The sequence below is a fragment of the Pantherophis guttatus genome, chromosome 2, assembly GCF_059756535.1.
Source record: "Pantherophis guttatus breed Tessera chromosome 2, ASM5975653v1, whole genome shotgun sequence".
NCBI lineage: Eukaryota > Metazoa > Chordata > Lepidosauria > Squamata > Colubridae > Pantherophis > Pantherophis guttatus.
The window spans coordinates 293,513,693-293,581,362 of record NC_142064.1 but is presented as its reverse complement, the minus strand read 5'-3'; the positions used below and the strand labels follow the sequence as shown (position 1 = coordinate 293,581,362).

Here is a 67,670-nt window from a genome sequence, read left to right as displayed (position 1 = left end):
CAAGTTCGACTCTCACCAGGCTCAAGGTTGACTCAGCCTTCCATCCTTTCGAGGTAGGTAAATTGAGGACCTGGATTGTGGGGGTAATAAGCCAACTTTGTATAGAACAACACCGCTTAGGGTGGGTCGAAAGCCCTAATAAGCAGGTATATACAAAAAAGTATGCAGGCTATTGCTATAATGCATTGTAAGCCACCCTGAGTCTACAGAGAAGGGCGGCATATAAATTGGACAAACAAACAAACAAATAAATAAATAAATAAATAAATAAATAAATAAATAAATAAATAAATAAATAAATAAATAATATTATGGCTGATGTTTGACAGCAAGCCTAAAAGTCAAAGATCACAAGACAGCTTCTTTCTCTGTATGTATACAAAACATCACATACCAGGAATAGAATATTAAGCTGGACTTATGCTACCTGATGTACAAAATAAACACACACAAATTTATGCTCTGGACTATAGACATTGAATGCATGTAAATCTCTGAAAAATATGTGGTAGCCCCAGGCAAAAGAAAGGCAGTAAAATCACCCTTCAGGGTCTAGGACTGTTCGTCTCGTACCCTTGGCTGCCCCTAGTTCTCTGCCGGTGTTCCTCCCTCCAGCGATTCTCCGCCGGCTATTCTCCTTGGCTGACACGCCTCCACCGATTCGCCTTGGGCAATGGGCCATGGCCACTCCATCCTACGTGCTTCGGAGCGGCCGATACGCAGAAGGAGGGTTCGTCCTGGGTTTTTCGACACCCGGGACAGTTAGCACCCAACAAATCAACTAGAGGGGGTGGAAGTAAGGAATTCTTTAGAGTTAATAGAAATCCAGCAAAAGGAGAGAGTCGTATAAGTTTGGCAAAATCCTCCCTCCCTCCCCCCTCTCTCTTCCCCCCGCCTCCTCTCCCCCCACTTTGAAGTATGGATAAAGTACTCCCTTCCACCCCTCTCCTCCTCCTCCTCCTCATCATCCTCTTCCTCCTCATCATCATCATCTTCAGAATCCTGATGAGAAATCATCAGGATTTATCATCAGGAATCAAACCGCAGAATTCCACGCTTTAGAGCACCTCTTTATCCATACTCCAAAGAGGTAGGGAGAGAGGAGGGGGAAGAGGGAGGAGGGAGGAAGGCATTTTGGCAAACTCTTGTACACCTCTCTCCTTTTGCTGGATTTCTATTAACTGTAAAGAATTTAAAGGAGATAACTATAAGAGAAATATTATTTTCTGTTTTCTCAGATACAGAAAAATGCACCATGTGCCCAGATGATCAATATCCAACCGAGAACCGAGTCCAATGTATCCCCAAAAGAATAACCTTCCTGTCCTATGAAGAACATCTGGGCATCATCCTGGTCTCCTTTGCCCTACTCTTGTTTCTAACCATAGGTTTTGTTTTAATCATATTCATAAAACACCTAGAATCTCCCATTGTCAAAGCCAACAACCGGGACCTCTCCTACATCCTCCTGGTCTCCCTCATGCTTTGCTTCTTGTCTCCTTTTCTCTTCATTGGTCAGCCAAGGAAAGCCACCTGCCTTCTCCGACAAACAGTGTTCAGCATCATCTTCTCAGTGGCTGTGTCTTCTGTGTTGGCCAAAACAATCAGAGTGGTGCTGGCATTCCTGGCCTCAAAACCAGGGAACAGGGTTAGAAAATGGTTGGGGAAGAGCTTGGCCAACTCCATCATCCTTTCTGGTTCTGCTGGCCAAATTTTCATCTGTGCATTATGGTTGGGAATTTCTCCCCCATTCCCTGACTCTGACCTCCACTCCCAGCCTGGAGAGATTGTCCGTCGGTGCAATGAAGGCTCTGTCACTATGTTTTATGTCGTCCTCGGCTATATCTGTTTCCTAGCTGCTATCGGTTTCACGGTGGCTTTTCAGGCCAGGAATCTTTGTGGGGCTTTCAAGAAAGCCAAGCTGATCACCTTCAGCATGCTGGCCTTTTGCAACATCTGGGTCACCTTCCTGCCGACCTAACTGAGCACCAAAGGAAAGTCCATGGTGGCTGTGCAGGTCTTCTCCATCCTGGCCTCCAGTGCTGGGCTGCATCTTCTTCCCCAAATGCTACATTATCATCCTGAGACCAGATCTAAATACCAAGGAACATCTAATGATAAAAGTAGAGAACTGATAGAGAATTGGTTTCTTAGGCTCATAGTGTTTCATTTTTCATTGCAGTTACTATTCGACTTGTATGGTTCCTTTGCATCATTGACAATTGAGATGATTTGAAACCAAAGGAAATAAACATACGAACAGTGTAAGACTAATGAAATTAATTTTTAACATAATCATCTTTCAGTAAAATAAGTGAATTAATATGTCTAAAGGTTGAATCATGGCAACTGGACCAAATTTTGTTAATCTGAGAGGTTTCGTTGCTCGTCCACGCAACTTCACCAGTCAGAGCAAAAAGTGAATTAATTAAAATTGTGGAGTCCTAGATGCTCTCTGAGCTTGGTTGATTTCTTGCAGATATTTCGTTAGCAAGCTCTGTAACAACAACCACCTTGAGCTACAAATTCTCTCCTCTATTGACAAATAAAATGGTCATACAGTCAGTGAAGGGCAAAATAAGAAATATGATCGTTATATTAAGATAAAACAGTTTCAGAACAGACAAGACTCCCCAAAAAGAGGGGGGAAGGAGTCTGTTTCCTACTGTGAGATGAATATGAAGATCTAAGTCTGTGTGAACATGCTCTCTTTCACTCTATGGTTTTCTCAAAAGTAGGTGGTGACGGGAGAGCTGGGTGTCCAGACGGGCAAAAGTCTCCCATGTGTTTTCTGCAGGTCTTGGGTGACCCCATAATCCTTGTGGGACCTCAGAGTTGTATGATCTCCATCCCTCTCCCCTTTCTAGGCATGGCCTAACAGAAATTGCTGCAAAACTGCACCAGGAAGTCTCGACACCCTCTGTGAAGACTCCATCCAAAGAGAAGAGAACAGATGAGAACAGGTTGGCTCTCTTAACTCGAAGAAGCCACACGATCCTCTGATCCCCAAATGGGAAACTTTCAGCCTTGTGCCATGTGGATGGGGAAATGATCCGTGACTGAAAATGGCAGGAGGGCAGGGCACGCGCGCGCGCACACACACACACACACACACACACACAGAAGCTTCACTATCCAGGCCGAACCTGGGGGCTGCAGGGAAGGAGGGCCCTTCTGCTCCAGACGGTGCCTAGAGGCCAACTCTCTTTGCAATGGTGGGGAAAGGCTAGAGGCTGAAACGACCCTGTCAGTCGTTCCTGGTTTCTTTTCTTTTCTTTTTTTAAATTTAAGCCTATGTCTGTTGGAGATTCTCAGTCAACCCAGGTCCTGGTTATCCCAAAGGGGCTTTTTCCAAAAGGCAACTGGACTTGCTGGTTTTCCCTTGAAAATGTTTCTCATCCAAGAAGCTTCTTCAGCTCTGACTGGATGGTAGGGAATAGAAGGATTTATGGTTGAAGTCTGACCTCTGCTGGTTGATAGAGGAAAATGTTTTTTTTAAGGAGGAAAATTTCCTTGATTCCCTGATACTCTGAAGTCTTCAACATCTGACATCACGTAATAAGGGGGAAAGTCCCCTCGGGGTCGAAATTTTTCCCTTCCTCCGAGTCTTTCAGTTCTGAGCACCCCTGCCGGTGGGGAAGCAGTTACTGGCTCCTCCGGTCTCCTTGCTGCCAGCCCCCAGCTCCTCTCTTCCCCACCACCAGAGGGGCAAGAAAAGAAGCAACGATGGAAACTCTACAAGGAGAGAAGCCGCCTAGAACTAAGGAGAAATTTCCTGACAGGGAGGACAATTAACCAGGGGAAGTATTTGCCTTCCGAAATCTTGGGCACTCCATCACTGGAGGCTTTCAAAGAGAGACTGGACAGCCACTTGTCTGAAATGACACAGGGTTTCCTGCTCAAACAGGGCTTGGACTAGAAGACCTCGAAGGTCCCTCCCAACTCTGTTATTCTGGGTTCTATGTTCTAAAATTGCCAAAAGGTTTCACACTCAAAACACAAGGAAAGAAATGATAAAACGAAAGCGAAAAACCAGGAACAGAATTCTAACTGCAGCCAAAGAAGAGTTTCCAGCTTTGCCCCCAAATCCAAGACTCCAGTTTTCGGCAGGAAGTTGGATTCCGTTCACGTTGTGGGTGCTCTCAAGTGGGCTTTGGTGGGTCGAGTCTGGTTGGAGACTCGCTGTTCCCAGACCTGAGGTGCAGGAAGAACCATTGGGGGGAGCTGGCATGGATCAGCAAATAAACCATCGAGTGGTGGTGGTGCCAACAGGATTACCGTGCGGCATGCCTGCAATTTGAGAGAGTCTGGCACCTGAACATCTCCCAAGGGGCTCCTTGTAGCAAGACGGGCCCTTTGTTTGTCACCAAATTGTCCGAAGGGAGTTACATTTTCGGCAATCAAATCTGGTTGCAGGAATCAATCAGCCGAGTCTGTGGATGAATCAGGCCCAGCCACCCATTTTATTTTGATTGATTGATTGGATCGTAGCAATCCTTCCTTGCAGGGTCGAACTGAGGATTTTGTGCAATTCCTGCATGATAAAGTCACTCAAATTCGCTCAGATTCAGGAAGGCTTGGACTCCGACTGGGTGAGTCCGGGGAGGGAGACGGGGGTGAGTCTTGAGAACATTATCTGGGAAGAGTTTGACCCCGTGGCTCCCGAGGACGTGGACAGGATTCTGGGTAGGCTTAGTGCTGCCACATGTTTATTGGACCCGTGTCCCTCCTGGTTGGTACTGGCCTTCCGGGAGGTTACACGAGGTTGGCTCCAGGGGATTATAAATGCTTCGTTGAGTGAGGGTGCCTTGAAAGAGGCGGTGGTGAGGCCCCTCCTCAAGAAGCCATCCCTGGACCTGGCTGAATTAGCCAACTACTATCCAGTCTCCAACCTTCATTTTGTGGCAAAGGTTGTCAAGAGTATGATGGCACGACAGCTACCCCAGTACCTGGAGGAAGCTGTCTATCTGGACCCGTGCCAGTCAAGCTTCAGGCAGGGGAACAGTACAGAAATGGCATTGGTCGCGTTGGTTGATGATCTCTGGAGGGCTCGGGACAGGGGTTGTTCCTCTGTCCTGGTCCTATTAGATCTCTCAGCGGCTTTTGATACCATTGACCATGGTATCATGCTGCAGTGGTTGAGGGGGTTAGGAATAGGAGGCACCATGTTACGGTGGTTCTCCTCCTTCCTCTCCGACTGTTCGCAGTTTGTGTTGGCAGGGGGGCAGAGGTCGACCTCGAGGCGCCTCGCTTGGGGGGTGCCGCAGGGGTCGGTCCTCTTGCCCCTTCTGTTCAACATTTATGTGAAGCCACTGAGTGAGATCATCTGTGGTTTTGGGGTGAGAGTCCACCAGTACGCTGATGACACCCAGCTGTACATTTCCACCCCAAACCACCCCAATGATATCCTTGATGTGATGTCCCGCTGCCTGGAGGCTGTGCGGGTCTGGATGGGGAGAAATAGGCTCAAGCTCAACCCTTCCAAAACTGAGTGGCTGTGGCTCCCGGCATCCCGGTATAGTCAGCTGGTGCCATCGCTGACTATTGGTATCTTTGCCCCCCACAGAGAGGGCCTGCAATCTGAGTGTCCTCCTGGACCCACGGCTGTCTTTAGAAGAGCATATGACGGCCGTAGCCAGGGGGGCTTTTTATCAGGTTTGCCTGATCCGCTAGTTGTGTCCCTTTTTGGACTGGGACGCCTTGCGCATGGTCACTCACACCCTCGTCACCCCCCGTCTGGACTATTGTAATGCTCTCTACATGGGGCTCCCCTTGAAGAGCACTCGGAGGCTCCAACTGGTCCAGAATGCGGCCGCGTGGGTGGTTATGGGCGCACCTCATTACGCCCATGTAACATCTCTCCTGCACGAGCTGCACTGGCTCCCAGTGGTCTTCCAAGTGCAATTCAAGGTGTTGGTCACCACCTTTAACAGACTCCATGGCTCAGGACCTGGATACCTACGAGACCGCCTTCTGCCACCAACAGCCTCCCACCGACCAGTTCGCTCCCACAGAGAGGGACCCCCTCAGGGTACCGTTGGCCAAGTTATGTTGGCTGGCGACACCCAGGAGGAGGGCCTTCTCTGTCGGAGCTCCTGCGTTTTGGAATGAATTGCCCCCGGAAATACGTAACATCTCTGACCTCCGGGTCTTTCGCTGTGCCCTCGAGACCCTACTGTTCCGACAGGCGGGGCTGTCTAATTGAATGCTTTTAAATTGGGAATTAATTTTGGGTTTTAAAATTTGACCAAAACTATTTAATGATTTTAATTAATTTTAACTATGATATTGTATATTTATATTTTAATTCTGGCTGTACACCACCCTGAGTCCTTCGGGAGAAGGGCGGTATATAAATAAAATTATTATTATTATTATTATTATTATTATTATTATTATTATTATTATTATTATTCCTCGCCTGGATACAGAGGACAGAATTCCAGCAGCAACTGGGAGATTGTGGACATTTGATAAATATGGAATTAAAGAGAGGCTGGCCTTTATTTAGGTAATAAAATAAAGGGCCACCCAGAGCCCAACCATCTGCTCAGGAGAAGGTCCCTTCCGTGGCCTTGAGGACTGCACACCCCAGGATATGCTCAGAAAAAGGTATTTAAGATCAATGGGATTTAATTTGGATGGGGCCCTGAAATCTGTGGAGGGCAGCTGCAATTCTCCCAGCTAGCGTGGAAGAGTTGCAGCAGGTACGGTTCAATTTTGTTCCACGTCCGTTGTCCAGGTCAGCACAAAGCCCATGTGCCACCTTCCTCTGGACAGACTCAGGAGTCCCATTTTTCTACCGGCCACCCAAAGAGGAAAGGCGCTAGAGCAGGAGAGGGTGACCATGGCAACTTTATGACCTGCAGACTTTAACTCCCAGAATTCCTGAGCCAGCCGTAGCACGGCTGTCTTAGCAACCATGACCTTTGGCCTCTCCCCAAATGGGCCCTGCTGCTCGAAGCAGGGAGGCAGGAGCCCACCGGCCTCCCCAAGTCTGCTTCTTTATTATGGCCGCCTCCTTTGCTTCCTCTGGCAGCTGCCTTTCCCTCTCGGCCTTTCCCTCTCTCCAACCCTTATCTGGTGGCGCTGGGACTCTCCCCCTGCCGGCCTCCTGCTGCCACCGGAACCCCTGGGAGCCAAGAGCCACAGTGGGGTCCTCACAGCTCTGCTTATCAGATCCACTCCAAACTGGGGGTTTCCTGTCTTTGGGGGCGGCAGGAGGAGGAAGCAGCAGGAATGTCCTTTTTGACAATCTGGGCCTGTTTGTGAGTTTTAAATTGTAGATTCAGCCAATCAATCTCTCTCTCTCTCTCTCTCTCTCCCCTTAGAAGAAACCAGGAGCTCAGAGCGTCTTTTCCAACTAACAATTTTTATTAAAAGGCAGAAGTTTTCTTGAGCGACCAGGCAACCCCTGTTTCGGGGCCCCTTAGGCTAACCCAGATCTTCTCCTACAATGACCTGAAAGAAACGTTATCCTTGAAAACATCCGGCAGAGACTTGCAGAGTTGATTCCCTCTAAAGGAGGTTATTCCTCACCCTGGGTGGCTTCATAAAGACAGGCAGAGTGTAGCCTTCACAATCCTTCGTCTTCACAGCAAACGTACAGACCGGGTCCCTTCGCAAATCTTTCCATTCCCAAACAAACTGCCTTGCATCAAACTTAACATCACAAACCGGGTGGAGCGAATTCCCCACCTGCCCTTCCGCTTGGACAGGGGAGCGTTCACGTGGGCCTCCCACCACTGTCCAGGCGGCCCAAGGGCCAGGCAACGCGTTGCTCCCTGCCGGTCGGGCACAAGTCCTGCCATCAGGACAGAGGCCGCTTGTGGAGGTGAAACTGCTGTCTGTGTCCGGGTCTTCCGGGGCAGCGACATTCACGGAGGTGATGAAGTCCCAGGACGCTCCCAGAGTCAGGCACACGGTTCACAGTCGTGAAGGGAAGCAGCTCAGAGCATGAGCTGGTCTTCCAGGCGAGGGGCTGCCAAGCCCCCCACCACCACCACCCAGATCGGCCAGAGCAGCCCAGCTCCCACTGGGATTTCCCACGGCCTGCCACTGGCCTCGGCCCGTGTGGCCTCCTGAGACCTCCCCCCCAACACACACACACTCCGGGACCCAGTGACAGCTGGGCACTTCCTGGAGCAGCCTTGGCTTCCACAGCCTTCCACTTCGGCTTCAGAGGCCGTCCCATCACTGGGCACCACGGCCGTCTGGCACCAGATGAAGCACGGTGGGGGGACGTGCTGGGGAGGCCGTCTTCAGCAACCGGGCCCTGCCGTCCAAGTAACAGAGTGAAAATTGTCTTCCGTTTGACACGTTGAGGAATAAAAAGTGAAGCGAAGGAGGAGCCGTCCTGAGAACGGGGCGTTCTGTACATGGAAAGGAGGAGCAGGAGGGGAGCCCGGCCGGCGGCTACGGCTGTGGCAGCTGCTGGCGCCCCTCCGTCTCTGCCCGCCAGCGCTCCAGCGTGTGGATCCTCTTCTCCAGGGCCTCCACCTGCCTGTGCACGGCTCCCACTGCGGAAGGAGGCAACCGGGGAGAGTCAGGCGGGGCTGTGGGGAGAAGAGGGGGAGGGGGCCGGGGAAAGGGGCTGCCGGAACAGACCCACAGGTTGGAGGAGGGGGGATCACAGAAGGGGCTGTCCCACTTACAGTTGCGGAGGACGGAGATCCGCAGGTCCTCCAGTGAGCGCTGCAGGGACTCAAGCGTCACCAGAGACTGCTGCGCTGGGGCATCGGGCAAGGCTGAGGGAGAGGAGCTGGCAGGAGATGCCCTCCAAGCCCCATCTGCCAGTCTCCGGCGTTTACCTGCAAAGAAAGGACACCTCCTAATGCCTCCGGGAGCACCTGCAGCCCAGGTAGGAGGAGCTTTGCTCCTTTGGGGCACAGAGGTCCGCCTTGTGGGAGGACGGGACATTTGCCCTGGTGGCTCAAGGATGGTGCTAGAGACCTCGACTCCTCAAGACCCTGGTCCTCCCACACAGGGGAAAACGGGGGGCTGGGGGTCAGCAGTGGCCCCCGCTCTCCCGGGAAGGAGCAGCAGGTGCCTCTGGATGACCTGGGGGGAATAGCCTTGAGCTGCTGCACTTGAAGCTGCAGCTGGCCTTGGAACCCTCCCCCTGGCACTGCCCAGGCAAGCAGGTGGGAGGTGCTCTTCCATGAGGGCTCTGGGGGGGGAGACACAGGTCGTGGGCGGGGATTTCCATGTCCTCCAGGAGGGGCGCAGGGGGAGGCATGGAAGAACCGGACCCGCTCAGCTTACCCAGCAGCCCGTGGGAGGAGGCCTCTCTGGTCCCAAAATGGGGGTCCCCCTGGTGGAAACAAAAGTCAGAAATGGTTGCCAGGAAGAGAAAAAATTAGGTTCTCCTTGGAACCTCAATTCCTGGCAGAAAGGAGGCTCCCCCAAAACGCCCTTCGGCCCCTTTTCTCTGAATTCAAGACCTCCCCCCTGGACTGATGTAACTGCCAGGAAGAGGCTCTGTTCTGGAGGCGAAACCCAAAAAGGGTGCAATTTGGGGGTACCTTGGAGGCCATCAACTCTCAACACCACCACCCCCTTCCTCTCTGCTCTGCAGGTGGAGCCCCTCCGTGGACTGGCAGCCTCACTCCAGCACCCGGCTTCAACCTCTTCTCCGGCCTGTGAGTTTCTGCACGCCAAACGGGCACTTGAGGGCCCCCCCCTCGGCCCCCACCCACCCAAGGGCTTCCCTCCACAGGCTGGATGCACCCAGAACAGCCACAAGTGGATTTTGCAAGGATGCTTTTGCACAACTGCCAAAGTGGAAAAGGTATTTTCTGCCTCTGGAAATCCCCCCCCCCGAGGCAGAAGGGGAGGAAAAGAGGGGCGGGGGGCCCTCAGGAGAGCCCAAGGCAAGGATTTCCCCCACCGGGTGGAAGAAACAGCCCGAAAACCTTCCTGGCACCATTTTGGGGCTCTTGCTTAGAAGGGTCCTGGCGGGAGACCGACTCAGCCCCATAAACCCCCATCCGCACTCACCAGGGTGCCAGGGCCCGGGGCTGGCTTCGGGCAGGGCGGTGGGGGCTGCTGTTGCGGAGGGGGCTCTGGGCTCAGGCCTGGTGGTGCTGCTCCCACCATCGGCCCCAAGGACGCGCTTTCACTCTGGGCCCCTGGCAAGGCATGAGGCGGGAGAGGGGCCACGGTGGGCGCGGAGTAAGAGATGGGGGAGCCCGGATCCAGACCCTGCCAGGAGGAAGAACAATCAGCAGAGCATTCAGAAGCTCATCAAACCCCACCAAGGGCCCCCCTGTGCAAGGGGCCCCTGCCCCAACCAAAGGAGGGGGGCAGCTGGACCCCCCCCACCCCAAATCTTCAGGGCCAGTCTCAGGCATCCATGAGCAGCGGCAACTGGCAGACTGGCACCCAATGATGTCTGTAGGGGGTTGTGGCATCAGACAAGAGACCGGACAAGACCAGAGATTCTGCTGCCCACAAGTGAAGTGGCCCCTCGCAGGGAACACCCCGAATATGAAGACCTTTGCCAGCTGAAATCCTCAAACTCCCCATTTCCCACCCAAGCGGGCAAAGGGGATGGTGCATAGGGGCGCCCCCACCCCCCGGGCCTACCTGGACTCCTCCACCCTGCAGAACTGATTCCCCCAGGATGCCCCCGCTGGTGTCCAGAGCTCCGAGGGGGGCAGGAAACAGATGCGGGGGCAGGAACTGGCCAGGGGCCGAAGGAGGACTCGAGATGGTCCCCGAAGAAGCCCTCATCGCGCTTTGGGGCTGAGGCATCCAAGGGGGAGAGGCGGCCATCTAGAAAACAAGATGGGCCATCAGGCTACAAGGCACGGGTGCGGGGGGCACCTAATTTGAAGCAGAAGGGGGGCATACCCAAGAAAAGGGCCGGGGGCGTCTCCGGACCCGAACCCACCGCACACAGCCCTCCCCCCCCCAAGCTCAGGGCTTTTCCCACCCAGAAATGAGAGGGGTTTCTTTTGTACTGGGGGAGGGAGAGGAAGGATCAGCACAGCTACAAACCTGTTCTGCAGGAGGGATTGCACCCCCTCCACCCCCCCCCGTATATTCGCCATGCCCGCCTTGGAGAGTCACACTATGGACTTCTAAGCACGGTGAGATCCACCCCCCGAGCCATCCATGGGGCTGGTGTGATAAAGAGCGGTGGTGGCACAGTGGTTAGAGTGCAGGATCTGGGTGCAGAGGAGGACAAGGGTGTGGGGGGGACCAACCGTCAGAGCCGCTTCCTCGTCGTGAGTCTGAGCAGGCGGATTTGCCGGAGAGGCCGCTGGGGGGTCCAGCAAAGTGGGAGAGTTCTGGATGGTCCAAATGGACATGGGGTTCAGCTGACTGACACCTGCAAAAGGCACCCCAGGACAGCTCAGCAGCTGCGGCTGCATCTGAACGCCACTTGCTCCCAAGCCCCAACTCTGTAAGGGTGAAATTCACCTTGGCAATGAAAGGCACAACGCGCTAGAGCCTGGGCTAGGGAGAGATAGAAAAACTGTGCTCCCGTAAGAAGCAGGGCCTACGTGAAACTTGCAAAGGCTTAAAGGAACTCTGGCTTGATGCCACCCACAGAGAGAAACCTTTTGGACATCCCCAAATTGCCCATCCAAACAGGGCAGGCAGGCAGGCAGGGGTTGCGCCCAGGAAGAGACCCCGGGCATCGCCACAGAGCCAGTCGGACAACCGAGGCTGCCCCCCCACCTTTGGCCAGGCCAACCAGAAGAAGCCGAATCCTTTGCTGCAGCGATCGTGGGTTAACGGCTCCATCGCTGCAGCCTTTCCCGTCCGAGTTAGCTTAAATATTTGGGTTCTTGAGGGCAGGAAAAGCTGACGCCGAGATGGGAAGGCTGGCTACAAATAACAAAAGTGAAAGGAAGTGTACCTGGGGGGTCCCGTGTGGGGCTCAGAGGCACTTCTGGGGCGCCCAGCTGACTGCCTGTCAATAAAAACACACAACCCTCTTCAATCTCTTCCGTGGTTCTGCTGAAGGGTGTGAAGCCGTCCGAGTGAAAACAGATCACGTAAGCCCATTCTCTCTTTGCAAAACACGGTCAGGTTTGCTCATCAGCCTGGCTGAAAAGGGCTTTTTAGTCCCTGCCACTCACCCTCAAGGGCCAGCTATTCCAGCCTGGGGGAGGGGGGAGGGGGGGATAACCTCCGTGCAGCACCCTTCATGAGAAGCGAAGCCAAGTTAACTTGCTGCAAGCCACAAATGCTCCCTTAATGGAAAATTATCTTGCGATTCACGAACTAAAGGGAGCCTTTGTGGGGAGCATCACGAGGGACTATCCCGGACAGATCTTCCGTTCGGGAGAGGGGAAGACATGCGGCCTTCAAGGGAGCAGGTGGGAGGCGTCCTCGAGGACAGAAAGTGCCTCAGGACCAGTTTTTTGGGGGGGTGGGCGTGGGTCTTCTGGCTGTTCAGAACAGGGGACTTCTGCCCCGTTCCCTGCTGGACTCCACAGAGTGAAAAGATGCGATCCGAAACGGGCTGGTTTTGTCTAAAAAGGCTCTGTTAGTCAAAGGCAGAGTCTGCTTTTGGCAGGTTGAGAAAGAGGCTGTGACGGAAGACACTCACAGCTAGCAGAATCACAACTGCCCAAGAAGCACCGGTGAAGCCAAAGGGAGCCTGGGGAAGGCATTGGCCCAGAGGCCCACCTGAAATGGAGGGACAAGTGGCCATTCGAAAGGACAACTGCCCGTCTGTTGCTCTGAACTGGTCCAGCCTGTCAATCAACCAACCATGAACAGTCAAAATCTCTGAACATCAAAGACCTTTGAAAGACAGCTGCGATCCAGGACAACCGGAAGGGCCAAACAGCAAAAGCCAACCAGAGCAACAAAGTCCTCCAGAGAAAAGTTTTATTAGAAAAAAACAACAATTACGCCCAAGCCGGTGAATATAAAACACCAGAAAGCATCCGGGCTAAGGGAAGGACACGTCTCCCACACCACGACCAGAAAGCTCACCTCAAAGGCGGCCTGCTCTTCCCGCCAACTTTCAGGGAGCCGTCAGCAAAACAGAGCAGCTGCAGCCAAGAGACCCTGCCCAGCCTTGGTGAGAGGAAGCCCACCTCTCACAAAACCCGTCCCTGAACATCCTTTCGACAGGAGAAATTCCGCTCAAGCAGCGGCCAGGGTTGATGTCATGCCTGCCCCAACTTGGGTTCTTAGGAAAGAAAGACCCTCGACTCCATTTGTGCGACAGATATACTTTCAAACTAAAACCGGAGCAAAGCCAGAACTAAAAATCTGCACCTGAAGGTTCCCCCGTTTACTTTCCCCTATACTCATTCCTCTCCCCTGTTATCTCCCTACTGTCCAGTTACATTCGAAGGAATTCTTTTGGTAAGGGTCCCTGCATCAGGAGGGGCCATTGCATTCTGGCCTCGGGACGATGAGCCCAATGTCTCAGGAAAGCACAACCAGCAGTTTCGGTCCCGACTTCCCCATCGGCTCCCTCCCCCCCCCCATAGTCTACATGTCAAGCTGGCATCTAGCAAAGTGAGGCTGAAGCTCCAGAGGGCAGTTCTGACCATCCGTTTGGGGTCTGGAGGGGAAGGAGAGGCAGCAAGTTCACCCGGTTCACAAGAGACGCACAGACCCACAGGCACCCCTGTTTCCCCTTGCTCCCTGGCCGAGTACTCACTGAGAAGCACCCCAGGCTGGGTGGGTCCCACAGGCGAGGCCTGGCCGTCCGCGGTGCCTTGTTTGTGGCCCCGGAAGGTCCTCTTCTCCCTCAGTTCCTTCTCTATTTTGAAGAGCTTCACCATAATTAGGCAGCAATACACGTCCTGGAAAGCAGCAAAGCTGGTGCTTGAGAGCAGGGCGTGAATTCCTTGTGCAAAGGGCCCCGAAGAGAGTCAGGCCACGGAATCAGCTGATGAGCCCCAGGGAGGATGGGAGGGAGGAAGGAAGGCAGAGCCTCCAAGGGGGCAGCGGAGGAGAGAGAAGGGAGCTGCGTCCATCAGCTGGGCCGGATGGAGGAGAGCGAGGGAAGGAATCGGCCAAGGGGCCCCTGGGGGCCATCCCAGAAAAACCCCCGAAGGACTGTGACAGTCAAGTGAATTTTGCCTCACTTGGCAACCTTTCCTGGCACAGTTGTTAAGTGAATCATTGTAGTTAAGTTAGTAACATGGTTGTTAAGCGAATCTGGATTCCCCATGGACTTTGCTTGTCAGAAGGTCGCAAAAGGGGACACTGCAGCCGTCATAATTATGAGTCAGTTGCCAAGTGTCTGAATCTTGATCACGTGACCAAGAGGACACTGCAACGGTTGTAACTGTGAAAAATGGTCATGTTGCTTTTTCCAGTGCCGTTGTAACTTCAAACGGTCACTAAATGAACTGCTGTAAGTCTTGAGCTATGCCGATGGCCGTCTTCTCCCTGGACCTCAGCAGAGCCATCAACAGATCAGCCCTTAAAGAGAACCCAAAGTGTGGGGGGGGGAAAGGGGGGGCTCCAGCTGGAGTGGGGTCCCAGGGCTCTGTCCGGGCTCTTCTCCTTGGGAGGCTAGCAGATGGACGCAAGGCTGGGTGGGCAGCTCGTACTCTAGACAGAGAAGACCCCCAAAAGATCTAAACAGGTTTGATGATGTTTCAGAGAGAGAAACGTGAAGCCCAGGTCTGTGTAGGCAAAGCTCAAGTCCCGGGAGGGGAGCCCCAGCTAGGCATGGGCATGGGGAAAAGGGCATCTGGGTGAGGAGGACAGCAAGACCACCTACCCAGTGGTTGGTGGACTGGTAGACATCCCCTTCCACTTTCTTGCCGTAGGACACCACCTTCTCCACCTGGTGATCCTTCAGGACGGCCAAGTCGGGAGCGGGAAAGATGGCATGGACCCTGCAGGGGGAAAAAGACGGCCGGCCGTCAGCAGGACTGGCAAACATTGCCACAAGAGTCTATGGAGATTCTCAGCCATCCAGGTCATGGTTGTCCCAAAGGTGTTTTTTCAGGAGGCAACTGGACTTTTTTTCCTGTTTTTCCTTTTTGAAGACGTTTTGCTTCTCCTCCAAGAAGCTTCTTCAGCTCTGACAGGATGGTGGGGACTGAAAGGATTTATATTCCTTGCGGACAGCTGGTCATTTGCATTCTTTCTAGAGAGTCGCTGAGGCCACTTGGAGGTGACCCTGAGGACACAGATAAACCTCCAGGTGGCCTCAAGGACTCTCTAAAAAATGCAAATGACCAGCTGTCTGCAAGGAGTATAAATCCTTCCGTTCTCCACTGTTCAGTCAGAGCTGAAGAAACTTCTCGGATGAGAAGTGAAAAAAGAGAAGTCTAGTTGCCTCCTGGGATTGCCAGGAGTCCTTTGGGACCTTTGGGATTGCCACGGGAGCTAATACAGTCAAATAAGCAAAGTAATTGAAAAAAACATTATTTTTATAGCTCCCTAGATGATGCAAAGGAGCTTGAGAAGCTTCAACTTTAGAAAAGCCAGGAGAACCAGGTTTTATTTAGAATCCCACATCCCCAACCTCCAACAGATGAAGATGCGGGAGCAGAATAAAAAGCAGATTCTATTTCTCCCCACAAAACATCAAAAAACAAGGAACATCAAAGCCTTTTTTTCGCCTTTCTTTCCCATTTCCTCGCTGCCTCTTCCAGGCCGCAGCCCAGCACGGTTCAGCCCTCCCCCCCCAAAAAAAACCCCCAGAAACCCCCAAAGGGTCACTCACAGCCTCTGCACCACGTAATCGCGCAGGTCTTGGTCCGTGTTCTCGTACCAGTCCTTCCTCTGCTGGAAGTGGGAGTGTGGAATCGCTTTGAGCGCAGAATACTGGAAACGCCCAGCCCCGACAGCCGGTGCAGCTTCTCCAGTTGAGGGGCTGGAAAAAGGACCACAAAAGGACACCCTGCAGCTTCTCGTTTGCGTTCCAGAGCCAGAAATTAAACCACCAGCAGCTGCAGCGGCAGCGGTTATTTCGCGGTTGAACATGAAGGAAAAAAATGAACTAGGGGGAAGCCTTTAAGGAAACGGAGGTCAAGGACCCTTTGGGCGAATGGTCCCCAGAAGTCCTCACTCGCCCCTCCCCCCCCTCAAAGGGTCTCTTACTTTGGCGCCCCAGGTGTTGCCAGGAGAGCCGGAGAGGGAACGCCCGGCTGCCTGGTTCCTCCAACCTCAGCATCCCCGGGATCAGCGGCTGCTGAAAGAGAAGGTTTCCCCCGTTAGCTCAGAGAGAAGGCCAGCAGGTGGACAGATAAAAACAAGGGCTGCCACCGGGCCTGGGACCAGAGCTGACCAACCCACCCGTTGGCCACCGGCTGCTGGGCTTCACAGAAAAGAGAACTCGTCCAGGAGGCCACCTTCTTTTTAACAGGGAGGGAGGGAAAGGACAAAGGGAAAGGCAGGGCAGGACCTGCCACTAATCAATTAATCAACCAACCAGAGTACAGCTGCAAGAGCTTTGGAGGTCTTCTAGTCCAACTGCTCAAGCAGGAGATCCTGTATCATATCGGACAGGTGGCTGTCCAGCGTCTTCTTCAAAACCTCCAGACTCAGGAGCTGTCAACCCAACCTCCCACCACTGGCTTCCCCATGGCCCCTGCTTGGCAGGAGAGGAGAGCGTAGGTCACTTGACCCCAGGACACAGCCACCCTGACCATCCGGTGGCTCAGCACCTGAAAGGGGTCGCTTGGCTGTGGGGACACTGTGGCAGCCACAACTTGGAGAACAAGTCACAAGTTTTCTCATCAGCACCGCTGCCCCTTTGAACAAGCGGCTGAACATACAGTTGTTAACAAGCAGTATTTCTCTGCTGGTTTCCAATGGCCACCAAGACTTGCAACTTGTCTTTGTGAAGTTTAGGATGGACTCAGGTCTCCTGCTTGGAGCAGAGGGGTTGGACTAGAAGACCTCTGAGGTCACTTCCAGCCCTACGATGCTCTGTTCTATGTTCTTTACGTCCCTGTGTGAACTAGCAAGAGGAAGGCGACTCAGATCCCATTAAAGCAAGGACCTGCTTAGTGGGGGGGGGGCGCTTTGCCTCCTCTACCCCTCCCCCCAGCCACCTTTCTCACTGGTCTGGACACCCACCCCCCATTTCAGGGCCGGGCCCTCCCTTCCTACTGCCCCTCAGCTGAAACCCCACTCAGAGCCTCAGGCCAGGCAGCAACCGAGGGCAGAGAAGACAGAAGAGCCCCCAGAGGCAAGGAAGGGGTCGGCCGCTGGGGCCATGGATCAGGGCAGCCTCCCCAGAAGGCCCCATTTTCCACGAAGCCAGCAGCCAGTTGAGGGAACTGAATGAAGCCGTGGGGGCTCCTGACTGGGAAGCCCCCGAGACGGACCCAGGGATTCAGCTACAGCTGGGACTGGTCCTCCACAAAGCCAGGTACCACCTAGGATGGAGGCAGCCAATGTGCTGCCCATGGGAGCCTCACCGGGTAATGCCAGCCTGGCTGGTCTCTCTCTCAGCCGAGGGAGGCCGGTGGCATTCCCTTCTCTTTGGGCAATGCTCAATAAGATGTCAGGCAGGGGCAGCCCACCGTAGCCACTTGGAAGACCTGTGGACTTCAAGTCCCAGAATTCTCCAGCCACCACAGCTGGCTGGGGAATTCTGGGAGTTGAAGTCCACAGGTCTTCAAGTGGCTACAGTTGGACACCCAACATAGGGCATTGCTCCCAATGCCCTCCCCACTGGCCTTTCTCCTCCCCATCCTGGCAGAGGCTCCCCTGCTCTTAGCATCTTTCACAAGACACCCCACGGATCCCGCAACCTCCCCCTGGGATCCCTGCCCTACCCAGACCCAGCCATACCTGGCTCAGGGGCGCCCCTCCTGGTCCAGCCAGTGTCCCGTCTCTCCATCCTGGGGGGCACCTTGGCCGGGGCTGCCTCCAGAGGTTGCGCCCACCAGGCCTCCACCTTCCTCTGCAGGGCGAGGCAGTAGGCCTTGAGGTCCTCCTGCATCAGGTGCGCCTCCTTGAAGGGGATCTTCCAGAGCGCCTCCTGCATGGCCACCACCTTCCCCTGCAGGGCCACCGCCATCTCGGGCGGCGTCTCTTGCAGGCTCTCGCGCACCGCGTGGACCTTCTTCTGCAGCGCAGTCACGATGCCCGGCAGGGCGTAGAGGATGCGGGGCAGGCCGCTGAGGTTGTCCTCCAGGATCTCGTCCAGCGCGTGCTCCAGGTCGGCCAGCTTCTCCTGCACGGCGCCCTCCTCCTTGCGTGGCGTCTTCCAGAGGGCCCGCTGCATGTCGCCCACCTTCTTCCAGAGGGGGCTCCAGAGCACGTTCCACAGGTAGTAGGAGAGGACGCTGATCTTCTTCTTGGCGATCTCGCGCAGCGCCCCACGCAGCTCCTGCGCCTTGGCCCACAGGGCCTCCCGCAGGGCTGAGCGGGCCAGCGCTTCCTGCAACGCGTCCGCCTCGGCCAGCAGCGCGTCCGCCTCGGCCAGCGGCTCCGTCCAGAAGTCGGTGGCAGCCTTGCGCAGCGCCTTGGCCTTGGCCCGCAGCAGCAGCACCTCCCGCACAGGCAAGGCCTGCAGGGCCGCCTGCAGGGCCGCCAGCTTCTCCCGCAGAGCCTCCCGGTCGCCAAGCGGGGCGGCGGCGGCGGCCTCCCGCAGTGCCCGCAGCTCCTCGGCCAGCGCCGCCACCTTCTCCTCGCTGTCCAGGTCAGAGGCGAGCAGGAAGACCTCCGTCTTAAGCGCCCAGACCTTCTCCAGCAGGGCCGCCGCCTCCTCCTCCCAGCGGCCGCCCCGCAGGGCGCTCAGCTGCTCCCGCCACGCACCTGGCCGGGCCCGCCCAAAGGCCTCCTCCAGCGCCCCCAGCACGGCCAGCAGCTCGCCCGGCTCCTCCGCCTCGGGGCTCTCCTGCAGGGCCTGGCGCAGCGCCCGCGGCTGCTTCAGCAGGGCAAAGACCTCGTCGAAGGGGGCGCTCTGCAGGGCGTCGCGCATCTCCTCCAGCGAGCCCCACCGCGGGGCCGCCGCTGCCGAGGCTTCCGAGCCCTCGCCCTCCAGGGCGCGCAGCAGCAGCCCCACCGGCCCGGCCTCCCCCTCCCGCTCCGGGACCTGCTGTTCCTGCAGGGCGGCGCTCAGGGCCTGCGCCTCCCGCCGGGCCGCTTCGGCCTCCTCCAGCGGGGCGGCCCAGAGCGCCTTCTCCAGCCAGGCCACCCACCAGCTGTCCGTCTTCTCCAGCAGCGCCAGCGCCTTCTCCAGCGCGGGCCGCAGCTCCTCCAGCGGCGCCTCGGCCAGGCAGTCGCGCAGCGCCGCCGCCTTCTCGCGCAGCGCCCCCGGCCGGGCGGCCCCGCGCAGCGCCCGCGCTTCCCCGCGCAGCGCCCCGGCGCGCTCGGCCCAGCCGCCCTCCTGCTCCAGCAGCGCGTCGCGCACGGCCAGCAGCTGCCGCACCCGCGCCCGGCCCTCCCCGCGCACCGCCCGCTCCAGCCCGCGCAGCGCCTCGCCCAGCCGCTCGCCCACCAGCTGCTCCAGCGCCAGCTGCAGGTCGCCGCTCTTGGCGATCAGGTCCCCGACGCCGCCCGGCTCCCACAGCGCCTCGGCCAGCGCCTCCCGCTGCGCCGCCGCCTTGGCCTGCGAGGCCGCCTCGGCCGCCGACACCACCCGCGGGCCGCCCTCCTCCCTGGCCGGCGAGCCCGGGCGCCGCGCCTCGCCCCCGCCCCCGCCCTCCTCGCGGCCCGGGCCCCCCGGCGGCGGCGGCGGCGGCGGCTCGCCCTTCTTGGCGATGGCGAAGGCCGAGGCCAGGGCCCGCTCGCGCAGCGCCTGCATCTCCCGCAGCAGCGCCATCTCCAGCCGCAGGAAGGTCTGCAGCCGCTCCTGCTTGGCCTCCGACAGCGGCCCGGCCCGCGCCAGCAGCGCCTCCCGCCCGCGCCGCGCCTCGCTCAGCTGCTCCAGGCAGCCCTCCAGGCTCATCCGCGGCAGCTTCACCTCCCGCCGCCAGCGCGCCCGCACCGGCGCCGAGACCCGCTCGGCCAGCAGCGCCTCCGCCTCGGCCAGCAGGCACGCCATCCACTCCGGCGAGAAGGCCGGCGCGCCGCCCCCGACGGGCCCCGCCGCCCCCGGCTCCATCGCCGCCGCCGACCCGCCGACCGCGCGCTCGCCCGCCCGCCCGCCCGCTCGCTCCCTCCGCCGGCGCTTCCGGTCGAGGCAGGCAGGCAGCGAGGGGCGGGCCCGGGGGGCGGAGCGCGCGGGTGGGGGCCGCCCTGCCGCTGCTCCGGGGGGCTCCGCGGCTGGAAGGCTGCTTTGCCGCCGGGAGTTCGGGCCGCAGCTGCGGAAGCCCGGAGCCCAGAAGGGCGCAGTGCAGCCCAGGACGGAGGCGGCGGGCGGCGGGGGCGCTTCTGCCGGAGGAGGAGGCTGAAGAAAGGCGCGGGAGGCGGCCGAGATTGCGCGCACCCCGAGCCGGATGCAACGCGCGGCCGCGGGCAGAGGCGCCGATCCCGGCGGCAAGCGCGATAGTCCCGGGCGCGGGGTGAGCGCTGCCCGCCTTGCAAATCCGACCTTTCGGCGGGAGCCGCCGGCGAACGAGAGGCCGGGCCGGGCCGGCTGCTGCTCGGGAAACGCGGCTCCCAGTTGGCCGGAAATGACTCTTCCGCTCGCCCTGCGCCGCCGCCCCCCGCCCCGCCTCGCCTCTCCTGTCCGCTGCGGCCCCCAAAGCTCAAGCGGGGCCGTCAGAAACGGAGCCGCGAAGGCGGTGGGGGGGGGCCGCTGGGACGGGAAAGGAAGGTCCGTAAAGCTGAAGGAGGGGCGAAGAGGCGCGGGGCTCGGAGGAAAGGTGGCCCGGGGCGCACACGCGCTCACACCCCCCCCTCCCCGCATTGTGTCTCCAGGGCCCTCGGGGCTCGCTTGGTTCCAGAGCGGGAGATTCCGCAGCTGTGCTGGCAGCCAGAAACCGCGTCTGCGTCGCGGCTTCCAAGGTTTCTTTTCCCCACAAGGACCAATGAAGGGGCCCCCATTCCCTGCCATGGGTTGGGGGCTTTCCATGCCAGAGATCCAGGGTTCCTCCCCAGGAGGCTCCTGCGAGAGGGGGAGCGTGGGGGCGCAGCTAGAGCCCCTCTCTGGCTTTGGCCGCCTCACAGGGACGGCTGCTGCTGATTTTGGAGAACGTTTCAGGCACATTTAGGTGGCGGTCTGGAGGATTATAAAATCACTTTATTGGAACTAAAACTTTAACTGAAACGACGGTGAGAAATCTTTGTAGGTATGTTTGTGCCTGTGTGTGTTGTTGCTTCCCTTTTGATGTTTTCTTTTATTACATACATGTTTTTAATAGCTGATTTGAGAGAGAGAGAGATTCTTCTAGCTTTTTGGGCAAAAGTCGAAAATAAAAAGAAATGCAGAGCGGGCACAGGGGAGGAAGGCAGAACCTCTGTCGCCCTCCCCTTCTGCATCCAAGCCCAGGAAATGGGGAGGGGGGGACACTGCAGCTGCTGGGTCAGACGAGGAGAGGGAGAGAGATGGGGTCAGTCCCCAAAGCTGCAAGGGATGGAGCCTTTAAGCCCAGGCAGCAGAGGGTGCCCGGTCAAGGGCTAACCCAGCTGCAGAAACCGAACCCCCCCCCCTGCAGTTCCTCTCTCAGCAGTGGCTGCCTGCCTGCCCGCCCAACCCCTTTACATGCTAGGCCACGGGGCCACCACCTTGAGAATCCCTCCCAGTCTGTGGCGGGGAACACGGGAAAGCAGCCAGTGCTGTGGGTGCCTCAGGTGGCCTAGAGATAAGTCCAGGTTGTGTGCAGCTGGACACATCTTCCACATTCTCATTCAATATTAAAAGGATAATAAAATTTATGGATTCAGACGAACTGCCCAGATTATGAAATTGGTCGTGCTGGGAAAAGCAGCAGCTCTATTGTGGCCCCCAAATCTGCCTTGGCCGCTCCCTCTCACAAGAGACAGAGTCACCGCAGCCTCCAGGAGGGCTCCCTGCAAACGGGGCCAAACTCTGGGCTGTTCGCCCCGCCTGCCTCAGCCCTGGCACACGCACAGTTTTATTTGATGCCAGCTGGATTCACAGATCAGAAAAGCACCATCGCCATACAGGGTTCAGCTCCCCTTTGGATGCACCAAACACCCCCCCCTTTTTTGGGCACAGCTGAGCGTGTCCCACCGCAGAGCCGTGCCAGTCCCTGAAAAGCCCCAATGCGCCAAACTACCTCCCGGCTCCTTGCGTGGAAAGCCACCTCGGCCCAGTCCCAGAATGAAATCGCTCACCCATCGTGATTAAGCATTTCTCCTTCATTGGTGATTATGTGTCAAAAAACATAACAGTGTCTGAATTAGAACCAAACTCCTTTCAGTGCCAGAGAAAAATTGCCTCGACATCTCTGGAAAACAGGGGTGAAGATGTCATCAAAAACGGGGGAAATAAAAACCCCAATTGTGGGGCTTCCAATCTGCATCTGAGCCAGAACATCTGCAGCCCAGCCGAGACCCCTTCCCTGAGAAACTGCTGCTCCCCCCTCCCCCCCAGGGAAGAAGGCCCCACCAGAGTGCCTCAGCCAGGAACCCCCATCCTCCGGGGGCATCTTTTCCATCAGGGAACCGGCGGCGGCAGCAGCAGCAGCAGGGTGAACAGCCGAGCAAGAGGCCAGCCCAGGCCCCACCTCATGGCTTCCAAAGGGAGTCTCTTCTGGGGGAGACCAATGAGGAGGGGGGCAGCGGTGACTCCTGGGAGTCTTCCTGTGGGATGGGGGGTCTGCAGTGGCCAGGAGCCCCTCCCCGAGAATTCACTGTGCCCAGTTTTGCTTAAACATCCCTTTGGACTCATCTGGGTACAAAACGGAGGGGAGAATTCACTGGCAGGGGAACCAGAGGGGCCCCTTGAGGCCATCCAGTCCACCACCACCCCCGGGCAGTCCAAGCCAAAGATTTCCAGCTCTTCTTCAATCTTGCTAATTTGTCTCAGTCATTCTTGGTGCTCAAAAATGAACAGTCCACAGAGCCCAGTTGAGGGGAAGATTTCTTTGCAATTCGGAAATTGTATTTCTAGTAAGGCAGCCTCAAATGGCCTTTGCTGTCTCTGTGGCTGCCACACCCGGCCGCCTCTTAACGGACTGAGCAATTCCACCAGGATGGCTTAGACTTCCACCCGAGTTCCTGTGGTTCGTCTCCCTAAGTGTTACTGGGCACATCCCCCTCCCCTCCCCCCCCCAATCCTAGACTGTTTTGGCGTTTGATTCTCAATTCTGCATCGCTACAGCTGGCTCATTTCCTCTGACCTTCCAGGATTGTTTCTGGGCTCCAGGCTGAAGTGTCCCACCTAGCCACTCCCCCTCTCTTCATCCCATGCTTTCATGAAAAGATTGGAGGGCCCCTTCCTAGCACCCGTTCACCCCTCTCTCTCCCATTGGGTGGGTGGGTGGGGGGCCCAGGAACTCCAGGAGTAGGGCTTCCTAGCCACTGAAGCCAACCAGCCCAAACCTCGGCAGTTTGCTGGCCAGGACACGGTGTTCCTGGAAGCCACTGCCCACTCCCCAGCACAGGCTTTGCTCACTAAGCAGCAGCCCCTCGAGGGGGTCCCCACCCGCTTCCGAGTGATTCTTTCAAGCACCCAAGAGAAGGGCCTTCACGCTGAGGCCCCAGGAGGCCAGATTGTGGCCAGAGGACTCAACTCAGTGCCTCCCACCAAGATGGCCTGCCCTGCAGAGACGGCTGCTCGGGAGACTCGGCCTCTTGACTGGTGCAGAAGCCCACAGAGCTGTCGGCACCTGGAAGAGCAACAGCAGCATTACCGTCCAAGCAATTCCCGGCCCACAATTCCCACATTTTTGGGGGTGGGAAAGAGGGCGATACTGGCAGAAGAAGGAAAATCTGCTTCCGGCATCCATATCTCTTCAGGGGAGAGGGCCACATGGGAGCACCCCAGATATTCCCATGCTCGCTCCCTCCCCCCCCAAGGAAGACCAGCCGAGCAAGAAGACAGGCAACCCACCCTGCTCTCAGCCCCCCACCCTTGGATGGAGTTTGGGGGGAAAGCAAGCCAAGCCCCACTTCTGCTTTCAGCAGGCAGCCCCCCTCATCCCCCCCGCCCTACTTGTAGGTCCAGCAGGCGGTGGCCCAGCCCTGCCCCTTGCAGAGCTCCTTGTGCTTCAGGAAGCAGCTCTGGACACGGAACTTGCGGCCACAGTCCTGGCAGGCGTGCAGGTTCCCGTCGTGGGTCTTCATGTGCTCCGTCAGGTGGTGCTTCAGCTTGAACTTCTTGTTGCAAACGGAGCAGCCGAAGGGCCGCAGGCTGAAGGTCAGCATGATATGCCGGTCCCGCTTGGGCTTCACAGCGAAGCGCTTCCCGCACAGGCAGCCAAACTTCTTCCCGTCAGGCGCAGACATCAGCTTGACAGGCGCATGCACCGCCTGGCCGTGCACAGCATGGGAAAGGATCTCGTTGCCGTGCAGGTCCACGGGCTTCCACGAGCTCTCGGGGAAAGCCGCCACAGAGTCTGCGGAAAGGGCCTGGGACTTCCCGGCCAAGCAGCCAGGAGCCGTGGATGCCCCGCTGGGCAGGGGGAGGTAGCCGAGCTGCCCGCCGGCCTGGATCTCCGGCTGGCAGAGGCCCGGCACCTCAGACACACCCGGGGGCCGGCCCAGGGATTTCAGGTAGCCAGCCTCAGAGAGGCAGGAGGCCGGGCTGCTCCCCAGCACGGAGGAAGCGGCCTCCTCGGGGTCGAAGTGCTCCTGCTTGATGTAGAAGACTTTGGGGGCCTCGTGGGGCGAAGCAAAGGCAGGGCCCGGCTCCCTGGGGCCTTTGCCAGGACGGCCCCTGCCGCGGCGGCCCTCTTCCTCCTCCTCCTCCTCCTCCAAAACCACCTTCACCGGCCGGTCAGCAGAGCCGCTGCAGATCTGGGCCTGCCGGTGGTTCTCCTCCTCCTCCTCCTCCTCCTCTTCCTCCTCCTCCTCCTCTTCCTCCTGGGACACCCGGATCTTCACCACCTCCTCCTCCTCCTCCTCCTCCTCCTCCTCGTCCAAGCGCCGCGGGCGGCGGGGGCGGCCGGACCCTCCTCCGCCGTCCTCCCGGAGGCCCGGGCGGTGTCCGCCGCCGCCGCCGCTGCTGCTGCTGGGGCTCTCGGCGGCGCGGGCGGCCCAGGGGCGGCTGTAGGAGAGGGGCCCTCCGGCCGCCTCCAGCTCCTTCAGGATGCCCGAGCACTGGTCCACCACCTGCCACATCTGCAGCCCGCTGGCCGCCAGCAGGTGCCCCGGCAGGGCGTCGAGCAGCAGCCGCAGCCGGCCCGAGTAGATGAGCTGCAGCAGGTTCTCGAAGGCTTCCGGCTCGATGGCGCCCGGCAGGACGAGGCGGCCGGCGTCGCGCAGCAGCAGCTTGTCGTGGAAGTAAGGCGAGGCGGCGGCCAGGACGCTCTTGTGGGCCTGGAAGACGCGGCCCTGCACGTGCACCGACAGGTCGCAGAACTTGCCCTCCAGCCGGTGCCGGTTCAGCGACTCCAGCAGCCCCGCCGCGTAGTGCGGGAACTCGATCTGCACGCTGCGCGGACCCTCCGCCTCCATGGCGGCCCCCGCGGGAGCCTCGGCGGGCGCTCAGGCGGCGCTCGGGGGGCCTCGGGACGGCGGCGCTCTGCACATGCTCAGGGGAGCCCCGCCCCCGGGAGCTGGGACGCCCTCTGCGCATGCGCAGGGAAGGAGGAGCGAGCCGCTGGGGATCCCCGCGGGGGGGGATCGGAAGGGAGGCCGCCGACGGAAGCGGCCCCGCCCCCAAGCGCCTCGCCCAATTAGGAGCCGGAAAGTGGTTACTGTCCGACCTCCCGCTCCTTTCCGGGCCAATCAGAGAGCGTCCGGAGATGGGGGCGGTGTTTCGAAGTTTTGCCCGCCCTGTAGCGTCATCGGGGACAGGAGCGAGAGGCGGTGATCACGACTGACCCGGATGTAGATCTGCTCGCCGATTGGACCTGCGCGCCCATAGGCGGTGTTTGTTTTTTCTTCCAGTCCCTCGCTAAGGACGCAATACGGATGGGTGGGCGGGCCTTCCCCCGATTGGCTCAACGCAGAGTGGGCGTGGCGCGCAGGACTCCCAGCCACGTGGTCTTCCCGCGGCTTCGTTCCGGCGTTCCGTCCAGGTGACCCGAGTCTGCTCCCGGCTGCCTCCACACGACCCCCACCCCACGCGGGCGCCAGGAGAGCGCAGCCCCCGCCGCCTCCTCCTCCTCCTCCTCCTCCTCCTCCTCCCCGGCCTTCGCCCCTTTCCCTGCGGCGGGAGGGCAGCGGGAGAAGCGGTCGGGACCCCCACGCACGCACCGCCCCCCCCGCCCTCAATGCCCGAACGAGAGACGTGGCATAAAAGACCAACTGCTTTTATTAAACATTTTCTTCTGTTGTCACCACACACTCCAGGAAAAAAATGAGAAAAAAATAAATCTGACATAAAATAACCCCGAGAGCTGGAAAGGGAGGGAGGGAGGAGAGAAAGCGGGGGGGGGGGAGCCGAGCGGCCTGAGCCCCCTTCCGCGGACTGGGAGGGGGGAGGGGGGGGTCTCTGTACAGGGGGGGGGAGGACGCGCACTCGTCTATGTACAGTACAAATCCCGCGTAATTACAGCCGGGGCGGGGGAAGGCAGTCCATGGGGGTCAGGCAGCGGGTGGTGGGGGGGGGATTCACATATGTACAAACTTGGAGTCATCGTCATAAGAGTAATAATAATTCATCATATTCATCATAATACGTATAAATATCTACGGTGCTCACCTGAGCCCCTGTCATTGTCCGGGGGGGGGGAGAAAAGAAAGGAGGGGGCGGGGAGTCCTACCAAAGAAAAGGGGGAGGGGAGGAGAATGGCTGGGGGGGGGACACGGAGGGGGGGCGGACGGCGTGGGGGGGGGAGGGAGGGAGGGGGGATGCAGCGGGAGAGCGAGAAAGAAACACCACGACGAAGCAGCGGCGCGCGCCAAACACTTCCACCCAGCGGCAGCCCCGGGACGAGCACGACGGACGGACGGACGGACAGACGGACGCGAGCGAGCACCACACGAGTCGAGTCGGGAGCCGGTCCCCTCCCTTCGCTTTCTCCGGCGGGGGGCACGAGCCCCGCCCCGCCCTGAGCAGCACCCTGCAGCTGGGCAGTTCCGAAAAATGGCTTCTTTTGCGAGTTTGATGAGCCCCCTCCGGGGAGACGGGAGAAGGGGAAGGGGAGGAAGAAGGGAGCTCCCCTCTCCCTGCATTGGCCCCCCCGCCCCAAGAAGAGAGAGACCCCCAGGGAGTCCTGCGGGGGGGGAGGGATGCTGTACAGAGAGGCAAAGCCCTTTGTCAGAGAAGGGGGCACAGATTACTTGGGGGGGAGAGAAGGGGGCAGGCCTAGTGGTGCTCTTGGGGAGGGACCGACCCCCTGCGCCCTGGCCCCCCGGGAAGGCGCGAGGGGAGGGGGCCCGTGCGGGAGGGACCCCCAACCGTCCCGGCGGCCGGCTGAGGAGAGCGCTCGAAGGGGGAACCGGGACCAGCCTGCCCTCCCCCGAGGCCACGCGCCCTTCCCCAGCAACGCAGAGGTTGGGGGGCAGAGGGGAGGGCTGGAGACCCCCTTCCGCCGCTGCCTTGAGAAAAGTGAAGAGTCGGGGGGAGGGATGCCACTCCTGAGAAGTACGGGGGAGGGGAGGGGAGGGGGAGGCACCGTCCACGGCTCTGTCCAAGAACGGGCGGTCCCAGGCGGGCACGAGGGGTAGGTAAGATTGTCGTCTCTGTCCTGCTATAAAACACCCTGAATGCCTCCGGACCCTTCCCCGGCCCCCGGCGTGTGATTCCAGACTAGCCCCCCGCCCCACCCACCGCCCCACGGCTGCCCGCTGGCTGGTGGGGGGGCGGGACGAGGCAGGGGGCAGTCGCTAGTGCTCAGACGCGGTGCTGCGAAACTCTCCATTTTCCGTGATCTGGAGTCGCGGGAGCGGAGGCGGTTGCCCGGGTAGGATCCCGTTCCAGGGCGGACCCATAACGCCGCTCAGACGCGGGTTTGCTGCACCCACGGCGGAAAGCTGCCTCTCCTGCAAGAGAGCGAGAAGGGGAGAGCGCCCCCTTATTTATTACGGTTAGGGGGCCCAGGCACTCGCAAGGCACCTGCTTTGATTCCCCCCCACACCTCCCTCATCGACCCCTCCCTCCCAGCAGGAAGGCTCCCCCCCACCCCAACTCACAGGGCCTCCCACGATGAAGGTGGGGGGCCTCCCCCAAGGAAGAGAGCTTCTCTTTTCTTCCCCCAGCCAGCCCCCCCAGGCCCTCAGCTCTCCCAGCAGCTGAAATTAGGGTCCCTGTGGCACTCCAATTTTCAGGGGTGACCAGGTAGCAAATGATCTGGCAGTTGGAGGTGGTCAGATGGGGCTTCCCTCCTGGTAAGGACTGGAGGCTGAGGGACCCCAACTTCCTGCCCTGGGGGACCCCAACTTCCTGCCCTGGGGGGGGGAGGGACTCAACCAGGTCAGAGGATAGAGATCTGTTGCAATTGTCTTTGTCACAAAGTTTGGGGGAGGGGCCAGCCAGGCACCCCAAAGCCCTCCAAGGGTGACCTCCCCCTCCTCGCTCCCCAGTTCACCAAGGGGTCACCGGGCAGCCTCCCCACCTGCCTCTGGCACTAACCTCTCCGTGTCCACTGGCTGCTGGCCCCTTTCCAAGGGAGGGGGTTCCTCCTGCACCCCTCCCCCATTGCCCCACCCACCGACCCACCCACCCACGCACAGATAGGTGAGTGCCCAGATGGCCCATGTGCCTGTGCTTCCCCCTGGCCCCAACCCCCACATGGCATGCTGTTGGCAGACAAGACGAGAGATGGAAGGAAGGGTGGCCATGATGGGGGGCAGCAGTGTGGGGGGGGTGACATGCTGGGCACAGCAACAGAGGACCCCTTAGCGCAACCTCTGAACACCGCACCCTCACCAGCAGAGGATGTTGGGCCACGGGGGGCAGAAATGGGGCCCATCCCAGCCGAGGGAATATGGGGGGGGGCTGGAGAAGCAGTGCCTGCAAGACCCACCTGGTCTGCCCCACATGGATGGCGGGGTCCCCTGGTCCCTCAAGTGACAAAACCGGGGCCACACAGAGTTACCTGGTAAACAGCTAGGATGAAACGGAGAAAACACAGGGGGTCAGGGGGGCCCGGGGCGGCCGCAGCGCCGCAGAGAAGGTAGGCAGTCGGGGGGGCTGCTGTAGGGCGACTTGCCAGACCCACGGAGACACATCCTCCACCCACAGGCATCAGGTGCGCTTCTCAGGTCTGGCCAGAGCCTCTGGGTCTGGGGAGCCCCCCTCCACCCAACCGCAGGGGCCTTGGTGGCCCATGTTCACCCAGGGGCCTAGTGGCGTTCTGGCCAGGGGGCCGAGGGGAGCTGCCCTGCCCCCTTCCATCTGTGCTGTACCCGGGACCTCCTGCCACCTCCTTTGCTGCTGTCTCCAGGTACCCTGTGCATTTCCTCCACCCACCCAGCTGCCCCACGGCCCTCTCGGGAGGGCAGGGCTGGGCACTAAGAAGGCAAGGAGCTCCAATCCCACTGCTAGGGGCCCCTGTTCCTGACACTACCAACCCCACGGGCAGAGAACAGCAGCCACATCCAGGGGAGCAAGCGGGGGAGGGGGGAGACGAGGACGGGGGGAGGGCAGATGGTGGATGGAGACATGGGAAAGGACAATGACATTGTAATTTCCACCTGAGCGTCGAGCAGCCGCTTCCGCGGTTCGGAGGTGTCGAGGGCGCCCGAGTGATCCCTGCGCAGCTCCTCCTCCACTAGCATCAACCTGCAGGGACAAGCTTCACTGGAGTCAATCCGGGCCCCCCCACCCGGCAGGCAGGCGGCGGGAGCCGGGGCCGCCAGCAGCTGCGGGAACGGGGGCTCCCAAAAGCGGCGGGGCCCCAGAGACCGCTGCTGGGGCCCCGCCGGTGAGGAGCACCCCTTCCCACATGCCCCGCCAGCTCCAGGAGCCGCACAGTCCCCCCTGTTGCCAGTGGCCCCCCCACCCACAGGATGAAGAAACCAGGGGGAACCCTCCCTGACGTTCTGCCCCCCCCCCCCCCCCCGTGGCAGCCCCGCCCTGCAGCTCACCTGCCAATGATGCTCTTGATCTGCGAGTCCTTCTCCACTTGCTGCTGCCGGAGGCGCTTCTCACTCTGCTCCAGGCGCTGCTGGTACTGCTGCAGTATCTTTCCAGTCTGCTCCTCCTGGCTCAGCAGGCGCCTCTCGTACTCCTCCAGTTTCCGGTTGGACATGTGCAAGCGCTCCTTCAGCGAGTGGATCTCCTCCTCATACTCCTTCACCTACAACGGGGGGGGGGAGAGGAGCCTCAGGCAGGGCAGCCCTGCGGCACCCAGGCCTACAGTGGGGCCGCTGCCTCTTCCCCAGCCCAAGGGGGGGGCACCCCAGAGGGAGGCTCACGCGGTCCAGCCGACTCTCATCCATGGACTTGGAGTATTCCTTCAGCTTGAACTCCTCCCGCTCGATGTGGGAGCTCTCGATGTCCGCCGAGAGGTGGGGCATGTTGGAGACCCAGGCCACAGTCCGCTCCGAGGCCGGCAGGATGGGATTCAGCGTGGAGGGCGTGTGCGAGGTCTGGCGGGTTGGAGGAGGGATGAGGTCAGTGCACACACCCCGAGTCTTCCAAATGGCAATGTGCCAAAAAAAAAAAACCATCGGCTTTGCGGGGGGGCACACCAGGAAAAGAGAGAGGTGGGCAACAGGAAGCCATGTACCACCAACACCGGGCCACAGATTTCCTGGGCCACCAGTCCGCAGTTTGGGACATCAGACACCCTTTTTTGGTCCCTAGCCCAACACGGACCAGGGAGAAGTGGTGGGGTACCCAGGGCCCCCTTTTCCTTGGTTTTCCAGCTTCCTTCCTCCCCATCAATCCGCTATTTACATTCCCTTCTTCTAATTCTCAGGAACTGCAACCAACTGAAATGTTCAATACCCCAAGAGGATTAGACTATCATCACTATTATCAGTGGCGAGATCGGTTTGAGTTGGGGTCATCACCAGTTGGACCCCAGAGCCCAAGCTCTGCTCAGATTTCCTTGCATGAGGATCTTATTTATTTATTTATTTATTTCATTGGATTTCTATACCGCCCTACTCCCGAAGGACTCGGGGCGGTGAACAGCCACAGAATAAAATACATAAATACAAAAATTTAAAATAGAATAAAAACGAATTAAATAATTTGGCTGAAACAAATTTAAAATACCCCATAATTTAAAAACAAATTAAAATTTACATTTAAAAAGGGGAGAAGATTTAGGCCAGGCCAGCTTGATGAAATAAAAAAGTCTTAAGCGCGCGACGGAAGGTGCGCAGATCCGGGATCCTCCGTATCTCCGGGGGGAGCTCGTTCCAGATCGTAGGTGCCCCCACAGAGAAGGCTCTCCCCCTAGGGCCGCCAATTGACATTGTTTGGCCGACGGCACCCGGAGGAGCCCCTCTCTATAGGAGCGTACTGGCCGATGGGAGGCTATTGGTGGTAGCAGGCGGTCGCGTAGATAACCAGGTCCTAAGCCATGGAGCGCTTTAAAGGTGATAACCAAAACCTTCGGAAGACCATTGGGAGCCGATGCAGCTCACGCAGGAGAGGTGTTACATGGGAACTCCATGTCGCTCCCATAACCACCCACGCGGCTGCACTCTGCGCCAGTTGGAGCCTCCGAGTGCACCTCAAGGGGAGCTCCATGTAGAGAGCGTTACAATAGTCCAGACGAAAGGTGACGAGGGCATGAGTGACTGTGCATAGGGAGTCCCTATCTAGAAAGGGCCGCAACCGGCGGATCAGGCGAACCTGGTGAAAAATCCTCCTGGTCACGGCCATCAAGTGCTCTTCTAAAGACAGCCGGGACATCACTTCAAGGGCATCATTGGGGTGGTCCGGGGTGGAGATGTATAGCTGGGTGTCATCAGCGTACTGATGGTACTTCACCCCGAAACCACGGATGATCTCGCCCAGTGGCTTTACATAAATGTTGAACAAAAGGGGCAAGAGGACCGATTCCTGCGGCACCCCACATATGAGGGGCCTTGGGGTCGACCTCTGCCCCCCTGTCAACACAGACTGCGACTGGTCGGAGAGAAAGGAGGAGAACCACCGTAGTACGGTGCCTCCCACCCCCAACTCTTCCAACCGGTGCAGCATGATACCATGGTCGATGGTATCAAAAGCCGCTGAGAGATCTAACAGGACCAGGACAGAGGAGCAACCCCTGTCCCGAGCCCTCCAGAGATCATCAACCAACGCGACCAATACCGTTTCCGTGCTGTACCCAGGCCTGAAACCCGACTGGAACGGATCCAGATACGACATTTCATCCAGGTACTGGGGAAGCTATCACGCAACCACACTCTCAACAACCTTCACCACAAAGCGAAGGTTGGAGACTGGACGATAATTATCCAATACTGCCAGGTCCAAGGAGGGCTTCTTGAGGAGAGGCCTCACCACCGCCTCCTTCAAGGCGGCGGGGAAGACACTCTCACCCAATGAAGCATTTATAATCCCCTGGAGCCAGCCTCGCATCACTTCCCGGGAAGCCAGCGCTAACCAGGAGGGACACGGGTCCAACAAACATGTGGTCGCGTTCAATCTACCCAGAATCCTGTCCACGTCATCTGGGGTCACAGGATCAAACTCATCCCGGATAACATTCTCAAGACCTGCCTCCGTCACCCTCGCTGGATCTACCCAGTCAGAGTCCAGACCTTCCCGAATCTGAGTGATTTTGTCATGCAGATATTGAACAAAATCCTCGGCTCTTCCCTCCAAGGGGTCCTCCCGCGCTTCCTGGTGGAGCAGGGAGCGGGTCACCCTAAACAGGGCGGCCGGGCGATTATCTGATGATGCAATAAGAGGAGCAAAATGAGTACATTTTGCTGCTTTTATCGCCACTAGATAATTCCTAATATGAGATCTTACCAGTGTCTGGTCCGATTCAGAAAGACTGGCCCTCCAACTACTCTCTAGGCATCTTTTCCGGCGTTTCATCTCCCTCAGCTCCTTGGTGAACCAAGGAGCCAGGTGAGATAGGCGCCGGGTCAGAGGCCACAAAGGCACGACTCGATCTAGAGCTCCAGCAGCCACCCTGTCCCAGGCGGCCACTAGGTCTCCAGTCGAGGCGTGAGCCAGAACCTCGGGGATTGGCCCAAGCTCCATCTGGAACCTATCAGGTTCCATCAGGCGCCTGGGGCGGTACCATCTAGGTACTAAGATCTGTGGGGGAGCTGCTCTTGGTGGGCCCGGGTTGCCAAGGAGGGTCCACATTTCCCCAGATTGCCTAAGGCAGGTGGGGTGGGGGGGCACAGGGGAGGGCCATTCTCCAGCCAAGATCCTCTGCTCAACGAAATCTCAAAGCAAACCACTCTAGATACTTCCCTACAAAGCCGATTGGTATCCCCCCACACACGCCTCATTTTGGAGACAGTAAACTCTCTTGCCCTTTCCAAATTTCAAAATGCCATCTTTTGTGACGCCGGAGAATCTCAGGTTGAGAAAATTGTGCTCTTTTCCTTTCCTCCAGCATCTCTGCAGTGTCAGGGATTTATTTGATTGGTTGATTTCATTTCTGTAGCCACCCATCTCATTCCTGACAAAATCCCAGAGGCTTTCAAATCCCTGCTTGAAAATCCTCGGGGAGGGGCAGAGGGGTCGCTCTGCTGCTCAGCCTGAACTTAGATGAAAGGGCCCCAGGCCCAATCCTGGAGGGCCTCACAGGGCCTCTCCTCATCAACCCTTCGCTACTGCTGCCACTCTGAGAGAGAAGGGACAGCCATGCTTCTCGGGGGAGGGGGGCTTTTGGGAGGGTCAGGGTTCATGCTGGGCCTCCTGCAGTTCAGTTTGTGTCTCCTCGTTGAGCAAGGACTGCAAGCATCTGCATGAATGTGGACGTCCTCCTTGGCAGCTGGGCAGGGCAGGGGTTACAGCAATAAGCACTTAGACTTACACATAACGCTTCACAGTATTTTTACAGCCCTCTCTAAGCGTTTTACAGAGTCAGCATCTTGCCTGCAACAATCCAAGTCCTCATTTTACCGACCTCGGAAGGATGGAAAGCTGAGTCAACCTTGACCCAGTCAGGATCGAACTGATGGCAGTGGGAATGCAGAGTTTCCCTGCCATCCTGCATTCTAACCACTGCGCCACCAGGGCATATGTTGCCCAAGCAGGGCTCCTATAGAAGTGATGGGCACACTTTCTCTACAAGCTCCCTCCCTCCTCCCTGGCCGGGGAGGGAGGGGGCTCTCAGGAGGAGGGGGAGATGATGAATGGCTATTGGAAGAGTTGCTAACACCCCTAACATCCAGCCACAACTGCACCGATTCCTTTTGGGTCCAGCTCTCAGTACTTGAAGCCAAATTGTGGCCAGTTGGGGGATGATCCCTGCAGCTGTCGCCATCGGGGTAAAGGTTGAAGATTCCCCAAGAAGCAGCAAGTCCTCCCATGGGCAGGAGCGTAGCCCAAGTCTGTCCACCTCTTAAGGCTTAGGGTCCTTTGCTGACCCCTCACTCGAGGGGAAATGACAGCAAGTCCTGGGCCCCACCACCACCACCACCACCACCCGGGCTCCCCCAGGCTCCCTGCACTGCCCCAGGCCAACCTCTCCCGGGGTTGCCTCCGGTTGCTGCCAGCATTTCACTTGGGAGCGGTTGGGGGCAGCAGGAACCTCCAGGGCGGGTGAAGACCTGGGGCAGCTGGAGCTTCACACTAATTAGGGGTGACTCCGTCCTTGCTTTCTTTTCATGTTCCGGATGCAAACTCGTCCCAAAAAGAGGGCCATGGGCGCATGTCACACACACACACAGTCTCAAGGAGGACTACTGTAACGTCACCATGGCTGCCGGAGAGAGAGCAAAGGCCTGCCAGCAAGACCCGGAGCCAACCATAGCAAAGGGTGGACATCGGGGAGGACAGGAACAAAACCGGAGGAAAAGGCATGTCTGGGAGAAGATTCCCTATCCTGGCAAAGGGGGAGGGAGAGAAGTTCAAGAAACAGCCCCAGGATTACACTAGGCAGACCAAGGTGCCTTGGAGGGTTGCTTTGACCGATTCTGGATTACCCAACTAGCATTGAAGGTGATTGCTGAAGTTCAAGCCGTTCCCGTTTGCTGGTTCTGCTGACAACCGATGTTTCTCTACACCGGAGTATCGGCCCTTCGGGATGGTCCAACTTCTCCCCGACTGGCAGAGCAATCCCACCGGGGCTGCTCAGGTGGAGCCCAGCAGGAAGGACTGACCAGGCCAGTGCTGCCCTGCCTGCGGGTCACCTCCACGCCCAGCCTCGGCTTCTCCAGGTACAAGGCAGCCTGCCAGTCACTCTGCCAATCCAAAGGGCTGGTCTGAAGCCAGGCAGAGGGTGGGCGCCACACCCTCTTCATTCTGGAAGGAGTGGGCTGCAGCTGCGCCTGTCCCTGGACACTGGGTGCGCCTAGCCCTGGCTGTGGTCACAATGGCCCTGGGGGACAAAGAGGTGGTTGCTTCCTGGACCATCCCACGTCCTCTGACCCAGGAACGCCACTCAATTTGGCAGTGCCGACACTCATGGTCGTGGCGATCACCTGCAGCAAAATCTGTCCCGTGACTCCGATACATCGACACTGCGGCTTTTTGACAGGATGTGCTCTCCCCCTCCATCCAGACCGAGAGAAAGGCTGCTACTCCCACATTGCTGTGGGGGGAGGAAGGGGGCAGCGAGAGGCTTTGCGGGATCCAATCTGAGTCAATCACGGGGGACAAATGTTTATTCTTCCAAGCTTTCAGGCTCTCTCCAGAATATGTGCACGGGGCTGTTCTACGTGTTGTGTTTATATGGTGCCTGGTCGCATGTAGCTTTTAGTTGTCAGTGAGGGTGCTGATGCCTGACCAGGGTCACTGATTGTTGTTTCCTTGTGCCGCTGCGCCCTCAGTTCCTGTATCTGATAAGCTAAATCTAACAGTTTTATGCTTCGGCAAGAAAAACCGACTGTGTAGCTGCAGATTAGGTGAAACCTGGCTCAAGAGCAGCAACTGTGAGAGGGATCTTGGCATCCTAGTGGGCAATCACTTAAATATGAGCCAGGAATGTGCGGAGGCGGCCAAAAATGCCAATGCAATCCTAGGCTGCATTAATAGAGCGATAGAATCAAGGTCACATGAAGTGCTAATACCACTTTATAATGCCTTGGTAAGACCACACTATAAAAAAGATGTTGACACTCTGGAAAGAGTACAGAGAATTAGAGGCCTGGAGGCTAAAACACATGAAGAACGGTTGCAGGAATTGGGTATGTCTAGTCTAACAAAGAGGAGGACTAGATCAGAAAGATCAGCAGTTCGGCTGCATGAGCAGGGGATTAGACTAGATGACCTCCAAGGTCCCTTCCAACACTGTTACTGAGTTGGGTCCCAGCCAGTAGCCTCGCTTTCCTGCACAAGGAGGTGGGCTGTGGGGAAGCATTGCTTCCCTGGAAGGCCTCTGGGAGGAAGTCCTGCCCTCCCTGGGAACTAAGGAGTCTCCTGGCTCCTTGAAGGTGCTATGCCCCTTGATGGGTGCAGAGTCCTTTGGGCAAATGAGGTAGCGTCTCCCTTCTCCAAAAGGGACCCCTCCTCTCCTCCCTTACACTGCAAAGCAGATGTAAGAGAAAAAGAGCTGGGCTGCCTTGAATTTATTTCTTTAAACCTTCCGTGTTTCAGTAACTTCCCTCCATAAAGTCATCAGGAAAAGAAGCAAAAGGTGCCGAATTATAGGTTTCTCAGCTGATCACAAAATGCGTTTTGAAAACTTCCCTAAATCTCAGTGCTCAGAAACATGTGCCCGGCATTAACTGTTCTCTTCCTGCCTGCGGGCCCCTCAGCCAGGAGCCAATCAAAGGAACTATAAGCCCAGTGTGATACTTGAGCTCCAGCCGCTGCCGGCAGCTGCCTGGGTCACTCACCTGCTTGGTGATGGATGGCTTGAGGGCGGAAGGCGCCTCCTTGGTGACCGACTGCTGGCGGGCGTGGGTGGGGGCGTAGGTGGGCTCCGGCTGCAGCAGGTTCCCGCTGGAGGGCCGAGGCTTCTGAGCCGCAGAGACCGTCAGCTGCTGGGACTTGCCCCGCTGCAGGGGGGGCTGCGGCTGAGGGGCGGGGGCCGAGCGCTGGGGCTGGGGGCCGATGGTGATCTGGGGCGGGGAGAGCATGTTCTGGAGGTTCTCCTGCAGGGACAGCTGGCGCTTGGTGAACTCCGAGCCCTGGCGCGTGAATTCGTCGCTGTAGCTGTGGCTGTGGATGATGTGCTTGCTGGCCGAGAGGTCCTCGCTCTTGCTGTAACCATGGAAGGGGGCGAAGGTATCAGCGGGGTTGCCCTCCGCTGGCCGGTGCGGATGGGAGACATGGAGCGGGCCGCCAGCCGGCCCGTCAGAGGCCATGTGGAAGAGGGGGTTCTGGAAGGAGAGGGGGATGCGAAGCTGCTGTGCAGAGGAGGGGCCGCCTCCATCGGTGGTGACGCCCATCTGGCTCAGCCGCAGGCCGGCCGCGATGCTGGAGCCGCTGCCCTGGGAGAGCCGGCTGGGCCGCAGACCCATGCCGGCGGTGATGGAGGCCTGGCTGCTGTTGAGCAGGTCGCCTACGCTGTGCAGGTTGGAGACGCTGTTCATGCGGCTGTCCTGCAGGTCCAGCATGGAGACGCTCTTGTTGACGCTCAGCACCTTCTGGTCTGGCTCGGTGATGTCCGAGCTGCTGGTGCAGTAGGCGGGGGAGGAGCGGGCCAGGGGCGGCCGCGGCACAAAGAACATGTCTTTTGACCCCTTTTCCTTGGTCGGGGAGGGCAAGCGTGTCATGTCGATGGAGCTGCGGAGGAAGGCAGCGTGGAGAACTGATAAGGGCAGGAGGGAGCGGAGTCTGCCAAGAGGTGGAGTGGCAGGGCAACCCCAAGGGGCTCCCCACTTCCTCTGCCAACATGTGCAGGAGACCAGTCAAGGAACAAGGGGCAATGGAGCCAGGCCGCTTGGGAGCACAGAGGGACTGTACCCTGTACCCAGAGGGAAGGAAACTTCTATGGAGCACCCCAGTCTTCCGTAGACCACACCCCACAGCCCTTACCTGTTCATGGCTCGCATCATGTAGGGCTGCATGTCAACTGAGCTGTGGGGAGAAATCCAGAGTAAGCCCATGCCATGGGGCATGTTCACACCCCAAAATCTCCTGTAGGTGCCTTAGGGAAGTCGTCCTCTGGTCCCTCTGCGGGCTCTTGGCCTTACTCATGAGGAAACCCAGCAGAGGCCCAGACCAGAGCCCATCTCGGGTGGAACTCACAGCTAGATGTCCACCTGCTTCCTGTCCTCCAATGCCCCCCACCCCATCCCAGGCCTGACCTGTTGAGGTCGCGCATCATGTACGAAGACTGCATGTCAGTCGAGGGCCCGCGGAGGATGACCGGCTTGGCCTGGAGCCGCTCGCCCTGGTGGCTGGGCTGCCGCTGGATGTGGGGGTTCCTGAGAGCGAGGCTGATTTCGTTCAGCAGACGGGGCAGCGGGCCCAGCTTGATCAGGGCTTCCTATGTGGGGAGGAAACAGCAGACGGGCGCTCAACACCACTGCCAGCAAGCAGACGGGTGCAGCCCCTCCTCCTCTGCCCTACATCCTCCCTGGCCCCACCACCTCCCGGCGGGCACCTTGCTGAGCTGGGGCAGGACCTCCCAGAGCAGAGCGTGCAGCGTGGAGAGCTCCCGGCCGAGGTCGATGTAGCCCTCGAAGCTGGTGCTGTTGGTGAGGGTGTCCAAGTTGGAGATCTCATACAGGAACTGCTGCATGCTGGCCCACTCCAGCTCCAGAAACTCGTTCATAAACGCCATGTACTCCTCCTTGCTGCCAAACCTGCCGCAAGAATCACGTTTTTCGTCACTTGCAGCGTTACTCGAGTTGGGGCCCCTCCATTTGCCAACCCGGCCCTCCCCCGAGTGCCCAACACACCCTGAAACACAAAGCACAGCAACAGCCATGTACCCACCCATCGCTTTGTGCAATGCCAGCCTGTCACCCTCTCCAGCCCCTTGGGGGTGGGGGGGAACCAGGATTTGCCACCAAGGTAGCAGTCAGCAAGCAGCACACCAAGAAAGAAGGGCCAGGGGTATTTTGAAAGAAATTCATGGCCCCATGCATATTTGGGGTGCTTGATGGACTGAACCTCTCCCATTCCATCCCCTCCACCTTGTGGAATGCAGCCTGAACGATAAGGGTCCCCTGAGGCCATCCATTCCATTTCTGCTCCCATCTATCTGGGGCTTCACTTCCTCTGCCTGACTCCATTTGCCCACACCTTCAGCTGGAGCCCACCTCCCTGTAACCTTGATTCATGGCCATCCCCAGGACAGAGAGTGGACCGGCCTTGAGCATTGCCTACATCACCCTTCCGGGCATTTCAAGAGGGGAGCCGGGTCCCCCTCTCAGTCCCTCCTCTGCCTCCATCAGTTCCCTTCCTTGCACTTGACTTTCAGAGGGACCTGGTTGCCTTCTGGGTCTCGAGAGACCCCTCCCCACAGGGCCGGGGCCACAAAAATCAGGCTCTTGGCTGGAGCCAGAGACGGAGGGAGCCTGGCCACACTGCAAGAAGGGGCTCTCCCCCAGAGTGCTGCCCCCGAGCTCTGCATGGGGCGGATGCTGGGAAAACTCCCACCACCTCAGATGTATCTGGCCCAGCTGGCTTGTGACCCCCTGGCACTCTCTGCGTCCTGACCTCCTCCACACTCACTTGCTGAAGTTGGCCAGGTTCTGGATGACCTTGGCAATGAGCGTGAGGGTGCGGGACGTCTGTTCGTCCGGGTACTCCTGCAGGAGGCCGAAGAGGCTGGGGGACATGACGGCCGGACATAGGAAGCGCAGGAAGAGGGAGGCGCTGATGAGGCGGTCGGCGATGTCTTCCCGGCCCCTCTCGGCACAGCGCAGCCGCCACGAGGCAAAGACCTCCTTCAGCTCCCGGGGGAACACGCTGGGGAGGGGGAGAACAGGATCACTGCCCGCCCCCACTGCAGGGCTGCCCCACACCCCCAGGTTGCACATCCAAAAATGACCACCCTTCATGTCCCTCCCCACACCCAGATATGCAGGGAAAGGGGGAGGTGGGGATAAGGAACCAGCCCTGCACTGACCAATGGGAGTTGACCACTTTGCAGAGGGCCAGTTCGCAGCACATGCGGAGGTTGGCCTGGTGGTCTGCCAAGGTGGAGGCCGAGCACTTCATGGGGTCCACCTCGCAGTTCTCCTCAGACTCGTACAAAGCTCGGATGAACTCACCTGGGGGGGGAAGGCAGAGCAAACAGAGGATGGGACCAGCAGCTCCCCCTCAAGCACCCACTGGCTCAGCCCCACACAAAGCAGCCAGTGAAGTAGGGAGGAGCCGCCCCTCCGTGCTCAGGGGAGTTGCAAGCAGGCAGGGTGAAGAGCTCGTTGGCTCTCCTCCAGATGCTAGGTCCTGCTCTAGAACAGGAGTGGAGCCAGGAAAAAGAACAAAATCTAACCCAAATTTCTGTGATTTCATCTCCCTCTCCACCCAGGGTTGTGAAAAGTTGGGTCCTTTCCCCCCCACTCCAAGTGCCCTCCCTCCTCCGGTGCCCCTACCAATTGCATCCTTGAGGTATTTTTGTCCAATCAGTTTGAGATACTCCTCTATGGCTTTGGTGGCCAGCGTGTTCTCCCGGAAAATGAGGTGTTCGCGGTCCATGAAGCGGTCCACTTCCGTCATGGCCATGTCGGACAGAAAGTCCTGCCGGGAAGGGGCAGGAGAGAAGCTGCAGGAGCTGTGCTGCCCCTGGGGTTCCCGGACCCCTTCCCTACGGGGCCCTGCTCGCCTCCCCCACCCCACTCCCAGAGCATACCTTGGCCTTGCCAGTGCTCTGGAGGATGTGCACCAGGGCGCAGGCCACCTCCTCCTTGCTCTTGACACTCAGGACCGGTTCCAGCACGGCGCACAGCATGCGGTAGTTGTTGGTGACATACTCGGCAAACTCCTTGTAGAGTTCCATGGGCAGGATGCTCATGGCCTGGAAGCGGCTCTTGACCCGGACGGCCGGGCAGCCGGCCTTGCTCTTGCTGGCACTGGGCTGGCTGAGTGGGTACCACTGCTCGGCGAAATGGCGCCCGGTGACGCTTGCGATGGGGATGCTGACCATGCCCATGTAGTTGCTCTTGTCCTTCTTGCGCTTCTTGTCTGTGTCCTTATAGAGGTGCAGCCGGATGGTGCGCACGGCCGGCAGGTTGTTGAACTCGAAGTGCTCCCCCCAGAAGACGTTGTCCGTGCGAATCTTGCTGGTGGTGCGCGCGTAGAGCATGTCGTCCAGGCACAGCTCGCAGTAGTAGCGTTTTTTGGGGGGCAGGTCCCGCGCCTCAATGATCCAGAGCTTCAGCACATTGTCCACCCGCCGGCTGTTATCCTGCACAAAGAGGAGGAGGAGGCCAAGCCTGGAGGAGGTGCTCAGCTGGTGCTCTGAAACAGGGGTCTCCAACCTTGGCCACTTGTGGACTTCAAGTCCCTAAACTCCCCAGCCAGCACAACACATACATTGAGCAGCATAGCTGGCTGGGGAATTTTGGGAGTTGACGTCCACAAGTCTTCAAGTGGCCACGGTTGGAGACCCCTACTCCAGCAGGGTAACACAGGCAGGCAGGAGGGCTCTCCTTCCCTCTGGAGCCCTTCCCTCTCTTCCCATGCCCACAGGATGTTTGATATACACAAGATGTCCAGACAACTCCAGTCCAGCATTGCCCCCCCCCAGCTCTCTCAGCTCCCCCAAGCCAAGACCCCCTCCCAGTCTGGCCTCACCCTGCTGTGCACACTTAGCCACCCCCTTCCCCCCCCCCCAGTGCAGGACTGGGGCCCTCTGCCCAAAGAGATGAGCTCTCTATGGTGCACCAGGAAGCATCTCCCCAGCAAGCACATCATTCCCCCCAGCTTTTTAACTGACAGGATATCCATTGTAGCTCTATTAATTTTTATTCCTCTGCTTTGAGTTTGTAACTGATTTATTGCTATATGGGAGGGACCCCATATCCTCTCTCTCATAAGCAGCAGGGAGAATATCCACCATGAGGTGGGCTAAAAATAGTACAAAGGAGGAACACGGCAGGAGGATGGGGAGAAAAGGCTCCAGGAACAGCTGCAGCCCAAGAGCCGGAAAAATCTCCAGACAGGGAGCCCATAAGAGACTATCTAGCTCACTCTCTTGCCCACTACTATCAGAGTCCATTTTCTACTGAATCGCCTCCGGCAAAGCCGTCTGTGTGCTGTTGAGGGCCAACTCCCTGCTCCTGGTGTTGAGGAGGGGGAAACCTCTTCTAAATTAAATGCAGTGCTGCCCATCTGTTTCTGGGGAACTCCCCCCCCCACCTTGTCTTCTACTGGCAGCTCTTCAGCTACTCAAAGATGGCTGTTGTGTCATCCGTCTTCTCTTCCTCAGGGAAGATGCTTCCAAATGCTTCCAGCCGGGTATGCTAAAGTTTTCCCGGCATGTTGCTGGCTGTTCTCGAGACACCATCCAGTTTGCCAGTGTACCACACCCAGTGGTGGTATTCAGCCGGTTCTATCCGGTTTGGGCAAACCGGTAGCGGCAGCAGGTGGAGGCTCTGCCCACCTGCCCGAACATAATCACATCCCGTTTTTGACGCTCTGCACATGCATGGAGGTGGTGCGTGTGAGCGAAGCGACCACGTGTGTGCGCTCACATTTGCGAACCGGTAGCGAAGGTAAGTGAATACCACCCCAGAACAGTGTCCGGAACTGGACCTCACATTCCGGGTGTGGCCTAACCCACATGAAGGGAGAGGAGCAATTACATCTTTTAGTATTGGCGTTTTGATTCCTGTCGTCTGCGGAGCTTCTCAACCACGAAGGTCACGGCTGTCCCAAAGGTGCTTTTCCAAGAGGCAGCTGAACTTTCTTCATTTCCTCCTTTGACTTCTGCTGACGCAGAAACCAAGGATGGCATTGGTTTTTGTTTACCACAGCATCACGCTCTTGGCTCATGCTCCACTTGTGATCTTCCCACGTTCTTTCTGCAGATACCCCTGCCTGGCATACCAGCCTATCTTGCAGTCGTGTCCTTGATTTTTCATTTGTCCCTGTTGAAATTCCTCTAGCCCCTCGTTCCAGCTTGTCAAAATCCTCCTGAATCCTGATATTGCTCTGCAGATGTGTTAATTCTGCCCAGGTCAATGCCGTCTACAACTTCAGAAGCCACACATTTTCTAACAATCCATCCTGACTTATAAGATCACTGACCAGCACAGAGCCCAGAAGAGGGCTGGGAATGCAGCACTCAACATTTCTCTGCTCCCCCAAGCTTGGCCAGAAACCCCAGTGGCTTTTCCTTGGGTGCAAAGGTTCAAACAGCTCCAAGTCCACCTAATGGTAACATCCAGCCCACGTTTTCTCATTTTCTCTACGAGGATTTCATGGAAGCTTCAAACATTTTGCTGAAGTCTAAGGGGTCCTTCATCCACACTCTCCCTTGTGGACTGGCCAAGAGACTTAAAGGTAAAGGTTCCCCCCTCACGCATATGTGCCAGTTGTTCCTGACTCTAGGGGGCGGTGCTCATCTCCGTTTCAAAGCCGAAGAGCCAGTGCTGTCCGATGACGTCTCCGTGGTCATGTGGCCGGCATGACTAAACGCCAAAGGCACACAGAACAGTGTTACCTTCCCACCAAAGGTGATTCCTATTTTTCTACTTGCATTTTTTACGTGCTTTTGAACTGCTAGGTTGGCAGAAGCTGGGACAAGTCACGGGAGACTTACTCGTGATCAAAGCAGCTGACTCCCCGTGAGCCGTGCTTTCCTCTCAGAATATTATGATGTGCTATCAAGTCTCTTGGCACCACATACAGGGAGATCCATCCCCAACTTGGCCAATCAGTCAATCAGAATAGAGCCCTCACATGAAGGTGGAGACTGAATGGACACAATTGAAGCGCACCATGTGGCAATAGGACGGAAATGGTTTCCTTCATTATTATTATTTTTTTTAGCTTCCAAGTCAAGTTCGTATATCCCAACCAGGAAAGAGTTCAATGTATCCCCCAAATTACCACCTTTCTGTCCTGAGGAATATCTGGGGATCATTCTGGCCTCCTCAACCCTCTTCTTTTCTTTAACTCCCCTCTTGGCCTTAGGAATCTTCATTAAACACCCAGAATCCCCCGTCCTCAAGCCCAACAGCAGGGCTCCTCATCTCCCTTTGGCTTTCCTTCCCGTCCTCTTTCCTCTTCGTTGGCCAGTCAAAAAAAAAACCCCACCTGCCTCCTCCATCAAACAGTTTTTAGCAACATCTTCTCAACCGCTGCTTCCTCTGTCTTAGCCAAGACACTCCTTCTGGCCACGAAGATCAGGAAATGCAGGTGGCTGGGAAATAACAGAATAACAAAGTTGGAAGGGACCCCCCTCTCTTGGAGGGACCTTGGAGGTCTTCTAGTCCAACCCCCTGCTCAGGCAGGAAACCATATACCATTTCAGACAATTGGCTGTCCAATCTCTTCTTAAAAAACTTCCTAGTGTTGGAGAAGCATCCACAACTTCTGGAGGCAAGTCATTCCACTGGTTAATAGTCCTCGCTGTCAGGAAATTTCTCCTTAGTTCTAGATTTCTTCTCTCCTTGGTTAGTTTCCATCCATTGCTTCTTCTCCTGCCTTCTGGTGCTTTGGAGAATAAGTTGACCCCCCTCTTCTTCCTGGCAGCCCCTCAAACAGTTCTTCAGATATCCCGATGGTGCCACCATTATCAGCAAAACAGAGTCCATTCCCCTCACACACACACACACACACACACACACCACACACCGTATTTATGAGCTCATAAACTGGCTGCTGAATAATCTGTTTCAAAGCCTCGCTCAGAATAAACACCAAATGGATCACCGTTCAACCGGCACAGGCTTTCTTCTAGAGGTTCAGTTCCCACCAGCTGGGGGTTCACAAGAGAAGGTGTCTCCCCCCTCCCCCCCCCGTGAGATGGTCTAGGACGGCTTCTGGTCCGTAGGGCCACCACCATTGGCACATTAACGGAGCAGCGTTTCTCCTGGTACCCTGGTCACCTGCAGGGAAGATTTCACACAGGCTGGCAGTGCCCTTACCCAGGACAGGCCCAACACCTGATGCCTCCTGTCTCTGATTGGGCAGAATATCTGAGCTTTGTGAGCACAGTCACTGCTGGCTGGTATGGCTACTGTTAGTCACCACAGGAGATGAGGCAACATGTATTCCCAACAAGCCAAGATCTGGGGAAATAAAACACCCGTCAGTCCAACTTCTACAATTAGGAGGATAACAAACCAAACGGTTTGGCAGCATCGGTAATTTTCTCGTGCTAGCTGAGTGGACGGAGGGATCACCGAGGAAGACATTTATCCTGATTCCAGCAAAGTGAATTTACAGAACTAGTGGCAGACTTTTCACTGAGGAAGTGTTCTTGGGAAGCTGTCAGAGGTCTCAGATGGCAATCGCTGAACCAAGCACAGAAGACGAGGCAGAACAGCAAGGCACCTAAGGTGGACGTTGCCAGGTATGATCTGCAGGGGAAATCTCTTACCGGTTTCAGCCACAGCCTGAGAAACGAAAGAGGGCAGGTGGGTGCAGATCCATATCTCTTGGCCAGCTGCAATGCGGATATTGTAGTTGTCTGCACCCTTGTCAGGGTGCACACGGCCCCTCTGGGCTTCTCAAGAAGGGCAACATGCCCCTCCCCCTCCCCCATGCCCACTAATGCCCCCACTCAAGACTCCTGCATCTGATGCGTGCAGCACCCCCATCTTTCCCGGGGCTGCTGGGGGAACAGTAGCCAGGCCTGCCCCGCGCTTCGCCAGAGTCAATCTCCCAGGCTGCCCAGCCCAGCAATTATCACGGGACAGAGAGGAGAGCCTCACCCCCCAACTAGTTCAGCTGGGGCACAGCCCTTCTGCCAATCGGTGCCAGTCACCAATTTCACTGGTTTAAGAAGAGCCACTTGTGGCTTTTCGTGGTGAGGGTCTTTGAGCGTCTCGCAACCACTGGATCCTTTTCATTTTCCCTCAAGAAGCTGATCTGGAGTTTTTCTGAAGATTCAGTCTTGGCCCTTCGGAAATGACCTGCAGGCAGGGGCAAGCGGACTCGGCAAAGGCTACCCCTAAACTCTGGACAGGCCAGAAGGGGCTGCTGGACCTGGGCACCAATCCAGTTGCTCCCAGCTTCCATCGTATTTTTGCATCAGAACGCCAGATGTTTCGTTCCCAGACTTCGCCATGGGGAATAACTCATCCCGGATGATCATCATCCCAGTGGCCATGAGGATGAGGAAGGTACAGCTGGCGACTCAAACAGAGATCTCCTACCCCCCACTGCCCCCCCACCAGCCCCAGAGAGACAAGGAGAGCCAGCAGCCTCCCTCAGAGCAAGTGGGGGGGGGAGATGGCGAGTCTCTGGGTCCCATCTGGAAAAGCCCCCTGGAAAGCATGGCAGAGTGGGAGGGGGACAATGAGACAGACCCTCCCCTTTAGCCCCTCCCTCAGGAAATCTGCAAGGGAACTGTGGTAACAGGGAAGTTTCCCCCATAGCTCTGCTGGGCGGAAAGCTTTTCTCCCCGGCTGTGCCCCCCCCCCGAAAAACACAGGGGCCTCTTCCATTATGGCCGACCTCTGGACATCCTTCCTGCAGGCAGGGAAAAGCGGGTCAAACCAGGAAGAGGGGGGCGAGGAGGAGGAGGAGGCTCAGCACCATGGGGCTTGCAAGACTGACACCAGCCCTCCCAAGCAGACCAGGCCAAGGGCAGGGATTGGGGCTGGAACCCTTCAGGCCAGGAGCTCCAAAGCCTGACTAGGTGGCTCAGTGGCTAAGACACTGAGCTTGTCGATCAGAAAGGTCAGCAGTTCGAATCCCTAGTACAGGTGTCCTGCGTGAGCAGGTGGTTGGACTAGATGATCTCCAAGGTCCCTTCCAACTCAATGTTATTATTATTATTATTAAAGCGGCCAGGGAATCCCTTCCCACCAGTGGTGGGATTCAGCCGGTTCTCTCCGGATCACACAAACCGGTAGCAGCCACTGCGGGAGACTCCGCCCACCCGCCCGGAGGCAATGGGCAACTACTGAGCATGTGCAGAAGGCCGTGTGTGTGTGTGTGCACAGAGGTGGCGAGTGCGTGCGCTCACATTTGTGAACCGGTAGGGAAGGTAAGTGAAACCCCACCTCTGCTCCCCACAGCCTGGATCCCAGCCCCCCACACAAAGCCAGCCCACTTAGGGATGGGGGGGGCGAGAACATCTCCTGGCTTTGGAAGTTCTACGTAGCTGATGACTGAGGACAAGGAAATGGCAACGACCCACGCCTCCCCACGCCAGCATGGCCATCAGCAGCAGCCATCCCAGGAAGGGAGGAGGGGACCCCTTTCAGTCAGTTTGGGGATTTTCAGGAGGAGCCCATAGGGGTCTCAGCCCCTGTAACACACATTCATGCCAAAAACTCCTGGACTGGCCCAACTTGACAGAGGGGCCGGCTTCTACCCTCAACTTGAGATAAAAACCACACACACACACACACACACCAAGCCTCCTAGGGGAGCTGGCCCCTCCCACTTCAGGGTCCCCAAAAGTGGCCCCGGGATGCCCAGAGAAGCGAAGGCAAAGGGGGCTCTTCCTGAAAGCCACTTGGCAGGGGGGCGGAGGAAAGCACCCCGGGGGGGGGGGCAGGTGGGGACACCTGAAACCTCAAGGGGGCCAGCAGTGGGAACAGTCGGGGGGGCCGGGGGAGCTCTTACCTTGTTGGGCTTGACGGCTCTTTGCAGGTTCTCGATCCACTTGTCTCTCTCGGCAGCTGAGCGGCAGGCAAAGCACTTGGTGCCCGAAGACGTGGTCACCTGGGCAGAAAGTGGGGCGGGAGTGAGCTGCGCTCTGCACATGCCCAGGAGCCCCCACCCCACCCTGCTGAGAGGCCCCAGACGCCAGCCCTCACCTCAAAACAGAACTCCTGGCCCAGGATGCTGCTGTGCACCGGTTTGATGAGGGAATCCTCGTCCAGGTTCAGCTCCAGGGCTTCGGCTGCGCTGCTGGGGCTGAGCAGGGACTCGTGCGAATGCGACTCCTTAAAACTCTGCATCAGACGGGCCCTGCGGGGGGGGAGCACACTCAGTCAGCAGGAAGATTGTGGCTGGGGGGGGCAGGACCCAGGGAGAGGGCCACGGGAAACTGGGCTTCAGCTGATCCCTCGCTCGGAGGTACCTGGCATCTGCACCCCAAAGGGGCATCTCTGCAGCTCAGGAAATCCGGGAGTCGACCTCAGCGGGGGAGGGGGGGTAGAGGGAGAGGGAGGCTGGCGGGAAGGCGGGCACAGGAGAGTCTTGGGGAGCCCCTCTGGACCCTGGGAGGGAGGCTCTGGGGCTCCCAAGGGGCCACAGGGGGACAGGGTCTGGATCTGCCCTCCCCACAGCCAGCCGAGCTCCAGAGCCCCTTCCCAGAGGAAGCCGGCAGAGTCCGTGTGCGGCTTTTCCCACCCCCCTCCCTTCCCCGTGGCATTTCTGCTCGGAGCTGCCGCCCCCAGCAGGATATATTTAGCCAGCAGCGTAAGTGGAGGCAGCCCCTGCGTGTCGGGGCTGCCGTCAGCCGGAGGGGGGAAAGGAAGGCAGGCGCTAAAAATACCCAGGGCACCCAGGCCTTGGGGGGCAGGCAGGCTGGGCCGAGGGGGCCCCCCAGGGGAGCCAGAAGGGCCACAGGGTACCCTGGGCTGCGAGGGAACGTCCGGTCGGCCCTGGGGGCTCCCTCCCATCCAACCCCAGGAACAGAGGAGCGGGACCGGCTCGGCCCACCTGTCGTGGTCAGCGCTCCGGAAGCGCGGCAGCATCTGGCGGAAACTGCTGGTGCGGTCCAGCTTGGGCTGGCTCTTGGTGCGCTTGATGGAGCTCTTCAGGCGGCGGCTGAGGAAACCCTGTTGCTGCAGGTGGAGGGAGGAGAGGCCGGTCAGGCTGCCCCGGCTCACCATCCGGGTGCCCTGGGGTCCCATGTGGGCCCCATGAGGACTCTTGCCCAGGGGCCTCTGGTGCCCAGAGGGGAGCAGCCACCAGCCCTCTCCCTCCTGCTCAGCCGCGGCAGGAACAGCCCGTTTCCACCGAATGGCTCGGCCTCTTCTCCAGCAGCCCCCCAGGAAAGACCTTGGCTGGGTAAGGCCTGGCACCCGGAGATCCCCACAGGTTCCCTGGCTGGGGAGCCAAGAGGCCAAGTGGCACCCTCAGCCGGTGCCCACCTGCCAAAAAAGCCTTTCAGGGCCCATCTGCATCGCCCTCCGTACATCCCGGCTTAGATCAAGGAAGCTGGTCTGAAGCCAGCCCATCTTCCCCAGAACCCGCCTTTCTTTCCTGGTGGCCTCCTTTCCCTGCTCTTCACAGCTTTGCTCGGCCACCTCACGGACAGAAGTGGAAACCTTCCTGACTTTTGCCCAGCAGCCATTCTTGCATCCCTGGATCCAAGATCCCCCCCCCCACCTCCATGCCGAACCGCTTTTTCTAGGGGGAGGCAGGAGGGCCGCCCCAGCAGGGAAGGCAGAGGGGGAGGCAGGCCCAGGCTCAGAGCCCCAACAGTCACAACTAAGGGCTGACAGACTGAACCCCACAAAACCCCGTTTCCCTGGGGGGCACTGGCACTCAAGATGGCATCTCCCTGTCCAGAGGTCTCTGCTTCTCTTTCATAGAGGTGCCCGCTCACCTGTGGGGCATCTGGCAGGCAGCTCCTCCTTTTTCCCCATCCCCCTCCCTCAGCCCCACTGGTGGCCGGTCCCTTTCTTCAAAGCCAGGACTGGCTCCAGCCAGCCCTTCCTCTGCTGAAGAAAAAGGACAGGGGCTCAGGGAGAGGGCAGGCAAGCCCTGCGGAGGGGGGGGGTGTCACTCACCGAGGAACGGAATGGGGGGGCTGGTGGGGCGTCCATGTTGATGCTGTACTGCTTGCCCCCCGGGACGCTCTTCCTGCGGGAGCGGCTGGCGTGGTACTCTGCAGGGGGAGAGAGAGGCAGCATTCAAGGGACACCCCCACACTGAAGGACTTTGGGTGTGGGGGGGCAGCAAAGGCCCAGGAGTGCAGGTGGAAGGGAGGCGACTGCTGACCAATGATGACCAATGGGCTGCAGGACACCCCCCCTGCCCTCCCCATCTCCTCCCGCCTGCCCCCCCCACTCCGCCCCCCCAGGACAAGAGGCTCCCTGTGTCTTCCCCCCTCCTGCCCAGAGGAGCCAGTCAGCCGGACTCGCAGCTGCCCCAAGGCAGGAAGCAGAGCCCTGCACATGGCCACCCCTCTGGGCCCCAGCTGGGACCCCCTTTCCTTTCCTCCCCCCCCCCACCGCACCCCCAGGGCCAGCAAAGGGCCCCAGCCAACCATCAACCTGGCCTTATTAAGAAGACCCAAAGTAAGGAAAGCCCCAGTGCGCTTAAGGGGGGATCCTACTTTGGGGGATCCCTGAATTGGCAACCAGGAATCGCAGGCTCCTTCAGCCAAGAATCAGGGCTGGCAAATCCCTACCCACACGCCCTCGTGAGGTAGGCTCTGGAGAAGGACCCCAAAGGATGGGCAGGTGGACTCAGAGGGAGCCCCCCAAGAACCCCACCCTGCCCCCTCTGCCCTGAGGACGAAGGCCCCTGTGGAGCTCTTCACCCTTCACCCTTTATTTGAATTTATTTTTGCATGTGGTGGAGCAATTCCCTCTGGCTGCATATCGGGGAACCCCCAAAGGTTTTCCGGGTGCAGCCCCATCACATACTGACCACATCAAAAAGTCCACCCTGGAATTTGTAAACAGAGGGATTTCCCACTTGCTCCCTGAGAATGTGACTGTAGGTGCTTTTTAACACTTTTGCCGTACACTGAGCCAAGAAACACATTTTTTTTTCAGTTCAAAGGCCTCCCAACCCCCAACAGCAGCTCCCAAGCAGCCTCCCTCCCCCGACAGACAGGCGCCTCCTCCCTGGAAACCCAAACCAAGCCCAGGAGCTGCTGAAGGGGCGTCCGAAGGCGCCCGAGTGGACGTGGGTGTCCACAGGCCCCACTGTGGCAGCTTCCCAGGAGGCCCAGATGCAGCGTCAGCATGCTCTGTGGGGTGTGGGGGATGCCGTGGGACGCACAGGCCCCTCTGGGAGGCAATGAAGGGCAGCCTACGAAAAGTCTGCAAATAACCCCCCCCCCAGTTGAGAGGGCACCAAGGACCCCCAACTCCATTGGAGGTTGTCTCCCCCCCAAGGCTACGCAACAAGAGATGGGGGAGCAAGGAGGGCCGGGTGGGTGGGTGGGTGGGTGGGACATATTCACCTCCCATCCTCTGGCCTTCAACCTTCCAGACCCCCTTGCAGCCCCCTGCCAGGAAGTAAAGCCCCTTCTGGGGTGCAAGAACAGCGCCCCCCTCCAGACCCTGCTGGGTTTCAGGAAGGCAGAGCGGGCAGGAAACCCGTGGGCCAGAGCTGCCTCCCAATGGGGCTGGCTGGATGCCAGGCCTGGGTCTCCTCCGCCTGCTGTCATGCAGGGGGCACAGACCTCCTTGCCTGGACCTTTGTCCCCCCCCCCAACACGAGTAGCAGGGGCCCCCCTGTGGCCCTTGAGCAGCACCAGCTGCCAGGAGTTGCAGAGAGCCCCTCCCCCCATGCGTTCTGGCACAACGCAGAGCCACCCACCGGGCTCTGCCACCATCTGTCTTGCCCGCCTGCCTGCCACTCCGCCATGCCAGCCCTGCGAGCCGCTGCCTCCACCCCAGGCCTTCCTGTTCCCCCAAGGCCTCCCATGTGCGACAGCCGGGGAAGGAGAGGGAGAGCCCTTCTCTCCTGCCCCCTCTTGCCCACAGGAAGGAGAGGAGGCCCCAGGGAGAAAGCCTGTCAGCTGGGAAGAGCCACCCAGGGAAGGAAGAAGCCAGGCTGGATCAGGCCCCTGCCCCACCTGGCCCAGCAGCTTCTCCTCCTGGTGGCCCAACCGCCCCGACTGCAGAACGGCGGCAATGGGGGGGGGAGCTCTGGGTAGTCCCCCATCCACGTGCAGGGGACCCCCGCCCTTTCAGCAAAGGCAACAGCTGCATAGAGACGACCCCCCTCCTGGCAAGCCCGCCGCCACGTGACTGCTTGGCCCGACCCGGGCGCTAAAACCACCCACGTGCCAGCACAGCGGCGGCCGCAGCTGCGAGGCAGCCGGAGCCCTCAATGCGTGGACGCGGGCGGGACGCGGTTGCGCCTCTTACACATCGGCGGCGCCCGCGCAGACCCTGCCCGGGCCGGAGCTCCGAAGCCCATCGCGCCCAGCAGGGAAGGGCGCAGCGCCGGGGATGGGAGCAGCCGGCAGGCAGAGACCCCTCCGAGGCCCGTCGGGTGCCCGCGAGCGAAGCCGCTCCGCTTCTCGGCCGGAGGGAGATGGCGGGCCGCGGGGCTGGGGGCGACTGGGACGAGGACCCCGCGCCCTGCCGGGCCTGCTCCGGCGCCCCCGGAAGCGGCGAGCCCCCTCCGGGAAGGCGCCCCGGGCTAGCAGCGGCCTCGAGCGAGGGGGCTCCGCGCGCGCTCCCGATCATCCCGCCCGCGACGCCCACGCACTCGCCGAGCGCGCCACGGCGGGCGGCCTCGCGCGAAGACGGACGCGGCGGCAGCAGCAGCGGCCGCCCGCCCGCCCGCCTCGCCCCCCACCCCACGCCCGAGGCCGCCGCGCGCCACCTGGCCTGCCCTCGGCGGGAGCGCGCCGCCCGGAGCCCCCCAAGGCTGCCGCGCCGCCCTCGCCGGCCCCGCTCGCGGACGGAGGGGCGGGCGGGCGGCCCTTACCTGCCGGCGCCGGGAGCGGGAGGCCCCCCCGCCGCCCGCGGCTACGGGACGCGGCCCATGCCGGGGCGGGGGAGCGGGCGGGCGGGGGGCCCGGAGCCTAGGGCTCCACGCGGCCCGCAGGGCGGCGGCCCCCGCCCGGCGCTGCAGCCGTCGGAGCTGCGGTCCCCGCGCTGCTGGTTGCGCTCGTGCCTCGCTCGCCGCCCGCCCCGCGCTCCCCCGGCATGCCAGCCGTTGCTAGGCGACGCGCGGCTGTCATCAGCGCCGGGAGTGCGCGGCGGCGGTGGGCACGGGCGGAGGACCCCCGGCGCCCCCCCGGCCCGCCGCCTCCCCGGGCCCGTTGGGGGGCGAGAGCGGGCAGGATCCCCAGGGAGGTTCCCCCGGGGGGGGGCCCAGGGACGCCCCGCGAGCCCCCGCCCGGGCCGGTCTACCTTTGGGCAGGGGGCGAGCGGGCCGGCGGGGGCAGCATCTCTTGGTGCAGCAGAGCGCGAGGCCGGTCCGCGGGCTGCCGGGGACGGGCGGGGGGACCCCAGGGGGCGGAGCTTCCCGGGGAAGCATCCCGGGGCCGCCCCGGAGGAGGCCCTGCTGCTGCTGCTGCTGCTGCCGGCCGGCCGGGCAGGGCGCGGGCAGCGGCTCCGTCCAGGCTGGCGGGCAGGGAAGGCGGCTTCCTCCTCGAGCCTGGCTCCACCCCGCCTGGGCGGCGATGGGGCCGGGGCTCCGGCTGAACCCCGGCCGGGTCACGCGGGGTCACCGAGCGGGCTGGCGGGAGGAGGGGGTCGCTCCCGCCCTCGCCGGATCCGGCAGGGGGCGCTGCTGGCCCGCGGCCAAGGGGAGGGGGCGTCCCTTCACTCAGGCAGGCAGCCTTTGCCTTCGTCCCTTCTTTGGGGTTTCCATGGAAACCCTTTAAGCCAACTTCTCGGGAAGAAAAAATTCTTTTTTTAAACCCCAAATCGGGAGGGGAAGGTGGGGGGGGAGGGGAGGCAAAGGTAACAGCTGGGGCAGGTGAGCCGCTGGGCTGGGCTGGGGGGCGGGGGCAGGGGACCGGCCAGGCCCAGGAGCAGCGGAAAAGCCCAGCCGCATCTCCTTGGCAGCCGGAGAGCAGGAGGCGGGGGAGGGCGCGTGGGCAGAGGGCCCAAGACCCTGCAGGGCAGCCTCAGCAGAGCCCCCCCCCTCCCATTGCCCAGGCCTGGAGGGAGGGAGGGGCTGAGAGAGAGAAGGAGAGAGGGAGCGATGGGGAGGCGGAGAGATGGTCCCTATAGCAACAGTTGTCAAGCTCCTTTCAAGGGCCCTTGCTATTATGGGCTGGGGCTGGGGGGGTGGGCGTTGCAGGGAACAGCCGAGAAGGAGCTTCTGGCGAGAGGCCCTTCGGAGCGTCTGGGCGGGGCATCCAGGGACCCCGCTTGGAAGCCCCTTCACTGGGGTGCTGTGCTCGGGGCCCCTCCCAAGCGGGCACGCCTGGCCTGGCAGTGCCCTGTCCGGGGTCTGAGCAGAGATGGGCTTCTTGTGCATCACCCACCCTGCAGGGTCTCCGTGAGGACACTCGCTGCCCCTCCCCAGGGAGACCCCTCCCCTCAGTACATGGGAAGGGGGTCACCAGCCCCCAGTGTGAGCAGACTGCTGGGCTGAGGGTCCCCTGCTCAGAGCTGGGGGGGAGGGAGGACGCCGGACCCCCACACGGCACCCCTCCCCTTCCCAGTCGCTCTCCCAGCTCCACTCGCATTGGGGCCCTTGGCTCGCTGGGGTCCCTGCTGTCCCAGCTGATTCCTGCCCCCTTTCTAGGGGCCCTTTGGGGTCCACCAACTGGAAGCAGGTATCCACGTGGCCAGGGGGCTTGCAATTGTGCCCCACAGTTTCAGAGTGGGCGGGTGCCCCTTCCTCAGCAGCTGCCTTGTGGACAGATCCAGTCAGCCCCAGGCTTCCTCTGACCCCTTGCAGCGTGGGGCTGTTGATGGGGAACCTTACTACTCAGCCTCCCCGGGGTTCTCAGAAGAGCCTCTAGCAAAGCCAGGGTTACTGGGGGGCTTTGACCCACTCAAGAGTGCCCCCCTTACCCCCCCCACCAATGGGCCAAAGCTGGAGGGATGGGCAGCAGCCATGGGCCCCCATACCCAGGCAGGTCGGTCAGCCTGGGCTAAGAGAAGATGGGCCCCCAAGAGGCCCGTGGGGCTGGTCTGGCAAGCAAGATCTCTCCCCACCCCCTTACTTCCTGGCCTGGCAACCCTTGCAGGGTGAAGGTTATGGGCAGACACTGGCCTGTCAATCATTTCTCGCCCACAGAGGTTACCCCAGGATCACCGGGAGGGGGCTGAAGGAGGCAGAAGGAGAAGCTGTGAGCCCCTCCCCCCCCATGGCTCCCCAAAGGCCTCTATGGCCTCCCCCAATCCCCTTCCTCTTGGAGCTGGGAAGGGAAGGCAGCTGAAACACGGGGGCACCCACAGCCCACCCGACCGGCAGCTTCACCCCAGGGGTGGCAGCTGCCCAGCCCAGGCCTCCGCTTCACCAGGGCTTCAATCATGGGCCTTCAGAAACGGGGGTGCCCCCTCCCCAGCACATGACCCCCTTTGTGACAGGAGGCCACAAAGACCCCCATGTGGGCAGGCTCCAGGGCCAGCTTTTCCTCAACCACAATTTCTGGAGCCTGTTGAGAAAGTCTCACACAAATACACGCACGCAACACAAACAAAACCTGCCAATGCAGATTCAACCCACCCACCCACAGGGCCCCCCTTCCTACCGTGCTCAGCTTGGGGCCGGCCTTCCACGGGGACGCTGACCGTCCGGCGCAGAAGCTTGTTCCGCCCGGCGTCCCTCTGGCGTTCTCGAAGGAGCAGAGGGTGAATCTGGGGAGGGGGGGAGAGCAGCCCACATCAGAGGAGGGAGCAGAGAGTTCCCCCCCCCGAGCCCTCTCTTCTCTGACCCCCCCCCATTGCTACATCCCCCCAAGCCACAGCCGGTCTGTGAAACCACGGAAGAAATCTCTCGGGAGCTGCACGACGGCTGAGCCAGACCCACTGAAAGGGCCCAGCGTAATGTGGGAACTTGGCCCGAAGGGCCTCCCGGTGCAGCCCAGAAAGAGGCGTAACCCTGCCAACCCTGGAAACTTAACCACGGTGCATCCACTGTCTTGCTGGACTCGGGAAACCACAAACCATGGTTTCCCCAGCCGTCTGGCACACGACGCCCGACCTGCGGGAACCTATTTAGCCCCTCCTGAGTGGATCCCCTTCTGGCCTTTCTGGCCCGCCCCAGGCTCTCCCCGCCTGCTCTGGGTCCTCAGTGGGGGGGCTCGAGGGAGAACCCCCACCCCACCCACCCACCCTCTTTGCCCACCCACCCCCGCTCACCTCCTCCTCGTCCAGCATCAGGAGCTGATTGCCAGAGATGATGCAGAATCGGGGGGCGTTCCAGGGACGGTCGTAAGGCGAGTGGACATACTGCGCACGGGACCCCGGTGCTCCTCGCACATCTGCAGTGGAAGGGCAGAGTCAAGCAGACCCGGGCCAGCCCGGTGCCCCCTCCCAACCCCGCTCCCCCAAAAAAGGGCCTGGGAGCGCACACACAGAGACCCAACTCTGCCAGGACCCCCCCCCCTCCCGAAGCAGTGGGAGATGCCGGCCCCCTCGGCTGCCTCTGCCTTGGTGAGAGAAGTGGGCCTTGTCCCCTCTCCCCACCCCTCCCACGAAGCCCTCTGCCCGCTGGGGGTGTGTCGGGGGGGACACTGTGGTCTTGGCACCTGGCAACCTCGCCTTGCTCCGTTAGGGCCACTGAGGCAGGTCCCGCTTCCAAGCCAGCTGGGGGTTCCAGCCAAAGCCTGGCAGATGGGCACAAGCAGAGGAGGGAGCGGACTCTCTGCCCAGTGTGACTCCCCCTATCGCCGGAAGGGGCTCTGCAGACCCTGCGAGCACCCCAGCACACTTTGCCCCCCCCCCACCCCCCACCTGCCTTTCGACAGCCTCTGGGCCTCCATCCGGCTGTCCTGCCTGCCTGCCTGCCTGCCTGCCTGCACGGGTGGGGGCAGCCGGGGAGTTGTGTAAGGCCTCGGCTGGGCCTGTGCTGCCCCCCAGTGGCAAAAAGAGGCTGCCAAGAGCCAGGAAATGGGGAAAGGGGAGAAGCCTGCAGCAAAGGGGGCAGGCAGAGAGATGTGCAGGTGGCACCCTGGGTGGGCTCCAGATGCTGGGAAGGGGCTGGAATTCCCCACTGGGGAATCACAGCCGTGGGCAGCGATTTTTAAATCCTTCAAAGATCCAGCTAAGCCCCCCCTCAGCTCCCCCCCCCCATCACCCTGGGTTTGACACAGGTGGAGGAGCAGGGCTCACAGAGGCTCGGGGTGGCAGGCCACCCATGGCCTTCCGGTCCAGCTGGTGAGAAGCCAGTAGCCACCTAGCTGGAGGCAGGCAGGACTCTTCACCCCGTCAGGAGAAGGCCATCCCGAGAGGCCCAGTTGCCCACCCTGACCGGTGCAGCACACAGCCAGCCCCCTTTGCCGAGGGGCAGCAGGAATGGGTCCCTGGGGCAATTGCTGGGGGGGAGGGGGTGTTGGCTAGGGGGCTCGCCTTTTAAGCAGGGCCATCTGAGAGCTGGTTTAGGTCCCGTCCCCCGAGAGAGAAGCCAGCTCTCCACTGTTCATCCGCTGCATCCCCCAAATGGGGGGGAAGGAGGCGGGGACACCTGGGGGCTGCAGAAAGATTGGGAAGGCAGCACGCCCTGCACTCTGACCCTGAAGCTGCCCCCCCTTCTCCGCCCTGCCCAGAACCAGATCTAGAGGGGAGGCCAACGCAGGATGCTTCCCGCTGGCGCAAGGGGGGGCTCTCTTCCCTCTTCACCCCTCCAGACCAGCCAGGGCCAGAGAACGTATAGCCGGCTCTGCCAGGATTCGTGCAGACGCTCTTTTCCACAGGCACAAGGCCTGACTTCCCTTTCATAACCCGGGTCAGGGACCCAAGCCGTATCCCTCCGTTCCCCCAGCAGCCCCCAAGCTCAGCCAGCCGGACTCTGCTAAACCCCCTGAGCAGCCAGGAGTCTCTCTCTCTCTCTTATTCTCTCTCTCTTATTCTCTCTCTCTCTCTTATTCTTTCCCCCCCCCTCTCTCTCTCTTTTCTGGCCCAGCTCAAGCACAGCTGAAAAGGAAGTGGGCTCCTGCCAAGACCAGCCCACCCACCCCCCATTTCAACCCAAGAAACGGGCAGAATCCACCAGTAGGGGGCGGACTCCTTGCCATCACAATGTGCAGCAGCTTCTTCACCTCCAAAGCTATTAGAGGTATTGGTGGTTGGGGTGGGGGGGGGGGTGGGACATCACTGTTATTATTTTCATTACTATGACTATTATTCTTATGGTTTTCCTATATATTGTTTTCTCTCCTCCCTGGGATAAAATGGCATCCTCTCTCACCTGCTGGAAGCTAAAAGGCCCCTCCAGAAAAGACGAGCCACAGGTGACAAAAAGCCCCGACAGCAAGAATAACCCAGCCCAGAATCCACCTATGGAACTCCTTGCCACAAGATGTGGGTCTTGGGCAACTCAAACGGCTTGCAAAGCTCAAACCAGCCCCCGCTTTGGCACTGTGCCTTTGTAAACAGACAGAAACTCAACAGGTTGTAATGAGTAGAACCATGTGGGCGAACTCTGGACCCAAACCAGCCGGCTGCCTTTTAGCCGAACCCCTGGCCCAGCCCTAGTGGCACACGGGTCCCCCGGCCAAGCCAGGGTGGCGACCGGATTCAGCCCTTCCGGGGGGGGCAGGGAGGGGGAGTCCAACTGCCTTGGCTAAGCTGGATTGGTGGATTAATTAATTCATTAGGTTTAATGCGTGGGCCGCCCACTCCCAAAAGGCTCAGCAATGCTTACAATGAAAGCCGGCTCATTAAAAGGAAAATACAACAGGCCAGAAAGGGGGGGGGGCACAAGCAGAGCAGAAAGTCCTGACAGAACAAGAGTTCAGTCAGTTCCTGAGGACACAATGTGGGGGGGGGGAAGGGGGGGAATCTCCCTGGCCTTCCCATTCTGGACCAGCTGCCAATTTCTGGGCCGTCTTCAAGGGCAGCTCCCAAGAAAGCCAATTTACAGATAGCCATCTCGTTTAGTGACCATTCAGTTACAACGGCACTGAAAAAAGTGACAGGACCCTTTTTCGCACAACCGTTGCAGGATCCCCACGGTCACACGGTCCAAATTCAGGCCCTTGGCAACCGGTTCCTATTTACGACGGTTGCAGCGTGGTCTCCTTTTACAACCAGCAAAGTCGAAGGGGGGGAGACCGGATTCACTTAACAAATGTGTTGCTAGCTTAACAACTAATTCACTTAACAGGTGTGGTCGTAAAATGGGGCAAAACCCACTTAACAACTGTCTCACTTAGGAACAGACATTTTGGGCTCAGCTGTGGTCGTAAGCTGAGGACGTCCTATGGGACAGGCAGAGGGCAAGCAATCCAGGAGGGGGCTCTGTTCACACAGGCAGAGCTCAGAGGCAGAGGGCCAGGTGACCCGGTTCAGGTGAGCGGAAGACAAGAGACGCACAGGTGGCCATAGGCAGCCCCAGCTGGGTCCTGGCAGGGCAGAGGGGCTTAGCAAGGGCTCCCATCCAGAGTTCCTGACACCGGAAAAAAGGAGCCTCCAGTTCCCATCAACCTGCTGGCTGGGGATTAGAGGCTTGACTCCTCTGTGAGCCGCTAGCTGGAGGCCGGGAGTGGTGCAACTCCTGCCGCCGCCACCACCCCCAGTGCTGGAAATCTCTCCAACCCATGAGGACTAGGACCTTGGCTAGAGAAAGAAGAGCCCCAGCAGCTTCCCCAGCCTGAGAATATTTGTAGCTCAGGGTTGAACCGTGGACTTACGATGTTCCCTAGTCGGGTAATGAAACGCCTGCCAGGAGAGCACCAAGGACCCCACGGACGGCCCCCCACTCTGCCCGGCCTGGCCCGCAGCACGAGGCTTCGCTGCTGGCCCTCAGCAGGCAAGAGGAGGCTGGCCAGGCCACTTTGGGGGGGCCACTTTGGGGCTCCCCTCCCCCACAGGGCCATTCCAGGTGGCCCTTCCCTCCTGCTTCCAGTTCCCCCTGATCGACTGCATTTATTTCATGGATTGGTATTGCGAATGCTTCGGTGCCTGAACTGAACAAGGCCTCCTTCTGCTCAGGGAGGCAGGGAGTCGCTCAAAGGGAAGAGCAGGGTCTCCCAAGCAGAGGGCTCCCCGATCCAGTGGCTCCTTTCTCAGGCCCCGGAGGACCTGGCAGAGCACCTGGGCTGCCCTGCCTGAGACGCCCTCTGAAGACGAGGCTTCCCTTCAGTGCAGCTGTCCCTGGACAGCCAGCAGGACAGCTGCATCACTCGTGGGGGTGGGCAGGACCCTCATCCGAGCAGGCACGGGGGGGGGGGCACAAGTCTCTGGCCCCCTCCAGCATCCCAGCCCAGCTGTGCTCATCTTGACCAGAGAGTGAATGTGGCACAGCGGGGGGGGGGAAGGGGGGCTGTGCCAGCTGAAGCTGCCTGAAAGGGGCCCTCTGGGGGGAGTGGGGATCCATCCACTGGGGGAAGCAGGGTCCCCCAATCTTTGAGATCTCTTCCTCCCAGCACAGCCGAAGCCTCAGGCAGGGGCTTGGGGGGGGGCAGCCCAGGCCCCCACAGCCTCCTTTTCCCCCAACCTCCGCTAAGGACCACCCGGCCTCAGGAGCCTCCAACACCCAAAACGAATACAAGGTCCCCCCTCCCCAAAGCTGGAGTCCCATCCCCCCCCCCACGCTTCGCGATCTCCCTCCGCTGTTGCCATGCAAATGTGCACCAAGGCGGCCGCCAGGCAACAGGAGGAAACGCATCTCCTGAATGGGATCGGGCAGGAAAGACCCCCGCGGCTGCCGACGGAGATGCCGTGCGGAGCAGCCCCGGCGGGGCTCAAGGCCTGAACCGGTGCCGGAGCCAGGAGGAGAGTCACCCACTCAGGGAAGGGGGGTGAGGGGGCTGCAGATCACCAGAGCCAGGGAGCCACAACCGCCGGTCCTGGGGGGCTGGGAAAGGCCTGCCTGCCTGCCTGCCTGCCTTCTGGCCACTCGGTGCAGCAGAGAAGCCTCACCCCACCGGCCCTGCTGGGTGGCTGCCTGGCCTCCTGGAAAGCAGCAGCCCGGCTGTTCCAGCTGAGGACAAGGGGAGGCTTCCCCCTCCCAAAGGAAATAATAAATGGGGGAGAACAGCCCTCCCGCTGCCTCGGGAATAAAACCACGGGGGGGGGGGAGGGTTCCTGCAGTGCAGCACCACCAATCTTGGAGAATGTACTTCATGCCGGAGTTGCCCCCCCAGCATCCTTCAGCAGGGTTGCCTGGCAACATCACGCCCCCTCCCTTTCCCGAAGAGAGCTAGCAGGCCTCTGATGGCGAGGAGGGGGGTCCGGAGCCCCCGCCCAGGCCGTTTCCTGCAAAGCCAAGGTGTGGGGGAGGGGGAAGGTGACCCTCTTTCGGGGGGGGGGAAGAGGAGAGAAGCGTTTTGGGGTACCAAGAAACCTGCCATCTCCCATGACGAAGCGCGAGGAATGGTGGGCCAGAACTGAGCGACCGTCACCCCTCCCCCGCCGACCTCAGCTGGCCCGACCGGGACGTTTCAGCTTCCCCCACAGCCGCCCCCCTCCTTGCAACGCCGCTCGCCTTCCACCCGAGGCACGTGGGAGGAAGGGGCTGGTCCGCGAGAGAAGCAGCCCCCTCCCAGAGTTGGCACCAAAGGCCCCCGCTTGGGAAGGCGGCATCTTCGGTCGGGACCCCCCCCCCCACCCAGTCGCTCCTTCTCCCAGCAGGTGCCTCCTTCAGCCCGGCAATCGGGCATCTGGTCGCGGCTGGCGCTGCGGAGCCGCACCGGGGCCTCCAGGAGCCCTCGGCGGGGCCGCGGCCGGGCGAGGCGCTGGCACTGACCCCGGCGAAGGCAGGCGCAACGGCGGGGCCTGCCGGTGGCTCCCGCTCCCACGGCTCCCCCTCCTCCCCCGGCCCCCCTGCCGCTACGGTCGGCCGACGGCAGGCCGGAGCGCCCAGATCACCGGGTGCGGGTTCCAGAGCGCACCATCTCTCCCGGGATCCGGAGGCCGCCATCCGGCCGCAGCTGGCCGAGCGCCACGATGCTTCTCTCCCGCGGCCTCGCCGCCCAGCCGCGAGCGTGGGAAAGGGCGCAGTCCCCACGCGGCCGGAGGACCCCTTTCCCAGCTGGCTCCCACCTGCCTCGCCAGGCCCGAGCGCGCCGGAATCCCCGGGGCGGAGCGCAGCATCTCTTGCCCCGGCCCGGGTCAAACCTCCAGGAGGAGCCGCCGGCCGCAGCCCTGCGCCGCAGCCCGCCCCGCGCCGGAGCTGTGCAGAGCGGCAGCGGGCGGGCAGCGTCGCCCCTCCAACTTCCGGGCGCCAGGCTCTGCCCCGCGGCCGAGGGAGGGGCCTGTCCGCCGATCCCCCCCCCGCCCGCCGCCCGCCCGCCCGCCGCACAAGCGAAGACGAGTGTCGCCGCCCCCGCCCGAAAAGCGCCAGCCGCGCGCGCGCCGAGGAAGGTGGCCCTACCTCGGAAGGGGACATAGGACATGGTGCTGCCTTCATCCGCCGCTCAAGGCCCGGCCGGCGGGGGCGGCCGGGGAAGAGGGCCGAGCTGGGAGGGAGGGCGACCGGCCCCGGCCCTCCCGCCGTTCGCCTCTCGCTCGCTCGCTCGCTCGCCTCTCTGCGGGACCCTTCCTGACAAGCCGAGGAGGCGGCGGCGGTTCGGGTGATGCGCGGGGGCTGCCGACCCTCCCCCTCCCGCCCGCGGCTCCGGCTTCTGCTCCTCCTCCTCCTCCTCCTCCTCCGTGGGCAGCCGAGGCTGCAGCGCAGGCCGTCCGGCCGTCCCGAACCTCCGCAACACCAGCTGCGCCGCCGCCGCTGGAGCACGGCACGCGGGCGAAATCGAAGGCGCGCTCCCGACGCCGCCCCTCCTCTGCCAGCCCGGGGCCGGCGGCTTGCCCCGCGGGGGGACACCCCCGCCCGACGGAAGCGCCCAAGGGAGGACCGCGACGTCCATCGGTCTGCCGCCCGGACCCTCCCCCGCCACGGCCATCCTTCTGGCCTTCCAGCTGCCCCGGACGGTGCCCTCGCGGCGGCCGCCCGACGTCTCTCGCCAGCCGCTCCGCCACGCCGCCGCTGCCCAGGGCGAAGCCGGGCATCGAGAGGCGGGACGGGGCCAGCTGCTCCTTGCCGCGCCCGCGGGACCCTTCCTGACAAGCCGAGATTGCGGGCGGCGGCTCGGAAAGGCGGCCGCAGCTCTGCTCCCTTCCCGGGCGGTTGTAATCGGACGCCCTTTCGCCGAGGGCCCGCTGCTGCCTCCGAGGACCCGAATTTACGCCCCAACCCCGGGGTAGCCGCTTCCTCCTCCCGCCAAGCTTCCAGGCTGCCTGGCCTTCCCAGCTTTCTTTGAGGGGCCGCCAGCTGGCTTTGGGCAGGCAGCAGCAGGGCAGGCGGGACCCAGGGAGCCTCCTCCAGACCCTCCTGGACCCCCAACAGGCCCCCTGCGCTTCCTCAGCTGAATCAGCAGCCCCTCCCCTTTTCCTTGCATCCCCCCACTGGCCCCCCATTAAGTGGTTGGGCTTTGACCCACTTCTCCGCCTGGGTGTTGTCTTCCCACAATGGCGGCCTCTGCTTTATCCGCCGTGCCCAAAGGACCCTTCCAGACAAACGGTTCTTAAAAGCCTCCAGGGTTGAAGGACCCACGTTCCACCGGTTAACTGTTCTCACTGTCAGGAAATTTCTCCTTAGTTCCAGGTTGCTTCTCTCCTTGATTAGTTTCCAGCCATTGTTTGCCCTGCCTTCAGGGGCTTTGGAGAAGAGCTTGACTCCCTCTCCTTTCTGGCAGCCCCTGAGATATTGGAAGACGGCTATCCTGTCACCCCTGGTCCTTTCTTTTCATCTAACCCAACATACCCAATTCCAGCAACCGTTCTTCAAACGTTTTAGCTTCCAGTCACCTAAAAAGTCCAGATTGTTTGAGCGCTCAATGAAAATTAAGGTAGGGCGAGAAGCCACAGATGGAAAGTAATCAAGGAGAGAAGCAACCTAGAACTAGAGAGAAATTTCCTGACCGTGAGAACAATTCATCAATGGAAGGACTTGCCTCCAGAAATTGCGGATGCTCCAACACTGGAAGTTTTCAAGAAGAGACTGGGCAACCATTTGTCTGAAATGGGGTAGGATGTAGAATGGACTATTCTATTCTAAAATCCCAACCTCACCAGTGTCTCCATGCTCCGGATAAGCAAGAAGCCAGGCAGATGCTCTTCTCTCCAACCAGCTTCAAATCAAGAGCCCTGGAGGCGCAAATGGGCCTCCGGGATTACGCAAGGGAGCATCTTGCCAGGCTGATGCAGCCTCCGCCCATTTCCCGAGATTTAGCATCAATCTCCAAAATTCAGTTCCTAAATTCTCCTCTTTCACGCACAGACTCCCCCTCACTGAAAGAGATGGGGAGGCAGCATTCCAGGACTTGGCCCCATGTAAAATTAAAACTATTGACATCAGAAGCAAAATTGTTTCCAGGCAAGCTTTAGAAGAAGTGAGAATTATGGCTTCTGATAGCTCAACCCAAGGATGATCTCTCTCTCTGTCACTCTCACTCTCTCACTCTCTCTCTCTCTCTCTCTCTGTCTTCCCTTTTCCAGAGAAAGCCAGTTTCAAAATAACCATGAGATCATTTTCTCCCTAAGTTCTGCTTTCATCTTGAACAGTCCACTCTGTGCGTGTGAATGGTGTAGTCCATAGGTGTGAGTCCTCTGGTTTCCCCTCTTCCTCCTCCTAGGTGAGGAGTCTCCAAACTTGGCAACTTTAAGACTGGTGGACTTCCACTGGCTGGGAAATTCGGGAGTCTTAAAGTTGCCAAGTTTGGAGACCGCTGCTCTAGAGTTAGGGAGGGTGGATGGCTATTTGGCAAGATGGCCACCTCTGTTTCAATCAGGATTTAACTTCCTTTCTGACAATTCATCTGCTGCATCTGCCGTTTGCAACGGGGCCAAACAGGGCTGTGTCCACGGCCGGTCTCTTCCATCTGTTCTTCGCTGGCACCTTCTCGTGTGCTGCCTGGGGTCTGAAGGAGGGAACGTCCATTGGATAGTGAGTGGACAGTTCTCTCTTTGACCTTTGCTGGTTGAAGGCATCTGGAGGGGTTGCCTCCAGACCGTCAGGCCAGGGACCTTCTTTGCCGACAACTGCGTGTTCCTGGCTCACAAGGACAATGGTCTACTGTTGACGTTCAGCAGATGCCACCACGCCAAGGACTGAAATACGTTACCCTCCTGTGCCAAATACCCACCCCGTAAAACAGGGGTCCCCAACCCCTGGGCCACGGCCCACTACCGGGCCTTCAGCCTTTCAGAACCGGGACATGGAAGTGGCGGGCGAGCACGTATCCCCACTCGCACGAGTAGCAGGTGAGTGCGTGCACACACACTCCGTTTGCATGAATGGCAAGCGCATCTTCCACTTGTGGAAATGGAGCAGCGTGCACACTTGCCCACCACACGCGTGGAACCATCCCCTCCCCCTCCCGCCAGCCCGCGTAGCAGAAAAGGTTGGGGAACTTTCCGTAGAACCACTTCTGACAACACCTAGCTAACAAACATAGGGAGGGACCTTCAAATACTGGGGAAGCAGGTTGTGGAGGATGGGTCTTTGGGTAACAAAAATTGACTCCAGGATCAGCAAAACAAACTGAGCACTGAGGCAGTTGAGCAGTCAATCAACACAACTTCCATATCTGCTCAAAGCTGAAAGTGCTAAGAGCTTCCCTCTTGCAGAAAGTCCTCGACTTACACCCATTTGAAAGTACAACAGCACTGGAAAAAGTGTCTTATGACCGATTTTCATACTTATGACCATTTCAGCATCCCCATGGTCATGCGATCAATATTCCGGCACTTGGCAACTAGCACGTATTTATCGCAGCATCCTGGAATCACGTGGCCACCAATTGTGACCTTCCCAGCTGGCTCCAGACAAGCAAAGTCAGTGGGGAAAGACAGATTCGCTTAATGACCACAAGATTTACCTACTAACTGTGGCAAACAAGGTGGTAAAATGGAGCAAAACTCACTTAACAACTGCCTTGTGTAGCAACAAGAATTTGGGCTTAATCGTGGTCATAAGGTGAGGACAAAATTGGAGGTGATACAATAGCAGTCTTCCAATATTTGAAGGGCTGCAATAAAGAATACAGAATAACAGAGTTGGAAGGGACCTTGTCGGTCCTCTAGTCCAACCCCCTGCTCAAGCAGGAGACCCTGTATCATTGCTGACCAATGGCTGTCCAGTCTCTTCTTGAAAGCCTCCAGTGATGGAGCTCCCACGACTTCAGAAGGCAGCTTCTGTTCCATGGGTTGATTGATTCTCATTGTAAGAAAATTTCTCCTTATTTCTAGGTTAACTCTCTCCTTGATCAGTTTCCATCCATTGTTCCTTGTCTGGCCTTCTGCTCAAATATTGGAGCATTGCTGTCTTCTTTCCCCTGGTCCTTCTCTTCACTAGACTAGCCCTGCCCAGTCTGTTCATTTGCTTTGGCCTCCAGGTCCCTCATCATCTTTGTTGCTCTTCTCCGCACTCCTTCTAGCATCTCAACATCTTTTTTATAGTGTGGTGACCAAAACTGGATGCAGTATTCTAGGTGTGTTTACATGATCTTGATTCAATCTCTCTGTTAATGCAATTTAGGATAGTATTGGCTTTTTTTGGCTGCTGCCACACACTACTGGCTCATGCTTAATTGATTGTCCACTAGGATTCCAAGAAACCTCTCACAGTTATTGCTATTGAGCCAAGTTTCTTGGCTAATCTGTATATTTGTTTTTTCTTGCCTAAGTGTAAGACATTATTTTTTCTTCCTTTGAATTTCATTTTGTTAGATAGGGCCCAGTGTTCAAGTCTGTCAAGATCCACCTGGATCTTGAGCCTATCTTTTGGGGTGTTGGCTATTCCTGCCAGCTTAGTGTAGCCTGCAAATTTGATGAGTTTAACAGATTAAAAACAGATTCCAACAGAGTTGGAAGGGACCTTTATGTCATCTAGTCCAACCCCCATCCGCCCAAGCAGGAGACCCTGCTACATCATTTCTGACCAATGGCAGTCCCGTCTCCTCTTGAAAGCCTCCAGGGATGAAGCTCCCACCACTTCCGAAGGCAACTTCTCTTCCATGGGTTGATTGTTCTCACTGTCAGAAAGTTTCTCCTTATTTCCAGGCTGAATCTCTACATTGCCATTACGGAAACTTGTTGGGATGAAACCCACAAATGGAACATACAGCTAGAGGGATTTAAATTATTTAAAAGAAATAGACCAAATAAAAGAGGAGGTAGAGTTGCACTATATATAAGAAATAACTACATCTCTACAGAAAAAGAGCACAACAATGACAAAAATTATCTTGAATGCATTTGGGTCAATATTAAAGTGGGGGGGGGGAATGACATTGCCATAGGTCTATACTATAGGCCACCCAACCAAACAGAGGAAGTAGATGAACTTTTTGCTAGTCAGCTAACTAAGGTATGTAGGAAGCACACGACAATAGTAATGGGGGATTTTAACTACCCTGACATCAACTGGAAGACAAACTCTGCACCAAGTGGAAGATCCAACAGGTTTCTAACAAACCTAGCAAACAACTTTGTTTCCCAAAAAGTAGAGAAGGGAACAAGGGGATCAGCCATATTAGACTTAATTCTCATTAACCGAGATGAAATGGTAGAAGGTGTTGAAGCTACAGGAACCTTGGAGACAAGTGATCGTGCAGTACTGGAATTCAACATTATGCAAGCACAAGTAGTAGAACAAAGTCAAACTAGAGTCTTGGACTTTAAGAGAGCTAATTTTAATAAACTTAGAGAGAGCTTGGGAAGTATTCCATGGATGAGAATCCTCAAGGGGAAAACAACTCAAGAAGCCTGGGAAATTTTGGAAAATAAGATTATAAAAGCCCAGGTTAGCACAATACCAATGAAGAAGAAAAATAACACCTCTCAAAGAGAAACCAGCATGGCTGCATAAAGAACTCTCTGACAAATTGAAAGACAAAAAGGACAAGTATAAAAAGTAGAAAGAG

At 59.0% G+C, this 67,670-nt stretch overlaps 3 protein-coding genes across 14 annotated transcripts; all 3 read right to left on the bottom strand.

Moving 5' to 3' along the window:
- Positions 1-7,353: 7,353 nt before the first annotated feature.
- On the bottom strand, positions 7,354-20,029 carry LOC117673491 (uncharacterized). Of its 4 annotated transcripts, none has more exons than XM_060690073.2 (12): positions 17,743-20,027; positions 16,042-16,129; positions 15,665-15,814; positions 14,711-14,828; positions 13,637-13,781; positions 11,870-11,923; positions 11,211-11,335; positions 10,588-10,776; positions 10,000-10,203; positions 9,265-9,313; positions 8,655-8,810; positions 7,354-8,519 (listed from the first exon to the last, which is right to left on the bottom strand). In XM_060690073.2, the coding sequence occupies exons 1-12, from the start codon at positions 20,000-20,002 to the stop codon at positions 8,416-8,418; spliced, it is 3,642 nt and encodes a 1,213-aa protein (XP_060546056.2). In that variant the 5' UTR covers positions 20,003-20,027; the 3' UTR covers positions 7,354-8,415. The 4 variants fall into 4 exon arrangements, with proteins under 4 accessions (XP_060546056.2, XP_034286794.3, XP_087744315.1 ...); XM_034430903.3 differs by having other exon boundaries at positions 16,042-16,132; positions 17,743-20,026; XM_087888189.1 differs by lacking the exon at positions 11,870-11,923 and having other exon boundaries at positions 17,743-20,029.
- A 2,120-nt stretch (positions 20,030-22,149) lies between these two features.
- Positions 22,150-25,551, bottom strand: ZBTB9 (zinc finger and BTB domain containing 9). Its single transcript, XM_034430901.3, has one exon. The coding sequence runs from the start codon at positions 25,423-25,425 to the stop codon at positions 23,959-23,961; it is 1,467 nt and encodes a 488-aa protein (XP_034286792.3). The 5' UTR covers positions 25,426-25,551; the 3' UTR covers positions 22,150-23,958.
- Positions 25,552-26,209: 658 nt separating this feature from the next.
- On the bottom strand, positions 26,210-62,260 carry SYNGAP1 (synaptic Ras GTPase activating protein 1). Of its 9 annotated transcripts, none has more exons than XR_009622166.2 (20): positions 61,641-61,916; positions 55,948-56,069; positions 55,338-55,443; positions 49,720-49,817; positions 48,644-48,768; positions 47,794-47,947; positions 47,600-47,698; positions 40,704-41,258; positions 40,447-40,591; positions 39,978-40,122; positions 39,581-39,817; positions 38,505-38,706; positions 38,206-38,387; positions 37,934-37,975; positions 36,790-37,681; positions 30,277-30,450; positions 29,947-30,158; positions 29,554-29,641; positions 28,884-28,966; positions 27,766-27,900 (listed from the first exon to the last, which is right to left on the bottom strand). XR_009622166.2 is itself a non-coding variant. In XM_060690062.2 (20 exons), the coding sequence occupies exons 1-19, from the start codon at positions 61,840-61,842 to the stop codon at positions 28,923-28,925; spliced, it is 3,837 nt and encodes a 1,278-aa protein (XP_060546045.2). In that variant the 5' UTR covers positions 61,843-61,918; the 3' UTR covers positions 27,766-27,900; positions 28,884-28,922. The 9 variants fall into 9 exon arrangements, 8 of the variants coding, with proteins under 8 accessions (XP_060546043.2, XP_034286791.3, XP_060546048.2 ...); XM_060690062.2 differs by having other exon boundaries at positions 29,554-29,654; positions 61,641-61,918; XM_060690060.2 differs by lacking the exon at positions 28,884-28,966 and having other exon boundaries at positions 26,210-27,900.
- Positions 62,261-67,670: the final 5,410 nt, after the last annotated feature.

Excerpts from the sequence above, each read along its gene's own strand:
- LOC117673491 (XM_034430903.3), bottom strand. The coding sequence starts at position 20,002 with ATGGAGCCGGGGGCGGCGGGGCCCGTCGGGGGCGGCGCGCCGGCCTTC. Across the intron at positions 13,782-14,710 it reads ACCAGTCCACCAACCACTGG|GACGTGTATTGCTGCCTAAT; the intron begins GTAGGTGGTCTT and ends GCTGCTTTCCAG. Across the intron at positions 10,777-11,210 it reads ACGAGGAAGCGGCTCTGACG|ATGGCCGCCTCTCCCCCTTG; the intron begins GTTGGTCCCCCC and ends CTTGTTTTCTAG.
- ZBTB9 (XM_034430901.3), bottom strand. The coding sequence starts at position 25,425 with ATGGAGGCGGAGGGTCCGCGCAGCGTGCAGATCGAGTTCCCGCACTAC.
- SYNGAP1 (XM_060690057.2), bottom strand. The coding sequence starts at position 61,842 with ATGCTGCGCTCCGCCCCGGGGATTCCGGCGCGCTCGGGCCTGGCGAGG. Across the intron at positions 56,070-61,640 it reads TCCGGATCCCGGGAGAGATG|ATGTGCGAGGAGCACCGGGG; the intron begins GTGCGCTCTGGA and ends CTTCCACTGCAG. Across the intron at positions 38,707-39,580 it reads AACCTGGCCAACTTCAGCAA|GTTTGGCAGCAAGGAGGAGT; the intron begins GTGAGTGTGGAG and ends TTCTTGCGGCAG.